This window comes from Zea mays, chromosome 1 (genome assembly GCF_902167145.1).
Source record: "Zea mays cultivar B73 chromosome 1, Zm-B73-REFERENCE-NAM-5.0, whole genome shotgun sequence".
Classification (NCBI taxonomy): domain Eukaryota; kingdom Viridiplantae; phylum Streptophyta; class Magnoliopsida; order Poales; family Poaceae; genus Zea; species Zea mays.
This window is the reverse complement of record NC_050096.1, coordinates 269,449,436-269,521,524: the sequence shown is the minus strand read 5'-3', so window position 1 is coordinate 269,521,524 and position 72,089 is coordinate 269,449,436. Positions and strand designations below refer to the sequence as shown.

The 72,089-nt window shown below is 44.6% G+C and overlaps 2 protein-coding genes across 2 annotated transcripts; one reads left to right on the top strand and one right to left on the bottom strand.

Annotated features, from left to right (window-relative positions):
- The first annotated feature begins 41,593 nt into the window (after positions 1-41,593).
- LOC100193820 (disheveled-associated activator of morphogenesis 2) lies at positions 41,594-47,683 on the top strand. The gene is made up of 3 exons (XM_008667002.2): positions 41,594-42,294; positions 43,740-43,802; positions 47,387-47,683. Exons 1-2 carry the CDS (start codon positions 41,743-41,745, stop codon positions 43,758-43,760), a joined length of 573 nt encoding a protein of 190 aa, XP_008665224.1. The 5' UTR covers positions 41,594-41,742; the 3' UTR covers positions 43,761-43,802; positions 47,387-47,683.
- LOC103643837 (histone H3.v1) lies at positions 47,660-51,403 on the bottom strand. The gene is made up of 4 exons (XM_008667001.3): positions 50,557-51,403; positions 49,759-49,860; positions 48,376-48,642; positions 47,660-48,127 (listed from the first exon to the last, which is right to left on the bottom strand). The coding sequence occupies exons 1-4, from the start codon at positions 51,055-51,057 to the stop codon at positions 47,927-47,929; spliced, it is 1,071 nt and encodes a 356-aa protein (XP_008665223.1). The 5' UTR covers positions 51,058-51,403; the 3' UTR covers positions 47,660-47,926.
- Between the last annotated feature and the right edge of the window lie 20,686 nt (positions 51,404-72,089).

Here is a 72,089-nt window from a genome sequence, read left to right as displayed (position 1 = left end):
GAAGATCAAGAAGTTGAGCCACCTCAAGAGAAAAGTAATGATCAAGGGGGAGATGCCCATGAACAAGTTCCAAGACCACCTCACCCAAGAGTCCACCAAGCAATCCAACGAGATCACCCCGTGAACACCATCCTCGGCGATATCTAAAAGGGGGTAACTACTAGATCTCGTGTTGCTCATTTTTGTGAACATTATTCTTTTGTTTTCTCTATTGAGCCACACAAGGTAGAGGAAGCACTTCAAGATTCGGATTGGGTGGTGGCTATGCAAGAGGAGCTCAACAACTTCACTAGGAACGAGGTATGGCATTTGGTTCCACGTCCTAATCAAAATGTTGTAGGAACCAAGTGGGTCTTCCGCAACAAGCAAGACGAGCATGGTGTGGTGACAAGGAACAAAGCCCAACTTGTGGCCAAGGGATATTCACAAATCGAAGGTTTGGATTTTGGTGAAACTTATGCACCCATAGCTAGGCTAGAATCAATTTGCATTTTACTTGCCTATGCTACTTACCATGACTTTAAGTTTTATCAAATGGACGTGAAAAGTGCCTTCCTCAATGGACCAATCAAGGAAGAGGTCTATGTTGAGCAACCTCCCGGCTTTGAAGATAGTGAGTACCCTAATCACGTATATAAACTCTCTAAGGCGCTTTATGGGCTCAAGCAAGCCCCAAGAGCATGGTATGAATGCCTAAGAGATTTTCTTATCACTAATGGTTTCAAAGTCGGAAAGGCAGATCCTACTTTGTTTACTAAAACCCTTGACAATGATTTGTTTGTATGCCAAATTTATGTTGATGATATTATATTTGGGTCTACTAACGAATCTATATGTGAGTAATTTAGTAGGATCATGACACAAAAGTTCAAGATGTCAATGATGGGGGAGTTGAAGTACTTCTTAGGATTTCAAGTGAAGCAACTCCAAGAGGGCACCTTCATTAGCCAAACGAAGTATATTCAAGACATTCTAAATAAGTTTGGGATGAAGGATGCCAAGCCCATAAAGACACCCATGGGAACCAATGGGCATCTCGACCTCGACCCGGGAGGTAAATCCGTCGATCAAAAGGTATATCGGTCGATGATAGGTTCTTTACTCTATTTATGTGCTTCACAACCGGACATTATGCTTTTCGTATGCATGTGTGCAAGATTCCAAGCCGACCCTAAGGAAGCTCACCTTACGGCCATAAAACGAATCTTGAGATATTTAGTTTATACTCCTAAGTTTGGGCTTTGGTACCCTCGGGGATCCACATTTGATTTAATTGGTTATTCGGATGCCGATTGGGCGGGGTGTAAAATCAATAGAAAGAGCACATCGGGGACTTGCCAGTTCTTGGGAAGGTCTCTGGTGTCTTGGGCTTCAAAGAAGCAAAATTCCGTAGCTCTTTCTACCGCCGAAGCTGAGTATATTGCCGCAGGACATTGTTGCGCGCAATTGCTTTGGATGAGGCAAACCCTTAGGGACTATGGTTACAAATTAACCAAAGTTCCTCTTCTATGTGATAATGAAAGTGCAATCCGCATGGCGGATAATCCCGTTGAACATAGCCGCACTAAACACATAGCCATTCGGTATCATTTTCTAAGGGATCACCAATAAAAGGGAGATATCGAGATTGCATATATTAACGCCAAGGAACAATTAGCTGATATCTTTACCAAGCCACTAGATGAACAAACTTTTAACAAACTTAAGCATGAGCTAAATATTCTTGATTCTCGGAATTTCTTTTGATATTTTGCACACATAGCTCATTCATATACCTTTGATCATATCTCTTTCATGTGCTATGACTAATGTGTTTTCAAGTACATTTCATGCTAAGTCATAGATTGAAAGGGTATAGGAGTCTTCGGCGAAGACAAAGGCTTCCACTCCACTCCATTGAATTTACTCATCCTTCGACGTCGCTCCGAGCCGCTCTCCAACTCTGGTATAATCTTCACTCATATTTCGTTCACCAAAGAGGGAGAAAGTAGTTACAAGGGCTTATATTTCACTCAAGTATGCGTTTTTGGCGATTCATGACAAAGGGGGAGAAAGTATTAGCCCAAAGCAAAAGGACCGCACCACCACCAATTTTCAAAATTTGAGTTAAGAAAAAGTCTTGAAATGATGAATTTTTCAATTAATATCTTATTGTATTCAAAAGGGGGAGAAAGTAGTATTTTCAAATTGGTATCTTAAAATCCTCTTGAACACTAAGAGGAGGATTTCACTAAGGGGGAGTTTTGCTTAGTCAAAGGAAAAGCATTTGAAACAGGGGGAGAAAATTTCAAATCTTGAAAATGCCTCTCAAAATCTTATTCATTTACCTTTGACTATTTGCAAAAGGACTTTGAAAAGAATTTACAAAAGAATTTGCAAAAACAAAACATGTGGTGCATTCGTGGTCCAAAATGTTAAAAATAAAGAAACAATCCATGCATATCTTATGAAAATATTTATTGGTTCAATTCTAAGTAACCTTTGCACTTACATTTTGCAAACCAGTTCAATTATGCACTTCTATACTTGCTTTGGTTTGTGTTGGCATCAATCACCAAAAAGGGGGAGATTGAAAGGGAATTAGGCTTACACCTTTTTCCTAATTGATTTTGGTGGTTGAATTGCCCAACACAAATAATTGGACTAACTAGTTTGCTCTAGTCTATAAGCTTTACAGGTGCCAAAGGTTCACAATAAGCCAATAAAAAGACCAAGAGAGGGTTCAAACAAAGAGGGCAAAAGGCAACCCAAAGGCACCCTGGTCTGGCGCACCGGACTGTCCGGTGTGCTACCGGACAGTGTCCGGTGCACCAGGGCACTCGACGCTGAACTTGCCACCTTCGGAAAAATGGGAGGCCGCTCCACTATAATTCACCGGACAGTGTCCGGTGTGCCAGCGGAGCAACGACTACTTCGCGCGCAACGATCGACTGCAACGCATTTAATGCGCGCCTGCGCGCGCAGAGGACAGAGGATGCGCAGTTGGCGCACCGGACAGTCTACAGGACCTGTCCGGTGCACCACCGGACAGCCCAGAGGCCCCACCTGTCAGAGCTCCAACGGTCGAACCCCAACGGCATGCTGACGCGGCTGGCGCACCGGACAGTGTCCGGTGGCGCACCGGACTGTCCGGTGCGCCATGCGACAGCAGACTTCCAACGGCCACATTTTGGTGGTTGGGGCTATAAATACCCCAACCACCCCACATTCAATGTCATCCATGTTTTCCACCTTCAACACATTACAAGAGCTATAGCATTCAATTCTAGACACATCCAAAGAGATCAAATCCTCTCCCAAGTCCGGAATCACTCCAAATCAAATAGTGACTAGAGAGAGTGACATTTGTGTTCATTTGAGCTCTTGCACTTGGATTGCTTCTTTTCCTTCTCATTCTTTCTTGTGATCAAACTCAATTGTAACCAAGGCAAGAGACACCAATTGTGTGGTGGTCCTTGCGGGAACTTTGTGTTCCGTTTGATTGAGAAGAGAAGCTCACTCGGTCTAAGTGACCGTTTGAGAGAGGGAAAGGGTTGAAAGAGACCCGGTCTTCGTGACCACCTCAACGGGGAGTAGGTTTGCAAGAACCGAACCTCGGTAAAATAAATCCTTGTGTCATACTCTTTATTTGCTTGCGTTTTGTTTTCCGCCCTCTCTCGGACTCGTTTATATTTCTAACGCTAACTCGGCTTGTAGTTGTGCTTAAGTTTATAAATTTTAGATTCGCCCTATTCACCCCCCTCTAGGCGACTTTCACTCAGTTTTCTTGCACTTTTTTGGGCTTGCCGCTGTTTAATAAGAAGTTGAGGAAATCTGACCTTATGCCTTGGATTGATAAAATAGGCAATAGATTGTCGGGTTGGAGGGCATCTCTTATGAACTTGGAAGGCAGAGTCACATGGGTGAGATTCGTGTTTTCGGCTATCCCTATTTATGTCACGGTTGCTGTGAAAGTTCCAAAATGGTTTATGAGTGGGCTTTCCTTTGGAAAAGAAGAAAAGAGGACTACACTTTTTGGAGTCACAAAATGCGTAGTCACCTTTTCTCTCTCCATCCTAGTATTTGGGAGATAGTTGAGAATGCAATGCAATTTGATAGTACTGATAACCCTGTGTTTATCAACGAACAAATTCATAAGAATGCACAAGCTACCACTGTTTTGTTAGCATCATTGTGCAGGGATGAATACAACAAGGTGAGCGGCTTGGACAACGCCAAGCAAATATGGGACACCCTCAAGATATCGCATGAGGGGAACGACGCCACCATGATCACCAAAATGGAGTTGGTGGAAGGCGAGCTAGGAAGGTTTGCCATGATCAGGGGAGAGGAGCCGACGCAAACGTACAACAGGCTCAAGACCCTGGTCAACAAGATCAGGAGCTATGGAAGCACGAGATGGACGGACCACGACGTCGTCCGACTTATGCTCAGGTATTTCACTGTTATTGACCCTCATCTTGTGAACCTCATCCGTGAAAATCCTAGGTACACAAAGATGACGCCCGAGGAGATTCTCGGAAAGTTTGTGAGCGGGCGTATGATGGTCAAGGAAGTAAGATACGTTGATGATGCATTGAATGGCCCAATGCCCATCTATGAGCCCCAGCCCGTTGCACTCAAAGCAACAAGCAGCAGCAGGGAGGCGCTACCTAGCAAGGTGGCACAAGTTGAGGCTGCGGGGCTAAACGAAGATGAGATGGCCCTCATCATCAAGCGCTTCAAGACGGCGCTAAAAGGACGCAAGGAGCATTCCAACAAGAGCAAAGCAAAGGGAAAGCGCTCTTGTTTTAAATGTGGTAAGACTGGTCATTTTATAGCAAATTGTCCCGATAATGCTAATGACCAGGAACAAGAAAAGAGCGGGAAGAGGGAGAAGAAGAAGGCCTACAAGAAGGCGAAAGGCGAGGCGCATCTTGGCAAAGAATGGGATTCAGATTGCTCTTCTTCAGACTCCGACGACGAAGGACTCGCCGCCTCGGCCTTCAATAAGTCATCTCTCTTCCCCAACGAGCGTCATACTTGCCTCATGGCAAAGGAGAAAAAGGTAAGCGCTCGAGATACCCCTAAGTATACTACTTCAAGTGATGATGACTCTAGTGATGATGAAGTAGATTACACAAGCCTATTCAAAGGTTTAGATAAAACTAAAGTAGATAAAATCAATGAATTGATTGATGCGTTAAATGAAAAGAATAGACTTCTAGAAAAGCGAGAGGATATTTTATATGAAGAGCATGATAAGTTTGTAAGTGTGCAAAAGTCTCTTGCTTTAGAGATTAAAAGGAATGAAATGCTTTCTTCGGAATTATCTTCTTGTCATGAAACTGTGTCTAGCTTAAAGAGTATTAATGATGATTTAAATGCTAAGCTAGAAGTAGTTAATAAATCTAGTTCTTGTGTAGAGCATGTTGTCATTTGTAATAGGTGTAAGTATTTTGATGTTGATGCATGTGTTGAGCACCTTACTTCTATTACAAAATTAAATGGTGAAGTGGCAAGTCTTAATGCCCAACTTAAGACTTGCAAAAATGACTTTGATAAGTTAAAATTTGCTAGGGATGCCTACACCGTTGGTAGACATCCCTCAATTAAGGATGGACTTGGCTTTCGAAAGGAAGCCAAGAACTTAACAAGCCAAAGGGCTCCCATTCCCAACAAGGAGAAAGGGAAGGCCCCTATGGCTAGTAGTAATCAAAAGAATCATGCTTTCATGTATAATGATAGAAATTTTCTAGAAGTTCTCATTATAATAAGAGTTATAATGCTTTTGATTCACATGCTATGATTGCTTCAAGTTCCAATTTTAATGGTAGGCCTAGGAGAAATTTTGTGTCTCATGCTCCTAGGAAAACGTGTAATAAAGCTACCTCTGTCTTTCATGCTTGCAACACTACGTATGTACTTTCATGTAAAAATGAAAAAGTGGTTGCTAGAAAGATGGGGTCCAAATGCAAAGGAGACAAGACTTGCATTTGGATCCCAAAGACTATTGTAACTAACCTTGTAGGACCCAACAAGAGTTGGGTACCTAAAACCCAAGCCTAATTTGCCTTGCAGGTTTATGCATCCGGGGGCTCAAGCTGGATTATCGACAGCGGATGCACAAACCACATGACGGGGGAGAAGAAGATGTTCACTTCCTACGTCAAGAACAATGATTCCCAAGATTCGATCATATTTGGAGATGGGAATCAAGGCAAGGTTAAAGGACTAGGAAAGATAGCCATTTCATTCGAGCATTCCATACCAAATGTGTTTTTAGTTGAATCGCTCGGGTACAATTTATTATCTATCAGTCAACTATGTAATATGGGATATAATTGTCTATTTACCAATGTAGATGTGTCTGTCTTTAGAAGGAATGATGGTTCATTAGCTTTTAAGGATGTACTAGATGACAAACTCTATTTAGTTGATTTTTCGAAAGAGGAGGCCGATCTAGATGCATGCTTAATTGCTAAGACTAGCATGGGCTGGCTGTGGCATCGTCGTCTAGCACATGTTGGGATGAAGAACCTTCATAAACTTCTAAAGGGAGAACATGTGTTAGGTCTAACCAATGTATGTTTCGAAAAAGATAGACCTTGTGCAGCTTGTCAGGCAGGTAAACAGATGGGAAGCACTCATCACAGCAAGAATGTGATGACCACATCAAGACCTCTGGAGCTACTTCATATGGACCTCTTCGGACCCATCGCCTAGCTTAGCATCGGGGGAAGTAAGTATGGTTTAGTAATTGTTGATGATTTTTCCCGCTTCACTTGGGTATTCTTTTTGCAGGATAAAACAGAAACCCAAGGGACCCTTAAACGCTTCCCAAGGCGGGCTTAAAATGAATTTGAGCTCAAGGTGAAAAAGATAAGAAGCGACAACGGGTCTAAGTTCAAGAATCTGCAAGTGGAGGAGTTCCTTGAGGAGGAAGGCATCAAGCACGAGTTCTCCGCTCCCTACACACCACAGCAAAATGGTGTGGTAGAGAGGAAGAACAGGACGCTTATTGACATGGCGAGGACAATGCTTGGAGAGTTCAAGACGCCTGAGCGATTTTGGTCGGAAGCTGTGAACACAGCTTGCTATGCCATAAACCGACTCTACCTTCATCTCCTCCTCAAGAAGACCTCGTATGAACTTCTTACTGGTAACAAACCCAACGTATCATACTTTCGTGTATTTGGGAGCAAATGTTACATTCTAGTGAAGAAAGGTAGGAATTCTAAATTTGCTCCCAAAGCTGTAGAAGGGTTTTTACTAGGTTATGACTCAAATACAAAGGCGTATAGAGTCTTCAACAAATCATCGGGTTTGGTTGAAGTCTCTAGCGACGTTGTATTTGATGAGACTAATGGCTCTCCAAGAGAGCAAGTTGATCTTGATGATATAGATGAATATGATGTTCTGACGGCCGCAATACGCACTGAAAGCATCTAGGCCCCTGGTTGGTTTTAGTGATTAATGACAACGTAATATTATATGTGACTAACGTATGTTTTGCAGAAACAAATGGTAAGTTAGGTCGCATGACAAGTAGGAGTACTACAACGTGAAAACAATCCCGGAGATAAGAACTCGAAGCGACGGCTAAAACGATGAAACAAAAGGTGAAGGTCTACGGAGTCCGAGTGTCAAGGAGATGTGGACACTCGCGATTTAGTTAGGTCTTTTATTCTCTTTTAGTCGTACTATAAAGAGGGGTTGTCGATGAGTAGTTTGACCAAGAGAGTTCTAGTGTAGTGTTGGTGCACAATCACACTCACATACAGTGCTAGGTGTCACTCTAGAACTCACTCACAAGTTAGAACGAAAACCGATTTGAAAATCAGCTGAAAAACAAGAGTTAGGGTTTCTGGCCCTGGGGCACCGGACTGTCCGGTGTGCACCGGACTGTCCGGTGCACCCTCTGCCAGGTGGGCCTGGCTGGCCCGGGGAAGATCCTTCTCCACCCAGAAACCCGAGAGCGCAGGTTTCAGAGTTGAATTTTAGTGGCGCACCGGACAGCGCACCGGACATCGCACCGGACTGTCCGGTGTGCACCGGACAGTGACTGTTCACTGTCCGGTGCGCCACGAGTCCAACGGCTACCTGTCAGAACTAGCCGTTGGAAATGACCGTTGGTGCACCGGTGGCGCACCGGACTGTCCGGTGCGCCATTGCGCAGTGAGATGCCTGTAACGGCTAGTTGGTGGGTGAGGGCTATTTATACCCCTTCCACCCACCATATTCAATGTCTTGCACTCCACATTTATTCCAGCACATTGCTAGAGCATTGCAAGCACCAAAAGCCTAGTGAGAAGATTAGAGAATCTTAATCCGTGTTTGTTCCTCATTAGCGGTAGCGAGAGCCACCTAGAGCACACACCACTTGCATTAGGCTTCTCTTGGTCAAGCGAAAGTCTACGGCTTGTTACTCTTGGTGATCGGCATCACCTAGACGGCTTGGTGGCGTTGGGAGCTCGGTGATCACCGTGAAGATCTTGTTGGTGACCCGACTCAAGTTTGTAAGCGGTCTCGAGGGATCCACCACACCGGAGTGGCAAAGGATCATCTCGTAGTGAGCACTTGGTTCTTGCGAGGACCAAGGGGGAGCGATACCCTTGCGCGGGTGCTCCAACGAGGACTAGTGGAGAGTGCCGACTCTTCGATACCTCGGGAAAAATTGGAGGAGTCTTCTAAACCTTGCTTTACATTCCGCACTTAATTCAAGCACTTTACATTGTGTATTTGTTTAGCAAGTATTTGAAGTATTGTCTTAGCATTGTTGCATTTCTAGTATTATTTTCTTAGTGCTAGTTGTTGGGGTGAAGTTGGGCTCTTGCTTAGCTCTTGCTTAGGTTTTAATTAGTGTTGATTTTTAGAAAAGCCCAATTCACCCCCCCCCCCTCTTGGGCATCGTGATCCTTTCAATTGGTATCATAGCCTTGTTGCTCGTAGATTAGCTTAACCGCTAGAGTTACGATGTCTGGTGGGGATGGACCTCCTCCCGTTTTTGATGGTGACGATTTTCCTTATTGAAAAATTTGTATGGAAGCATATTTAGAGGCTATAGACATTGGTGTCTATAAAGCCGCCACTCAAGGATTCCCCGAACCTAGAGATCCCACAAATCTTGTAGGTGATGAGTTCAATTATGAGAAATGGAATGCTAAGGCCAAAAACACCCTTTTTAGAGGCCTTTGCAAAGATGTGTTCAATAGAGTAAGAAATCATAAAAATGCTCATGATTTGTGGATGGACATTTGTGCTCTACACGAAGGAACTAGAAGTGAGCGTGAGGAGAGATATCACATAGCCATGAGAAAGTTAAATTCTTTTGAAATGCTTGCTAATGAAAATGCCAATGCTATGTACTCACGTCTCAATATTCTTGTAGAGGAAGTTAATGGATTGGGGCTTACTCAAATCTCACAACCGGATGTTGTGAGGAAGATTCTCAGTGTCCTCCCAATAGACAAATATGGACACATTGTCACTGTGCTACATCAAATGGATCTTTCAGTTACCACACCTACACAGATTTTGGGAAAGATCAATGCCCATGAAATGTACATGCACATCAACGACAAAGAAGAATCATCTTCCAAAAGAAAGGATTTGGCTCTCAAAGCAAATCATGAAAGAAAAGGAAAAGCAAAAATACAAGTTGAGGAAGAATCCTCAAGTGATGATGACCTTGATGCAAACATTGCCTTGATGGTAAGGAAGACCACCAAGATGTTGAAGAAGCTAAATAGAGAAGGTATCAAATTTGATTCAAGAAAGAAGAAATTCTTTTCCAACAAAAGAAAGCCCATTTCTGAGATGGACTGCTACAACTGTGGTGAGCTCGGTCATCTTGCTCATCAATGTAACAAGCCCAAGAAGAATAAGTTCAAGGGCAAGAAAGAAGATGACAGCGATGATGAAAAAAAGGAAAAGAAATTCTTCAAGAGGAAGGATGGGAAGCAAAAGAGGTTCCACAAGAAGAAGAATGGAAAGGCATATATTGTTGATGACTGGCTCACCGACATTGAATCATCAAGTGGGTCTTCTTCAAGTGAAGAAGAGAATGATGAAAAAGTTGCCGCCATCGTCGGGGACTTCTCTTCACCACCACCATCGCCATCATCGACTTCTCACCTATGCCTCATGGCTAGGGGTGAACGGAAGGTACAAAATGATATTAATATTGTTGATGATAGTGATAGTGATGAGGAATTTGCTTCACCTTCATATGATGAGCTAGCTGACTTGCTTAAAGAATATACTCAAATCATTAGAAAGTCAAAAGCTAAATGTGATAGGTTGAAAAATGAAAATGAATCTTTGAATGCCAAATATGACATAGTTATAAAAGCTAGTGATGAAATAAAAGAAGAAAATAAAACTATGTCATCAACTGTAAATGAGCTCACAAACTCCCTAATAGGGAGTTGCAAAATAGACTAGTTAAAATCAAGGAAGACTATACTCAAATTAAATTTGATCATGACAATCTTCTTGTTGAAAATGAACTTTTATCTTGCAAAACACATGAGGCTATTAACCCTGTTGTTAAGATTGATGTAGCAACCTCATGTGATGATTTGAATCAAGAAGAGCAAACTAGTCTACATGCTGAATTGACTGAAAAAGTTGAAGTCCTGACTTTAGACAACCAAAAATTGAAGAATTACTTGACTGATGCAACTACTAGAGGAAAGGTTGCTATTGAGAACAATGATTTCAATAATGAGTTGGCAGTGGATAATCAAAGGCTTAAAAAAGAGGTCAAGAAACTAAAAAGTGAAAATAAACATCTTGCAACAAGTGTGCAAAAGTTCAACAAGGGTCAATACCTCCAAAATGAGCTGCTTATGAACACTGTCATGAAAAACAACAAGAGTGGTATTGGATACAATGCTTTTGTGCAAAAGAAAGCTATCACTCAATACAAGCCAAAGCAGACTCACAGGCCTATCAAATGCTTTGAGTGTGGAAATGAAGGTCATTTTGCCCACAACTGCAAAGCCAAACCACCAACTCCCTTGCCTAAGCACTCAAGACCATTTGCTTTCAATGCTCATTATGTTCTAAGAAAGGTTGCAAATGGAAAGGTCAAAGTAACATTCCTAGGTCCACCAAACAAGAGTAGACCTAGACAAATCTGGGTTGCAAAGTCCTTGATTGAGAGAGTCACTGGTCCTATGCAATATAGGGCCCTCAAAACTCAAGCTTGAATTGTCTGTGGATGTAGGTGAACTACAAAACCGGTGGGAGCCATTAGGTTATTGACAGTGGATGCACACAACATATGACAGGCAACCCACGGATGTTCACCTCACTGGATGAGAATATTGATGGTCAAGATAAAATCACATTTGGAGACAATTCAAAAGGAAAAGTGCAAGGACTTGGCAAGGTGGCAATCTCAAATGATTTATCAATATCAAATATTCTCTTAGTTGCACCTTTAAGCTTCAATTTATTATCAGTGGGTCAACTCTGTGATCTTGGACTTCAATGCTTATTCACTCCAACAGAGGTTATTGTAACAAAGATGGATGATGAATCAATGGTATTCAAGGGATTTAGATACAACAACCTCTACTTAGTGGATTTCACTTCAGAAGATGCAGACTTAAGAACTTGCCTCTTCACCAAAGCTTCTCTTGGATGGCTTTGGCATAGGAGGCTTGCACATGTTGGGATGAGCACACTCAAGAAGGTATTAAAGAAATACATGGTTAGAGGATTAAAAGATGTGGTGTTTGAAAAAGATAAGCCATGCAGTGCTTGTCAAGCTGGAAAGCAAGTTGCTAATACACATCCTACTAAAGCTTTCATGTCAACATCAAGGCCACTGGAACTACTTCATATGGATTTATTTGGACCTACAAATTATGTAAGTGTCGGTGGCAACCTCTACTGTCTAGTGATTGTTGATGACTTCTCAAGATACACTTGGGTGTTCTTTCTCCATGACAAATCTAAAGTTGCATCTATATTCAAGAAGTTTGCCAAGAAAGCACAAAATGAATTTGATTGCAAGATCAAGAAGATTAGAAGTGACAATGACAAAGAATTTGACAACACCAACATTCATGAGTATTGTGATGAAATTGGGATCAAGCATGAAGTATCTGCAACATACACACCTCAACAAAATGGAGTTGTTGAAAGGAAGAACAGGACCTTGATCACACTTGCAAGAACAATGATTGATGAGTATAACACACCGGAGAGGTTTTGGGCCGAAGCTGTCAACACTGCTTGTTATGCATCAAACAGGCTATTTCCTCACCGGCTACTTGCGAAGACTCCCTATGAACTACTAAATGGGAAAAAGCCAGACGTCTCCTTGTTCCGGGTGTTTGGGTGCAAATGCTACATCTACAAGAAACGCCATCACCTAGGGAAGTTTCAAAGACGTTGTGATATTGGTTTTCTTTTGGGTTATTCATTAAAGTCCAAAGCATATCGAGTATTCAACCATGCCACTGGCGTGGTAGAAGAAACATATGATGTGGAATTTGATGAGACTAATGTCTCCCAAGAAGCACTTGAAAATCTTGATGATGTAGGTGATGAGCCACTTAGGGAAGCAATGAAGAACATGACTATTGGAGCTATCAAACCAAAAGAAGATGAAGAAGAGGTGCAAATAATTGACAGGCCTTCTTCATCAAGTGTACCACAAGATGATGAAAAAGATGAGAGGCATGCAAATGAAGATACATTTGTCTCTCATGAACAAGCAAGGGTACAAGCCAAAGATGTTGATGCTCCAGGATCTTCTTCCCAAGTGGTTGACAGGAGAAACTCATCACTACTTCAAGCTCATCCTCAAAACCAAATCATCGGGAGTCCTTCACAAGGGGTTATTACTCGATCACATAGACATGCTTCTTTTATTGAACATCACTCTTTTGTTTCTTGTGTTGAGCCTACTTGTATAGATGAGGCGCTACAGGATCCGGACTGGGTGAATGCCATGCATGAAGAACTTAACAACTTCACCCGTAACGAAGTTTGGACCCTGGAGAAGCCCCCACAAGATGCAAGAATCATTGGAACAAAGTGGATGTTCAGAAACAAACAGGATGATCAAGGTGTGATTGTAAGAAACAATGCAAGACTTGTTGCAAAGGGATTCTCTCAAGTTGAAGGCTTAGATTTTGGAGAGACCTTTGCACCGGTTGCTCGACTGGAAGCCATCCGTATCCTACTTGCATATGCATCATGCTATGATATAAAACTTTATCAAATGGATGTAAAAAGTGCATTTTTAAATGGCTTCATAAATGAATATGTATATGTTGAGCAACCGCCTGGATTTGAAGACCCTAGATATCCTAACCATGCTTACAGGTTGTCCAAGGCGCTTTATGGGCTAAAGCAGGCTCCAAGGGCTTGGTATGAGCGCCTTCGCGACTTCCTCATCGAAAAGGGCTTCAAGATCGGGACCGTCGACACAACTCTTTTCACAAAGAAACATAACGGTGATATTTTCATTTGTCAAGTATATGTTGATGATATAATCTTTGGCTCGACAAATGACTATCATTGCAAGGAATTTGGTGAGTTGATGTCGAAGGAGTTCGAGATGTCAATGATTGGTGAGCTAACGTACTTCCTCGGTTTTCAAGTCAAGCAAATGAAAGATGGTAACTTTCTCTCACAAGAGAAGTATACCAAAGACTTGTTGAAAAGGTTCAACATGGAGAAGTGCAAACCAATCAAGACCCACATGCCTACAAATGGACATCTCGACTTAGATGAGGGAGGTAACCCGGTTAATCAAACTCTCTACCGCTCTATGATTGGTAGTTTATTGTACCTTACCGCATCTAGGCCCGATATTATGTTTAGTGTCTGCATGTGTGCTAGATTTCAATCTAATCCTAAGAAAGCTCATCTTCGCGCTGTTAAGAGAATTCTTAGGTATCTCAGGCACACCACAAGCGTTGGTCTGTGGTATCCCAAAGGAGCTACTTTTGATTTAATTGGCTATTCCGACTCGGATTATGCCAGTTGCAAAATTGATAGGAAAAGTACTTCTGGGGGATGCCATCTGCTTGGTAGATCACTAGTTTCATGGACATCCAAAAAGCAAAATAGTGTTGCCTTGTCAACTGCCGAAGAGGAATATATTGCCGCAGGTGCTTGTTGCACACAAATTTTGTATATGAAACAAACTCTTCTAGACTATGGCGTAGTTCTAGAAAAGGTACCTTTGTTGTGTGATAATGAGAGTGCTGTTAAAATTGCTAATAATCATGTACAACACTCTCGCACCAAGCACATTGATATCCATCATCACTTCCTTAGAGATCATGTTGCTAAAGGAGATATCATTCTAGAAGGAGTGAGGTCGGAAGATCAATTAGTTGATATTTTCACTAAGCCACTTGATAAGACTCGCTTTTGCATGTTGAGGAATGAACTGAATATTCTTGATCTCAGAAATTTTATGTAAAATGTCAAATGGTGTTGTCAAGCTTGCATTGCATGTTTAAATTACTTGTATTGCATCTAGGGCTTGTCTAACCTAGTTGAGATAACCGCCAACAAAGCGAGTGAAAAAGCTTAACTCGGGTCAAACTTGACAAGTCTTAGTTTTAAGCTTTTAGCACTTAAATTCTTACTTTTTATGCAATTGTTGGTTCTTGAAATATGCATGAGGTACTGCACTTAGGGGGAGTATTCAAAACTCAAATCACTCATGAAAACCCCTAGTGCAAGCCAAAATGCAAATTTCACCATTTGCCTATTTTCTCTAAAAATTATCTAGCCTGTGGCAAAATATTTTGAAAAGTATATGAGGGTGCCAAAACCTGTCCCAACAAGTGTTATTTTGTGTGATCATAAGTTGGGATTTGGTTTGGTTGGGAACTAGATAGAAAATTTCAAAAAATTCAAATTTTTCCTCTGTCTGGGCTCACCGGACAGTCCGGTGTGCACCGGACACTGCACTGTGCAATGTCCGGTGCACCGGCAGCCGCGTGCTAAATATCCTTTTTCCTGTGCGATGTCCGGTGTGCACCGGATAGGCACTGTAGACTGTCCTGTGTGCACCGGACAGGCAATGTAGACTGTCCGGTGCGCCCATACTCGGTTTTTAAAAAATTCTTTCCCCTCTCGCGCCTGAGGCCTGGCTTCATTTCTTCTGTTCTCTGCCCCGCTCTCTGTCACTGGCGATCCTTTCTCCCCCCCGCCGGCGTCTGCTGTTCCTCTCCGGCGATCCTCCGGCGGCGTCCAAGTGCATCTCCCCTTCCCTCTCTGGTGTGTATCCCCTTCTCTTTCCCCCTGTCTCTCTGAGTTCATGCCACCAGTGAATCTCTGTGAATCTCTTCCTCCCCTTATGTGCCTTCTTCAAATTCTTGTGAATCTCTATGAACCCAAATGGTTGCAAATGTTCCTCTGTATTCCTTGAGTACTCCTGCAGGTTCTCAGCTCCTTAGGGAGGGTTTCACAACCTAAATTGACTCAATCTCCCAAAACCTAATTCACCGCACGCCAAGTGTTCGGTGAAATGCCCAAACCAGCCAAAAATGCTCCAATTGAACCCAAATTTTTTAGGCACCTTCACAACACTTCCAGTAACATATTTGCCAAATTTCACGCCAATCCGAGATTTCAGGCTTAAATTTCACTCAATTTCCCGTTTTGAGCGATCGTTTTCGAGCTGAGTGCCCAAATCTCTTTTTCTTCGCCTAAATTCAAACCAAGCACACACTTCACTCATATTCACCTATATAAACCTATTCGTGAAGTATCAGCTCAATTCCATGTCGTTTCATGCCTCAATTCAAATTCCAAACCTCCTATGGCATTGTTTATCGTTCAAACGTCGTTTTCACGTCGTTTGACCTCTCGATCGTCTCATCTCGTGTTTTCTGGGCCATATTTCTCTGTGTATGTATTTATTTACATTTCATATACTTATGACTATGTGACTAATATGTGCTCACCTCTTCTGTCATTTCAGTAACCTTGATTGCCCGTGTGTCGTCTCCTGTCCTGCCTGGATCGTCACCTCTCGTGTGAGCTTTCGAGGTAGTCATCTCATCCTTTGCTATTTTCTATCGGATACTATCGATCTGTGCTTAGTCATTCTCTCTCATTTGCAGTCATCAGTTCATGATGCCGCGCACGAAGAATGTGTCGGCACCCGGGGGAGGCGATGATGAGGATCCTCGTCGCCCCTTCAGGCAGGTCAAGGGCAAGACAGTTTACTTGGAGCAGCAGGAAGGCCGCAAGAAGCGGCATTCGGACAGAGCAGCCTGTGCAGCGGCAGCAGCGGCAGCAGCCGCTGTGTAGGCCGAGCTTGGAGATCAGTCGCAGACTCCGTCAGATCAGATTGCATACCGTGTTCGTCGTCTCGCCTCCCGGCCTCGCTCCTCCACTCACAACACTGCTTCCACTCCACCACCCACTCTGCCTGCTCCCGTCACCCCTGTTGCGCCATCCACCACCACAGCCATACCCGCTACCTCCACTACGCCAGCTTCCACTGCTCCTCCTCCCGCTCCCGCTTCAGCTCCTCCTGTCCCTCCACCTCGATTCCGGGAGCGCGATGAGACTGAGGTCCGACCCCTTGCTGCGGATCCCAGACTTTTTGACCTTCAGCGTGCTACAGCGGCACGGGTACGTAGGTTCAGATACGTACCCGTAGAGTCTTGGTTACCAGCTCAGAGGGACCCTGCAGCAGGTGACCTATTTAGCACTCGTATTCAGGAGTCTTTTTTCAGAGCTCAGATGTCTGCTCAGATAGCTCTGCGAGTGCACCGGCTCTTGGACCTTCCAGCTTTTCTGCTCGCCTCCGGTGCTGACTCTGAGGCGCACCTCACATATCTGTCTAGCCTTCTGACCCTTTTGACTACCAACGGTAGGTATGTTGAGGAGTGGGTCCGAGTCTTCTACGCCTCTGTATGGATAGACCCGGATCATCACTGGATGAGGTTTCATTTTGAGCGAGAGGATGTCACCATTACTGCCAGTCAGATCCGCCAGCTCTTTGGATTTCCCGAGTCGACGACTCGTCTTCACAGCCTCTGCTACGGCACTTCTGACCCTCCTCGTCGCCCTCACGGTGTGGCTCCGGGTACAGCTCACGTCGCGGCTCTGTTCCGCCCGCCCTTTTCAGATGGGTCGCGACGTTCACCGGCAGACTTTACTACAGCATCCAAGTACTTATTTGAGCTTATCAGACGGACTCTTCTGCCGAGGATGGGATACAGGGAGGCTACCACACATATTCAGCTCTGGCTCCTTGGTGCCCTGGTCTCCCACTCTGAGTTTGACGTCGTGGATTTCCTTATTTGTGAGATCGAGGACACCGTTTTGGATGGGATTCGTGCTCGTAGACAGTTGCCATATGCTCACTACTTATGCCACATCTTTGCGCAGCTGATTCAGCCTCCTCGGTTTCAGGGCACACTTGAGGCCTCACGCCTCGTTTTTTGATCCTACCGTCTTGCGCCTGAGGCTCCTGTGCCAGCTTCTGCTCCTGTTTTTGACTCTCAGGCCGAGGACGCTGCTCTTCGTCAGTTCGACACTCAGGATACAGCAGCTGATGATGATGATGATGATGATTTTGGGGTTCCTCCTCCGCCTCTGCCTCCTATGCCTCCACGCTCACATGATCATGAGGCTGGGAGTTCTAGTGCTGCCCCTACTGCCCCTCTGGCTATGGACCCTGCTCTTGCTTCGATTCTCCAGTCTATCACTCAGCAGCAGGCTCACCTGGCAGCCGAGCAGGCCCGGTTATCCGAGAGGATGCTCTCGATGTTTCAGAACATGCAGGACAGACAGAATGCGCTTCAGCAGCAGCTACTCCAGGATCGGGCTGAGAGCAGGGCATTCATGGCTCTTATGCTACAGCAGTCTGGTGTCTCAGTTCCTCCGGTTCAGTCTGCTCCACCTCCTCTGCTTCACGCTCCAGTTGTGCCATCGATTCTGTCAGGACCCCCTGTTCCTTCTGTTGGTCCTTCTCTGCTCCGGCCGGTCACTTTGGCTTTCACCTCTCCGGTTCTCAGCTCTGTCTGCCCGCAGCCGCCAGTGCCACCAGCATCTGCTGTTACCACTACTGCTGTGGCAGTATCTGTGACCACTTCTGTTCCGGCAGCTCCTGCAGCGCGGCCTCAGTCCGAGTCAGTACCAGCTCCAGCTTCTACCGCAGATCCTGGATCCGAGACTGACTCTGACCCTCCGCCGGCGTTCGCTCTGCTGCCTCGACCGCGACCGGATGCGCCCCCGTCGCCTCCTCCCGCTTCAGATGTTTAGGTTCGGGTACCCTTTTGGTGTTTGACGCCAAAGGGGGAGAGATATGAGTTGTGAGAGCTAGGGGGAGTTAGAGAGTTAGTAGAGAGTCATTTTGATGTAATATATGTGCTTGCTACTCTCTGTACTAGATTGATGTTTTTGGCTCACAAACTCGATATATACTCTCGTTGCTTATGATTGACTGTGTGTATTATGTTTTCACCTTATATTTTATCACCAGTCTTCTAGTTCTTGTTTCATTGATTTAACTTCACTTTTATATGAACAAGAATCTTATGATGTGTATGTGCTCACTCTTATTATTATGGTTTCATTGATTTAACTTCACTTTTATATGAACAAGAATCTTATGATGTGTATGTCACTCTTATTATTATGGTACACGTTCTTTCTGTCAAAGATTACTGAGTATAACTAACCATCCTTTCTATTGACAGAAACTTCAAAACAAACTACTCTCTCAAAACTTGTAAGGTTGTCATCAATCACCAAAAAGGGGGAGATTGAAAGCATCTAGGCCCCTGGTTGGTTTTAGTGATTAATGACAACGTAATATTATATGTGACTAACGTATGTTTTGCAGAAACAAATGGTAAGTTAGGTCGCATGACAAGTAGGAGTACTACAACGTGAAAACAATCCCGGAGATAAGAACTCGAAGCGACGGCTAAAACGATGAAACAAAAGGTGAAGGTCTACGGAGTCCGAGTGTCAAGGAGATGTGGACACTCGCGATTTAGTTAGGTCTTTTATTCTCTTTTAGTCGTACTATAAAGAGGGGTTGTTGATGAGTAGTTTGACCAAGAGAGTTCTAGTGTAGTGTTGGTGCACAATCACACTTACATACAGTGCTAGGTGTCACTCTAGAACTCACTCACAAGTTAGAACGAAAACCGATTTGAAAATCAGCTGAAAAACAAGAGTTAGGGTTTCTGGCCCTGGGGCACCGGACTGTCCGGTGTGCACCGGACTGTCCGGTGCACCCTCTGCCAGGTGGGCCTGGCTGGCCCGGGGAAGATCCTTCTCCACCCAGAAACCTGAGAGCGCAGGTTTCAGAGTTGAATTTTAGTGGCGCACCGGACAGCGCACCGGACATCGCACCGGACTGTCCGGTGTGCACCGAACAGTGACTGTTCACTGTCCGGTGCGCCATGAGTCCAACGGCTACCTGTCAGAACTAGCCGTTGGAAATGACCGTTGGTGCACCGGTGGCGCACCGGACTGTCCGGTGCGCCATTGCGCAGTGAGATGCCTGTAACGGCTAGTTGGTGGGTGAGGGCTATTTATACCCCTTCCACCCACCATATTCAATGTCTTGCACTCCACATTTATTCCAGCACATTGCTAGAGCATTGCAAGCACCAAAAGCCTAGTGAGGAGATTAGAGAATCTTAATCCGCGTTTGTTCCTCATTAGCGGTAGCGAGAGCCACCTAGAGCACACACCACTTGCATTAGGCTTCTCTTGGTCAAGCGAAAGTCTACGGCTTGTTACTCTTGGTGATCGGCATCACCTAGACGGCTTGGTGGCGTTGGGAGCTCGGTGATCACCGTGAAGATCTTGTTGGTGACCTGACTCAAGTTTGTAAGCGGTCTCGAGGGATCCACCGCGCCGGAGTGGCAAAGGATCATCTCGTAGTGAGCACTTGGTTCTTGCGAGGACCAAGGGGGAGCGATACCCTTGCGCGGGTGCTCCAACGAGGACTAGTGGAGAGTGCCGACTCTTCAATACCTCGGGAAAAATTGGAGGAGTCTTCTAAACATTGCTTTACATTCCGCACTTAATTCAAGCACTTTACATTGTGTATTTGTTTAGCAAGTATTTGAAGTATTGTCTTAGCATTGTTGCATTTCTAGTATTATTTTCTTAGTGCTAGTTGTTGGGGTGAAGTTGGGCTCTTGCTTAGCTCTTGCTTAGGTTTTAATTAGTGTTGATTTTTAGAAAAGCCCAATTCACCCCCCCCCCTCTTGGGCATCGTGATCCTTTCACGCACCATGGCGATTGGAGATGTGTGACCACAGGAACAACAAGGGCAAGATCAACCTTCTTCCTCAACGATGGTGCACCCCCCAACTCAAGATGATGAACAGGATCATCAAGAAGAGGCGTGTGATCAAGGGGGAGCACAAGAAGAACAAGTGATAGTGGAAGAAGTACCACTGGCCCCTCCAACTCAAGTTCGAGCGACAATTCAAAGGAATCATCCCGTCGATCAGATTCTGGGTGACATGAGCAAGGGAGTAACTACTCGCTCACGATTAGCTAATTTTTGTGAGCATTACTCGTTTGTCTCTTCTGTTGAGCCTTTCAGGGTAGAAGAGGCCTTGCAAGATTCGGACTGGGTGTTGGCCATGCAGGAAGATCTCAACAACTTCAAGCGAAATGAAGTTTGGACCCTGGTGCCACGTCCCAAGCAAAATGTTGTGGGAACCAAGTGGGTGTTCCGCAACAAGCAAGACGAGCACGGGGTGGTGACACGAAACAAGGCTCGACTTATGGCAAAAGGTTATGCCCAAGTCGCAGGTTTGGATTTCGAGGAGACTTTTGCTCCTATGGCTAGGCTAGAGTCTATTCACATTCTATTAGCCTATGCCGCTCATCACTCTTTCAGGTTGTTCCAAATGGATGTGAAGAGCGCTTTCCTCAACGGGCCAATCAAGGAGGAGGTGTACGTGGAGCAACCCCCTGGCTTTGAGGATGAACGGTACCCCGACCATGTGTGTAAGCTCTCTAAGGCCCTTGAAAGCATCTAGGCCCCTGGTTGGTTTTAGTGATTAATGACAACGTAATATTATATGTGACTAACGTGTATTTTGCAGAGACAAATGGTAAGTTAGGTCACATGACAGGTAAAAGCACTACAATGTGAAAGCAATCCCGGAGATAAGAACTCGAAGCGACGGCTAAAACGACGGAACAAAGGGTGAAGGTCTACGGAGTCCGAGTGTCAAGGAGATGTGGACACTCGCGATTTAGTTAGGTCTTTTATTCTCTTTTAGCCGTACTATAAAGAGGGGTTGTCGATGAGTAGTTTGACCAAGAGAGTTCTAGTGTAGTGTTGGTGCACAATCACACTCATACACAGTGCTAGGTGTCACTCTAGAACTCACATACAAGTTAGAGCGAAAACCGATTTGAAAATCAGCTGAAAAACAAGACTTTGGGTTTCTGGCTTTGGGGCACCGGACTGTCCGGTGTGCACCGGACTGTCCGGTGCACCCTCTGCCAGGTGGGACCAGGCTGGTTCACAGCAGAGCCTTCCCAGTCGCAGAAACCCGAGAGCGCTGCCTTCGGAGATGAATTTTAGTGGCACACCGGACATCGCACCGGACTGTCCGGTGTGCACCGGACAGTGGACTGTTCACTGTCCGGTGCGCCATGAGTCCAACGGCTCTGTGTCAGAACTAGCCGTTGGAAGTGACCGTTGGCGCACCGGTGGCGCACCGTTGGCGCACCGGTGGCGCACCGGACTGTCCGGTGCGCCATCGCGCAGCAAGTTTCCTGTAACGGCTAGTTGGTGGGTGAGGGCTATTTATACCCCTTCCACCCACCATATTCAATGTCTTGCACTCCACATTTATTCCAGCACCTTGGTAGAGTATTGCAAGCACCAAAAGCCTAGTGAGGAGATTAGAGAATCATAATCCGCGCTTGTTCCTCATTAGCGCTAGTGAGAGCCACCTAGAGCACACACCACTTGCATTAGGCTTCTCTTGGTCAAGCGAAAGTCTATGGCTTGTTACTCTTGGTGATCGGCATCACCTAGACGGCTTGGTGGCGTTGGGAGCTCGGTGATCACCGTGAAGATCTTGTTGGTGACCCGACTCAAGTTTGTAAGCGGTCTCGAGGGATCCACCGCGCCGGAGTGGCAAAGGATCATCTCGTAGTGAGCACTTGGTTCTTGCAAGGACCAAGGGGGAGCGATACCCTTGCGCGGGTGCTCCAACGAGGACTAGTGGAGAGTGCCGACTCTTCGATACCTCGGGAAAAATTGGAGGAGTCTTCTAAACTTTGCTTTACATTCCGCACTTAATTCAAGCTATTTACTTTGTGTATTTGTTTAGCAAGTATTTGAAGCATTGTTTTAGCCTTGTTACATTTCTAGTATTATTTTCTTAGTGCTAGTTGTTGGGGTGAAGTTGGGCTCTTGTTTAGCTCTTGCTTAGGTTTTAATTAGTGTTGATTTTTAGAAAAGCCCAATTCACCCCCCCTCTTGGGCATCGTGATCCTTTCAATTGGTATCAGAGGCTTGTTGCTCATAGATTAGCTTAACCTCTAGAGTTACGATGTCCGGTGGGGATGGACCTCCTCCCGTTTTTGATGGTGACGATTTTCCTTATTGGAAAATTCGTATGGAAGCATACTTAGAGGCTATAGACATTGGTGTCTATAAAGCCGCCACACAAGGGTTTCCCCAACCTAGAGATCCCACAAATCTTGTAGGTGATGAGTTCAATTATGAGAAATGGAATGCGAAGGCCAAAAACACCCTTTTTAGAGGCCTTTGCAAAGATGTGTTCAATAGAGTTCGGAATCATAAAAATGCTCATGATTTGTGGATGGACATTTGTGCTCTACACGAAGGAACTAGAAGTGAACGTGAGGAAAGATATCACATAGCTATGCGAAAGTTAAATTCTTTTGAAATGCTTGCTAATGAAAATGCAAACGCTATGTACTCACGACTTAATATTCTTGTAGAGGAAGTCAATGGATTGGGGCTTACTCAAATCTCACAACCGGATGTTGTGAGGAAGATTCTCAGTGTCCTCCCAATAGACAAATATGGACACATTGTCACTGTGCTACATCAAATGGATCTTTCGGTTACCACACCCACACAAATTTTGGGAAAGATCAATGCCCATGAAATGTACATGCACATCAACGACAAAGAAGAATCATCTTCCAAAAGAAAGGATTTGGCCCTCAAAGCAAATCATGAAAGAAAAGGAAAAGCAAAAATACAAGTTGAGGAAGAATCCTCAAGTGATGATGACCTTGATGCAAACATTGCCTTGATGGTAAGGAAGACCACCAAGATGTTGAAGAAGCTAAATAGAGAAGGCATCAAATTTGATTCAAGGAAGAAGAAGTTCTTTTCCAACAAAAGAAAGCCCATCTCTGAGATGGACTGCTACAACTGTGGTGAGCTTGGTCATCTTGCTCATCAATGCAACAAGCCCAAGAAGAACAAGTTCAAGGGCAAGAAAGAAGATGACAGTGATGATGAAAAGAAGGAAAAGAAATTCTTCAAGAGGAAGGATGGGAAGCAAAAGAGGTTCCACAAGAAGAAGAATGGAAAGGCCTATATTGTTGGTGACTGGCTCACCGACGTCGAATCATCAAGTGGATCTTCTTCAAGTGAAGAAGAGGATGATGAAAAAGTTGCGGCCATCGCCGGGGACTTCTCTTCACCACCACCATCGCCATCATCCACTTCTCACATGTGCCTTATGGCTAAGGGTGAACGAAAGGTACAAAATGATATTGATGATGATAGTGATAGTGATAGTGATGAAGAATTTGCTTCACCTTCATATGATGAGTTAGCTGACTTACTTAAAGAATATACTCAAATCATTAGAAAGTCAAAAGCTAAATGTGATAGGTTGAAAAATGAAAATGAATCTTTAAATGCCAAGTATGACATAGTTATAAAGGCTAGTGATGAAATAAAAGAAGAAAATAAAACTATGTCATCAACTGTAAATGAGCTCACAATCTCCCTAAAAGATGCTAAGGAAAAATATGACAAATTAAATGAAGCTAATAGGGAGTTGCAAAATAGACTAGTTAAGATCAAGGAAGACTATACTCAAATTAAATTTGATCATGACAATCTTCTTGTTGAAAATGAACTTTTATCTTGCAAAACACATGAGGCTATTAACCCTGTTGTTAAGCTTGATGTAGCAACCTCATGTGATGATTTGATTCAAGAAGAGCAAACTAGTCTACATGCTGAATTGACTGAAAAAGTTGAAGTCCTGACTTTAGACAACCAAAAATTGAAGAATTATTTGACTGATGCAACTACTAGAGGAAAAGTTGCTATTGAGAACAATGATTTCAACAATGAGTTGGCAGTGGATAATCAAAGGCTTAAGAATGAGGTCAAGAAACTAAAAAGTGAAAATGAACATCTTGCAACAAGTGTGCAAAAGTTCAACAAGGGTCAATACCTCCAAAATGAGCTGCTTATGAACACTGTTATGAAAAATAACAAGAGTGGTATTGGATACAATGCTTTTGTGCAAAAGAAATCTATCACTCAATATAAGCCAAAGCAGACTCACAAGCCTATCAAATGCTTTGAGTGTGGAAATGAAGGTCATTTTGCCCACAACTGCAAAGCTAAACCACCAACTCCCTTGCCTAAGCACTCAAGACCATTTGCTTTCAATGCTCACTATGTTCTAAGAAAGGTTGCAAATGGAAAGATTAAGGTTACATTCCTAGGTCCACCAAATAAGAGTAGACCTAGACAAATCTGGGTGGCAAAGTCCTTAATTGAGAGAGTCACTGGTCCTATGCAATATAGGGCTCTCAAAACTCAAGCTTGAATTGTCTGTGAATGTAGGTGAACTACAAGACCGGTGGGAGCCATTGGGTTATTGACAGTGGATGCACACAACATATGACAGGCAACCCACGGATGTTCACCTCATTAGATGAGAATGTTGATGGTCAAGATAAAATCACATTTGGAGACAACTCAAAAGGAAAAGTACAAGGACTTGGCAAGGTGGCAATCTCAAATGACTTATCAATATCAAATGTTCTCTTAGTTGCACCTTTGAGCTTCAATTTATTATCAGTGGGACAACTCTGTGATCTTGGACTTCAATGCTTATTCACTCCATCAGAGGTTATTGTAACAAAAATGGATGATGAATCAATGGTATTCAAGGGTTTTAGATACAACAACCTCTACTTAGTGGATTTCACTTCAGAAGATGCAGACCTAAGAACTTGCCTCTTCACCAAAGCTTCTCTTGGATGGCTTTGGCATAGGAGGCTTGCACATGTTGGGATGAGCACACTCAAGAAGGTATTAAAGAAAGATATGGTTAGAGGATTAAAGGATGTGGTATTTGAAAAGGACAAGCCATGCAGTGCATGTCAAGCTGGAAAGCAGGTTGCTAATACACATCCCACTAAAGCTTTCATGTCAACATCAAGGCCACTGGAACTACTTCATATGGATTTATTTGGACCTACAAATTATGTCAGTGCCGGTGGCAACCTCTACTGTCTAGTGATTGTTGATGACTTCTCAAGATACACTTGGGTGTTCTTTCTCCATAACAAATCTGAAGTTGCATCTATATTCAAGAAGTTTGCCAAGAAAGCTCAAAATGAATTTGATTGCAAGATTAAGAAGATTAGAAGTGACAATGGCAAAGAATTTGACAACACCAACATTCATGAGTACTGTGATGAAATTGGGATCAAGCATGAAGTATCTGCCACATATACACCTCAACAAAATGGAGTTGTTGAAAGGAAAAATAGGACCTTGATCACTCTTGCAAGAACAATGATTGATGAGTATAACACACCGGAGAGGTTTTGGGCCGAAGCTGTCAACACTGCTTGCTATGCATCAAACAGGCTATTTCCTCACCGGCTACTTGCGAAGACTCCTTATGAACTGCTAAATGGGAAAAAGCTAGACGTCTCTTTCTTCCGGGTGTTTGGGTGCAAATGCTACATCTACAAAAAACGCCATCATTTAGGGAAGTTTCAAAGACGTTGTGATATTGGTTTTCTTTTGGGTTATTCATTAAAGTCCAAAGCGTATCGAGTATTCAACCATGCCACTGGCGTGGTAGAAGAAACATATGATGTGGAATTTGATGAGACTAATGGCTCCCAAGGAGCACTTGAAAATCTTGATGATGTAGGTGATGAGCCACTTAGGGAAGCAATGAAGAACATGCCTATTGGAGCTATCAAACCAAAAGAAGATGAAGAAGAGGTGCGAATCATTGACAGGCCTTCTTCATCAAATGTACCACAAGATGATGAAAAAGATGAGAGGCATGCAAATGAAGATACATTTGTCTCTCATGAACAAGCAAGGGTACAAGCCGAAGATGTTGATGCTCCAGGATCTTCTTCCCAAGTGGTTAACAGGAGAAACTCATCACTACTTCAAGCTCATCCTCAAAACCAAATCATCGGGAGTCCTTCACAAGGGGTTATTACTCGATCACATAGACATGCTAATTTTATTGAACATCACTCTTTTGTTTCTTGTGTTGAGCCTACTTGTATAGATGAGGCGCTACAGGATCCGGACTGGGTGAATGCCATGCATGAAGAACTTAACAACTTCACCCGTAACGAAGTTTGGACCCTGGAGAAGCCCCCACAAGATGCAAGAATCATTGGAACAAAGTGGGTGTTCAGAAACAAACAGGATGATCAAGGTGTGATTGTAAGAAACAAGGCAAGACTTGTTGCAAAAGGATTCTCTCAAGTTGAAGGCTTAGACTTTGGAGAGACCTTTGCACCGGTTGCTCGACTGGAAGCCATCCGTATCCTACTTGCATATGCATCATGTTATGATATAAAACTTTATCAAATGGATGTAAAAAGTGCATTTTTAAATGGCTTCATAAATGAACTTGTATATGTTGAGCAACTGCCTGGATTTGAAGACCCTAGATATCCTAACCATGCTTACAGGTTGTCCAAGGCGCTATATGGACTAAAGCAAGCTCCAAGGGCTTGGTATGAGCGTCTTCGCGACTTCCTCATCGAAAAGGGCTTCAAAATCGGGACCGTCGACACAACTCTCTTCACCAAGAAACATAACGGTGATATTTTCATTTGTCAAGTATATGTTGATGATATAATCTTTGGCTCGACAAATGACTGTCATTGCAAGGAATTTGGTGAGTTGATGTCGAAGGAGTTCGAGATGTCAATGATTGGTGAGCTAACATACTTCCTCGGCTTTCAAGTCAAGCAAATGAAAGATGGTAACTTTCTCTCTCAAGAGAAGTATACCAAAGACTTGTTGAAAAGATTCAACATGGAGAAGTGCAAACCAATCAAGACCCCCATGCCTACAAATGGACATCTCGACTTAGATGAGGGAGGTAACCCGGTTAATCAAACTCTCTACCGTTCTATGATTGGTAGTTTATTATACCTTACCGCATCTAGGCCCGATATCATGTTTAGTGTCTGCATGTGTGCTAGATTTCAATCTAATCCTAAGAAAGCTCATCTTCGCGCTGTTAAGAGAATTCTTAGGTATCTCAAGCACACCACAAGCGTTGGTCTGTGGTATCCCAAAGGAGCTACTTTTGATTTAATTGGCTATTCCGATTCGGATTATGCCGGTTGCAAAATTGATAGGAAAAGTACTTCTGGGGGATGCCATTTGCTTGGTAGATCACTAGTTTCATGGACATCCAAAAAGCAAAATAGTGTTGCCTTGTCAACTGCCGAAGCGGAATACATTGCCGCAGGTGCTTGTTGCACACAGATTTTATATATGAAACAAACTCTTCTAGACTATGGTGTAGTTCTAGAAAAAGTACCTTTGTTGTGTGATAATGAGAGTGCTGTTAAAATTGCCAATAATCCTGTACAACACTCTCGCACCAAGCACATTGATATCCGTCATCACTTCCTTAGAGATCATGTTGCTAAAGGAGATATTATTTTAGAAGGAGTGAGGTCGGAAGATCAATTAGCGGATATTTTCACTAAGCCACTTGATAAGACCCGCTTTTGCATGTTGAGGAATGAACTAAATATCCTTGATCTCAGAAATTTTATGTGAAATGTCAAATGGTGTTGTCACTTGCATTGCATATTTAAATTCCTTGTATTGCATCTAGGGCTTGTCTAACCTAGTTGAGATAACCGCCAATAAAGCGAGTGAAAAAGCTTAACTTGGGTCAAACTTGACAAGTCTTAGTTTTAAGCTTTTAGCACTTAAATTCTTACTTTCAAGCAATTATTGATTCTTGAAATATGCATGAGGTACTGCACTTAGGGGGAGTATTCAAAACTCAAATCACTCATGAAAAACCCCTAGTGCAAACCAAAATGCAAATTTCACCATTTGCCTATTTTCTCTAAAAATTATCTAGCGTATGGCAAAATATTTTGAAAAGTATATGAGGGTGCCAATACCTGTCCCAACAAGTGTTCTTTTGTGTGATTATAAGTTGGGATTTGGTTTGGTTAGGAGTTAGATAGAAAAATTCAAAATTTTCCAAACTCCCCTCTGTCTGGGCTCACCGGACAGTCCGGTGTGCACCGGACACTGCACTGTGCAATGTCCGGTGCACCGGCAGCCGCGCGCGAAGTTCTTTTTTTTTCTGTGCGCTGTCCGGTGGTTCACCGGACATCTACTGTGCGCTGTCCGGTGTGCACCGGACAGCCACTGTAGACTGTCCGGTGTGCCCATCTCGCGTTTTAAAAAATCGCCCCCAGCCCGACCGAGCCAGGGGCTCTGTCTCTTTTCTTCTCCCAGCCGCAAGCTCTCTGTTCTTGGCGATTCCCAGCGCCCGCCGTCGCCTCTGCTCTCCGGCGGCCTCCATCTCCGGCGACCTCCATCTCCGGCGACCTGCGCACCCCCTCTGCTCCCCCTCGTGACCTTGTGTGACCGTGTGCCGTCTCTCGTCCTGCCTGGATCGTCACCTCTCGTGTGACCTTTCCAGACTTTAGTTCAGGATGCCGCGCACGAAGAATGCGTCGGCATCAGGGGGTGGCGACGATGAGGACCCTCGTCGCCCCTTCAGGCAGGTGAAGGGAAAGACTGTGTATCTGGAGCAGCAGGAAGGCCGCAAGAAGCGGCGTTCAGACAGAGAGGCTCGTGCAGCAGCAGCAGCTGCAGCAGCCGCTGCACAGGCAGCACTTGGAGATCAGCCGGATGTTCCATCAGATCAGATTGCTTTCCGTGCTCGTCGTCTCGCCTCCCGGTCTCGCTCCTCCACTCACACCTCCGCTTCCACTCCGCCACCCACTCTGCCTGCTCCAGTCACTCCTATTGCTCCATCCACCTCCACCGCCATACCCACTACCAGCACCACGCCAGCTTCCACTGCTTCCCCTGCCCCCGCTCCCGCTTCAGCTCCACCTGTCCCTCCACCTCGCTTCCGGGAGCGCGATGAGACTGAGGTCCGTCCACTGGGTTCGGATCCTCGTCTATTTGATCTTCAGCGTGCCACTGCAGCCCGGGTACGTCGGTTCAGGTACGTACCCGTGGAGTCTTGGCTGCCAGCTCAGAGAGACCCAGCAGCATGAGTTCTTTTCAGCACTCGGATTCAGGAGTCTTTCTTCAGGGCACAGATGTCAGCTCAGATTGCGCTGCGAGTGCACCGCCTATTGGATCTTCCAGCTTTCTTGCTAGCAGCCGGTGCTGAGTCTGAGGCTCATCTCACCTATTTGCCAGGGCTTCTGTCCTTTCTGACTATCAGCGGCAGATACGTTGAGGAGTGGGTCCGCGTCTTCTATGCCTCTGTTTGGATTGACCCGGATCATCATTGGATGAGGTTCCGCTTTGAGCGCGAGGATGTCACAATCACTGCCGATCAGATCCGACAGCTATTTGGCTTCCCTGTGTCGACGACTCGCCTGCACAGTCTCTGCTATGGCACTTCAGATCCTCCACGTCGCCCTCACGGCGGTGTGGCTCCCGGGACAGCTCACGTCGCGGCTCTGTTCCGCCCGCCTTTCACAGATGGGTCGCGACGTTCTCCAGCAGACTTCACTACTGCAGCGAAGTACTTATATGAGCTCGTCAGACGGACACTCCTGCCTAGGATGGGATACAGGGAGGCTACCACTCATATTCAGCTTTGGCTCCTTGGTGCCCTGGTATCCCACTCTGAGTTTGATGTTGTGGACTTTCTGATCTGTGAGATTGAGGACACTGTTCTGGATGGGATTCGTGCTCGACGACAGCTGCCCTATGCTCACTACTTGTGCCACATCTTTGCGCAGCTGATCCAGCCACCTCGTTTTCAGAGTACCCTTGAGGCCTCACGCCTTGTGTTTGGATCTTACCGTCCTGCTCCTGAGATTCCAGTGCCAGCTTATGCTCCTGTGTTTGACACTCAGGCCGAGGATGCTGCACTTCGACAGTTTGACTCCCAGGGTGCAGCAGCTGATGATGATGATGATGATGATGATGATGATTTTGGGGTTCCTCTTCCGCCTCCGCCTCCTATGCCTCCACGCTCACATGATCATGAGGCTGGGAGTTCCCGTGCTGCCCCTGCTCCTCCAGCTTTGGACCCTGCTCTTGCTTCGATTCTTCAGACTCTCACCCAGCAGCAGCAGACTCTCACCCAGCAGCAGCAGACTCTCACCCAGCAGCAGGCTCTCCTGGCAGCCGAGCAGGCCCGTTTATCTGACCGTATGCTCTCGATGTTTCAGAGCATGCAGGACAGGCAGGATGCTCTTCAGCAGCAGCTTATTCAGGATAGGGCAGAGAATAGGGCATTCATGGCCCTCATGCTTCAGCACTCTGGTATCTCAGCGTCTCCAGTTCAGTCTGCTCTGCCTTCTTCGCTTCACGCTCCAGTAGTGCCTTCGATCTTGTCTGCACCCCCTGCTGTTACCTCTCCGCTCCGGCCGGTCACCTTGGCGTTCACTTCACCAGTTCTCAGCTCTGTCTGCCCGCAGCCGCCAGTGCCACCAGCATCTGCTGTTTCCACTACCGCTGTGGCAGTATCTGTGACTGCTTCTGCTCCGGTAGCTCCTGCAGCGCTGCCTGTGTCCGAGTCAGTACCAGCTCCAGCTTCTACCGCAGATCCTGGATCCGAGCCTGACTCTGACCCTCCGTCGGCGTTTGCTCTGCTACCTCGACCTCGACCGGATGCGCCCCCGTCGCCTTCTCCTGCATCCGATGTTTAGGTCCCTTTTGGTGTTTGACGCCAAAGGGGGAGAGATGAGTTGTGAGAGCTAGGGGGAGTCAGAGAGTTAGTAGAGAGTCAGTGTCCTTTTGATGTAATATTTGTGCCTGCTACTCTCTGTACTAGCTTTATGTTTTTGGCTCACAAACTCGTCATATACTCTCGTTGCTTTTGGTTGACTGTGTGTATTACGTTTTCACCTTATATCATATCTCCAGTCTTCTAGTTCTTGTTTCATTAATTTACTTTTTCTTTTATATGAACAAGAATCTTATGATGTGTATGCGCTCACTCTTAGTATTATGGTACACATTCTTTCTGTCAAATATTACTAAGTATAACTAACCATTCTTTCAATTGACAGAATCTTCAAAACAAACTACTCTCACAAAACTTGTAGGGTTGTCATCAATCACCAAAAAGGGGGAGATTGAAAGCATCTAGGCCCCTGGTTGGTTTTAGTGATTAATGACAACGTAATATTATATGTGACTAACGTGTATTTTGCAGAGACAAATGGTAAGTTAGGTCACATGACAGGTAAAAGCACTACAATGTGAAAGCAATCCCGGAGATAAGAACTCGAAGCGACGGCTAAAACGACGGAACAAAGGGTGAAGGTCTACGGAGTCCGAGTGTCAAGGAGATGTGGACACTCGCGATTTAGTTAGGTCTTTTATTCTCTTTTAGCCGTACTATAAAGAGGGGTTGTCGATGAGTAGTTTGACCAAGAGAGTTCTAGTGTAGTGTTGGTGCACAATCACACTCATACACAGTGCTAGGTGTCACTCTAGAACTCACATACAAGTTAGAGCGAAAACCGATTTGAAAATCAGCTGAAAAACAAGACTTTGGGTTTCTGGCTTTGGGGCACCGGACTGTCCGGTGTGCACCGGACTGTCCGGTGCACCCTCTGCCAGGTGGGACCAGGCTGGTTCACAGCAGAGCCTTCCCAGTCGCAGAAACCCGAGAGCGCTGCCTTCGGAGATGAATTTTAGTGGCACACCGGACATCGCACCGGACTGTCCGGTGTGCACCGGACAGTGGACTGTTCACTGTCCGGTGCGCCATGAGTCCAACGGCTCTGTGTCAGAACTAGCCGTTGGAAGTGACCGTTGGCGCACCGGTGGCGCACCGTTGGCGCACCGGTGGCGCACCGGACTGTCCGGTGCGCCATCGCGCAGCAAGTTTCCTGTAACGGCTAGTTGGTGGGTGAGGGCTATTTATACCCCTTCCACCCACCATATTCAATGTCTTGCACTCCACATTTATTCCAGCACCTTGGTAGAGTATTGCAAGCACCAAAAGCCTAGTGAGGAGATTAGAGAATCATAATCCGCGCTTGTTCCTCATTAGCGCTAGTGAGAGCCACCTAGAGCACACACCACTTGCATTAGGCTTCTCTTGGTCAAGCGAAAGTCTATGGCTTGTTACTCTTGGTGATCGGCATCACCTAGACGGCTTGGTGGCGTTGGGAGCTCGGTGATCACCGTGAAGATCTTGTTGGTGACCCGACTCAAGTTTGTAAGCGGTCTCGAGGGATCCACCGCGCCGGAGTGGCAAAGGATCATCTCGTAGTGAGCACTTGGTTCTTGCGAGGACCAAGGGGGAGCGATACCCTTGCGCGGGTGCTCCAACGAGGACTAGTGGAGAGTGCCGACTCTTCGATACCTCGGGAAAAATTGGAGGAGTCTTCTAAACTTTGCTTTACATTCCGCACTTAATTCAAGCTATTTACTTTGTGTATTTGTTTAGCAAGTATTTGAAGCATTGTTTTAGCCTTGTTACATTTCTAGTATTATTTTCTTAGTGCTAGTTGTTGGGGTGAAGTTGGGCTCTTGTTTAGCTCTTGCTTAGGTTTTAATTAGTGTTGATTTTTAGAAAAGCCCAATTCACCCCCCCTCTTGGGCATCGTGATCCTTTCAGCCCTCTATGGACTTAAGCAAGCCCCAAGAGCATGGTATGAATGCCTTAGGGCTTGTTCGTTTTGGAGTGGATTGAGGGGGATTGGAGGGGATTAAATCCCCTCCTATACAAATTTGTATAGGAGGGGATTTAATCCCCTCCAATCCCCCTCAATCCACTACAAAACGAACAAGCCCTTAGAGATTTCTTAATTGCTAATGCCTTCAAGGTTGGGAAAGTCGATCCAACTCTTTTCACTAAGACTTGTGATGGTGACCTATTTGTGTGCCAAATTTATGTCGATGACATAATATTTGGTTCTACTAACCAAAAGTCTTGTAAGAAGTTTAGCAGGGTGATGACATAGAAATTTGAGATGACGATGATGGGCGAGTTGAACTACTTCCTTGGGTTCCAAGTGAAGCAACTCAAGGACGGCACCTTCATCTCCCAAATGAAGTACACGCAAGACTTGCTCAAGCGGTTTGGGATGAAGGACGCCAAGCCCGCGAAGACACCAATGGGCACCGACGGACATGTCGACCTCAACAAAGGAGGTAAGTCCGTTGATCAAAAGGCATACCGATCTATGATAGGATCCTTGCTTTATTTATGTGCTAGTAGACCGGATATTATGCTAAGCGTATGCATGTGTGCTAGATTTCAATCCGATCCAAGGGAGTGTCACCTTGTGGTCGTTAAGAGAATTCTTAGATATTTAGTTGCTACGCCTTGCTTCAGGATCTGGTATCCAAAGGGGTCTACCTTTGACTTGATTAGATACTCAGACTCCGATTATGCTGGATGCAAGGTTGATAGGAAGAGTACATCAGGGACGTGCCAATTCCTAGGAAGGTCCCTGGTGTCTTGGAGTTCTAAGAAACAAACCTCTGTTGCCCTATCCACCGCTGAGGCCGAGTACGTTGCCGCAGGACAGTGTTGCGTGCAACTACTTTGGATGAGGCAAACCCTCCAAGACTTTGGCTACAATCTGAGCAAAGTCCCACTCCTATGTGACAATGAGAGTGCAATCCGTATGGCGGATAATCCTGTTGAACACAGCCGCACTAAGCACATAGACATCCGACATCACTTTTTGAGAGACCACCAGCAAAAGGGAGATATCGAAGTGTTCTATATTAGCACCGAGAACCAGCTAGCCGATATCTTTACCAAGCCTTTAGATGAGAAAACCTTTTGCAGGCTACGTAGTGAGCTAAATGCCTTAAATTCGCGTAACTTGGATTGATTTATAGCATACATGTGTTTTATGACGTTGATCAAGTTACTTTATGCATTTATGAGATTTGTTGTTTATGTATGGTGCTCAAGTTGTGCAAGGGATCCCCGGACCTCACAAGTCCATGTGTGAATGATGCACATATTTAGGGGGAGAAGTGCTACAACTTGACCCTTTGAGACTAACCTTTGTTCTTGAGTTTACTTGATGTAGTCTCAAAGGTGAATTGAAAGGGAAAGGTGAACTTGGACCATGCAAAGACTTCCACTGCACTCCGGTATTAGTGTACTAACCTCCAAGTTCATTATTAAACTCCTATTGCCTTTTTGCTCTTAATTGACATCTTTTGGTGAGGCAATAGGGTTAAAGGGCCAATAATGATCCCGTTTTGGTGCTTCATGTCAAAGGGGGAGAAATTAAGGCCAAAGCAAATGGATCAGCTACCACTTGAGAATTTTGAAAATAGTAGACTTAGAACTTTTGATTTGTCAAAATTCTCTTATTGTCAAAATTGGGTCTCTTGTGGGGAGAATTATTGATTATGGGAAAAGGGGGAGTTTTTGGCTCTTAATCATTTTTACTCTTGGATTATCTCTCTTTGTTCCCAAACAAGGGTGTTTGACTTAGAGATAGGAAAATGAATTTGATTTACAAAAACAAACCAAGTGGTGTGAAGCGTCCCCAATCCTCTGGGACTCAAATGTGATACAATTACTAGTCCCAGGAGGCTAGTAAACACATTTATACATCAGATGATTCTAGATCTGCTTAAACGAGACAAACTTATAAAGGTGGCGATCAACTTTAAGAGTTGGTCCACAACTCGGGACATATCATCAGATGAGGGCTGAAGCAGCCCGATATACGCAGTGAAGCAATTCAGCGGTCCAACAACCACAGGCAAGGTTGGGAACAGTCGTAACTCTTACCTGATCTCCTTTTTCTAAAAAACAACAAATAAGTAAGGGTGAGTACAAACGTACTCAGCAGCCCACCTTCACCCGTGGAATGGGGAAATCAGATATAATGCATGGAATATGTGGAGCTCAGGATATTTTGCAGAAACAGCAATATTTTATGCAGAGTTATTTTGAAAAACATTTTGTATTTTTGCAAAGCGCATCCTCTCCAAAAGGAGCAGGAAGTTTTTCAATATTATAACAAAATCCCCTGGACTAAACCATCCAGGTATCTCAGCAGTTCCCACTGGTTTTCATTTTCAAAAACAGCTACTGGACTTCCCGTCCACCATAGCTCACGGCTCAACCGCCGAACCTTTTAAAAACCACTTTTCTCAAAACCATCTCTTTTTTTGGAAAACAAAACATTAATTGCCATACCATACCAGACTCGTCCATTCCAGTGGACACAGACTATTCGAATAGGTTTTCAACTCTGCGCAGAGGTGTACACTTTACCCACTAGTCCGGCTCTGCGATCTCATAGCTAGTGAGACCCGAATCCGAATCTCTTTCTTTCCCCGCACGTCCTAACCTTAACGGTTATCCGGAAGGAGTCAGGCCACCACCATGTCCAAACCAGACAAAACTTTCCCCCTCCTTATCCTCCCGGTGCTCCCCAGCCTTCACAACCCTGGGGTCGGACCGCACGAGTTCAGATTGAGTGACTGCCCACACAGTATCGAGTGGTTGTACTATTTAAGAGTATAGGTAGTGAAGATGACAAACTGGTCCTTATATGAGGGGACAATCCTTCTGCTCATGCCTAAACCAGCTGAGCCAACACCTTAGGCCCTCCCCTAAACCAGGGAGTCCCTGATTATCCCACTCACAAGGTGATAAGGGTGAAAACCCTTCATCATACACATTTTGAAAAGCATTTTCTTTTGAAAACTCACACCTTTTCTCAAATCATTTGTAACAATTATATCAAGGATTGATTGCGGCAAGCAGCTTGGGTGGCCATAATAACTTGTCTCGAAATCATATCATGCATAAAATAACAGGCTGAGGGTTGTGGTTGAAAAATCACAGGTAATTTATGCATCAAAGGGATCCAGTGAGCTTGCCGTGCTTATCCGGCGAAGGGGAAGGGGAGCTCGCGGAACTGGCTTCTGGCTCCACCGCCTGGCGTAGACTTGCAGATCTGGCCCCCACGAGACGGCATGAACGCTCCGATAACTATGCAACATGAACAAGCAAACATACAAACCAGCAAGTATACCAACAAATATTTAGTATAGTGGTCAGAATAGCGATATATGGATGGGTAGAGTCTTGAGTAGAATCTGTGTCATGTGGTGTTGTGATATTACTGGTGGTGGAGCGGAGGTGCTTACCAGGAGGGTGGACTGGAGGCGAAGCGACACTATGCGTGTAGCCGGCAAAGTGGAGTAACTGAGTGGGTGGGGGTTTTCCTTGGCTGAGGGTGTTGAGTGTGTGTGGAGAGGGAGAGGGTAGCTAGGTGAGAGGGTAGCTAGGTGTATTTATAACTGTTGGTGAGAATAGTGACGAATGAGTCGTCTGACTTAGTCTGAACAGGGAAATTGTAGGCAGAATATGGGACAAGAGTATTTTGGGAGTTTTCTGGAACATGAACCATGCTTAAGGGATGACATGGTTAGATAGGGAATAGTTTGATAAGAATTTAGAAACAAGAATTATTGGAATCTGAGTTTGGAAGCCTAGTTCGAAGGAATCTCAAGGTTAAGCATGCTCAACTTGGAGAAACCTGGGATGGGTGACCAGATGGGAAGTTCCAACTGGAAGGAAAATCACAGTCACCGGAGTTCGTATGACTGAAATATTGGTCTGGCTGGTCTTAGGTGGACTGGACAGCATGACGGATGAGTAGTTGAAATTTGGGGGTGATCGGATGAACGGTGAATAGTAACGATGATGAATAGTGTCAGTGAATAGTAACGATTAATAGTAACGATGATGAATAGTAGTGATGAATAGTAATGGTGAATAGTTCGTATGAACGAACGATGAACGATGAATAGGAACTATGAACGAACGGACGAACGGTCGAATGATCGGATGAACGATCGGAATTTCGGCAGCATAACGGCAGGATAAAGATTATCTGGAAGAACGATGAATAGGGACTATGAACGAATGATGAACAATGAGTATGAACTATGAACGAACGGACGAACGATCGAATGATCAGACGAACGAACGATCGGAATTTCGGCTGCATAACGGCAGGATAAAGATTATCTGGATGAACGATGGATAGGAACTATGAACGAACGGACGAACGATCGAATGATCGATCGATCGGAATTTCGGCAGCATAACGACAGGATAAAGATTATCTGGATAAACGATGAATAGGAACTATGAACGAACGATGAGCGGTGAATAGGAACTATGAACGAACGATGAACGATCGAATGATCGAACGAACGAACGATCGGAATTTCGGCAGCATAACGGCAGGAAAAAGATTATTTGGACGAATGAACGGACGAACGATCGAACGATCGGACGAACGGACGAACGAACCATGAACGATCGGACGAACGAACGAACAAACTAAGAACAGGGGGACGAACGATCGAAGAACGACCGAGCGATGCTTATGCTAGTGTGTGCTTGTGTGGAACATGGAGTGGGTGTGTGGGGGGGGAAGAGAGTTGCCATGAAATGGCTTGGGGTGGGATGAGAGGAGGCCCTTGCCCCTCTATTTATAGCCATGGTGGGGGATTAGGGGGAGGGATGAGAGGATTAGTGGGAGATTAGCATGGATTTGTCTTATATGAGTGTAATTAGCTTGTAGAGCTCACCGTATGACACCGGAGGCATACGTATACGTATGAGCATGAGAAAAGTTATGAAGAAAATATTTGTAGGGACTTGAAAAATGATTATGAAGGTATTTCTTAGGAAGAAAATACTTGGAGATATATTGGTGGAATATTTGGGCAATATTTCTGGAAAGAATTTGAGGGGGATCACTGAGGAAATATCTGGGCAGTATTTCTGAAAAGAAATTGAGGGTGATCACTGGGGAAATATTTGTAGAATATTTTGAGGAGGATTTTGGAAAGAATATAGACCACTATATTTTATTTGCTGATATCAACTTGCAAACAAACATTTTGAAATGAAATTTGAAATTCATTTTGAATTTAGAGCAAGTTTGAGAAAATTCCAAGATTTGAATTTTTGGGATGCTACATGGTGGCAAAGAACGATTCAAATATGTCAAATCTTGTCAAAGACTATTTTTGTTCTCAATTGCATTGATGTTGCACTTCTATTTGTTGTTTTTTGATGTGTTGGCATAAATCACCAAAAAGGGGGAGATTGAAAGGGAAATGTGCCCTTGGGCCATTTCTAGTATATTTTGGTGATTAAGTGTCCAACACATATTAAGCGGGTTATTATATGCCAAATGATGAATGAAGTGCAAATCAACAAGAAGGTATGTTTCTAGACTTGGTACATTTGTTTTGGGTACTAATGAAGTTACCTAAGTGCTAGAAACAGGAAAAGAAAAAGATTGGAAGAGAGTGCTTGTGTGCAGCCAAGACTCAGCACAGTCTGGCACACCGGACTGTCCGGTGGTGCACCGGACAGTGTCCGTTGCACCAGGCTGGTCTACAGCTAACTGGCCACTCTCGGGAAAACTTTGGCGGTGTACGGCTATAATTCACCGGACTGTCCGGTGGTGCACCGGACTGTCCGGTGAGCCAACGGCCGCCAGAGCAACGGCCGGTCGCGCAATCCGCGGGCAACGCGGTGCCCAAGCCAACGGTTGGCTGGGGGCACCGGACTGTCCGGTGTGCACCGAACAGTGTCCGATGCGCCAACTAGCCTGAAACTGCAACGGTCGGCTGCGCCAGGAATGGAAGGAAATCGCGCACCGGACATGAACAGTGGCTGTCCGGTGCGCCATCCGACAGAAGGCAAGATTAGCCTTCCAAGAATGCCTCCAACGGCTCCTAGCTGCCTTGGGGCTATAAAAGGGACCCCTAGGCGCATGGAGGAGACACCTAAGCATACTTTGAGCATTCTAAGTCTTCCACACTCCGTCTCCGCGCACTTGATCGACCGTGTTAGTGATTTGAGCTCCGTTCTTATAGTGAACTCGTGGTGCTTCATTTTGAGCTCAAGTCTTGGCTTGTGTGCATGTGTATTGCTGCGGATTTGTGTGTGTTGCTTCACATCCTTACTCTTGTGCTTTCTCCGTGATCTTTATTGTAAGGGCGAGAGATTCTAACTTGTGGAGATTCCTCGCGAACGGGAAAAGAGATAAGCAAAGAAAAGTCGTGGTATTCAAGTTGATCATTGGATCACTTGAAAGGGGTTGAGTGCAACCCTCATCCATTGGGACGCCACAACGTGGAGGTAGGCAAGTGTTATACTTGTCGAACCACGGGATAAACTCGCGTGTCTTTTGTGATTGTTTTTCTATGATACTTGTGTCCGCAAGAGCTCGCTACTTAGCCATACTAACACTTAACCAAGTTTTGTGGCTATTAGTTGTTGAATTTTACAGGATCACCTATTCACCCCCCCCCCCCTCTAGGTTCTCTCAGGCGGCATGAGCGATCCATTACAGAGTGGTGGAGGAAGGTATACAGAAATCTCCAAAAGGACATTAGGAGGGGTCTCAACTCAGCTATCATCCTAGGGGCTTGGTCCTTATGGAAACTTTGTAATGCCCGTGTTTTTGAAGGAGACCAACCGCAGGTTCAAGCTGTTATGCATGCCTATTTGGAGGAGTGCCACCTTTGGTGTTTGGTAGGAGCGGTTAAACCTAGGGAGTTAGGTCCAGGGCTTGGAGTTCCTTAGGGTTGTAGTGTGTGGTGATCAAGTGTTTCTCTTTCCTTAGTCCAAGTCTCTCTTTAGTTTGTTTCGGTTCAATCCCTCACTCTTGGTTCAGAGTGGGGTGTATTTTTTTCTTTTATAAGAACCCTTCTTTTTCTTCTACCTTAATTCAATGATATGCAGCTCTCCGACATATTCAAGGAAAAAAAGATTCATTCGTTTGAATGAAGACCTTAGGTAAAGGCACATCACTAACAGGACTTAGGTCCTATATATATATATATATATATATATATATATATATATATATATATATATATATATATATATATATATATATATATATATATATATATATATATATATATATATATATATATATATATATATATATATATATATATATATATCCCAAGCTCGAGTTAAAGTTATCCCAAGCTCGAGTTAAAGTTAGATACTAAATTTTACATTGTCTTCAATTATTTACGTGATCTAATGAATTATTTTTATTTCTGATGTGGACTGAAGTTTTAGATAACATTTTCCTCCATGTTAAAGCTTGGAATGACTAAAGTTTATTGGCTAATTAGACTTTAGACCCATTACCACTAGGGCCTTGGAACTGTTTACTTGGATTATAATTTACTCAAATTATATAATCTAACTTTTATTTTAAACTTATATTGTAGTCCCACGGAAGCAGAGGTATATCGGTCTCTGGTGTTATTTGGTTGTACTCCCTCCGTTTGTTTTTATATGTCGTTTATTGGTATAATTTGAACTGTGCGAAGTCAAATAATTAAAAAAACGGAGGTAGTATTCCTATATAATAAAGCCGAAGGCGGACACAATACTCGCATCACGTGTGTCCATGTCATCATTTTTAATATCAATCATACGATTCAGATCCAATGGACACGAGCTCTCTCACCTACGTTTGTACGTATGTAACATCTAACAGGGATGGGAAGGAAATTGTTGATTACATATTTTGTTTGGTTCATCTTGGTGGCAACAACTAATATACAATCAGGTCTTATGTACAAGTATGCAAGCGAGGTTTCTGATCTGTTAGATCATGATCCAACTATAACATAATCATGGTTTGTTATTGAGTTTTCTATAAATCTACACGAGGTGACGGTGGAAGGGTTTAAGTGTTAAATGTGATACATGGTTGGATCATAATCTAATAATCAGGAACCTCACTTACACACTTGCACATAATGCCTGATTGCATATGCAACGACTAATATGGAAGCATGTACTAGGTGCAAGCATGCAATCAGACATTTTGATTTGAGATCCAGCGGTATATCAAATTTAGCATTTAAACCCTTCCACCACTTAACTTTATAAAAAGAAACTTTAACAAAACACAATTGTATTTACCGTTGGATACAGATCTAATGGACTAAAAAGTTAATTTGTACGTTTGCATCTAATAACTGTTTACATATTAGTATTAGTTGTTGTCCATTGTATATTAGTTGTTGCCCAACTTGATAACAGCACGGCGGGGTCCCGTTGATAGTGAAGCAAACAAAATGATCATGACCTGACTCTGAAACCTCGTGGAGGTGGAATTGGAACCCAGGCCCGCACAGCAAGCCCATTTGCCGGCACCTACCCAGGCTCCCCGCCTACCCATACTTATACACGTTATGACGCCCCACCGAAGCGGAGAAAAAAAAACGTGCTGTCTTCCCGTCTCTTCCCAATGCGGCGTCTCGCTCTCCTCTTCCTCCTGCCTCTCCTCCTCGCCACCGGCGTCACCACGGCGTCAGCGGAGCCCGCGACCCCTCCCGCCTCTCCTCCTCCTCCTCCTCCTCCTCCTCCTCCTCCTCCTCCTCCACCGCCTCCGCCGACCCTCGCCGAGCTCCTCCCGAAGTACGGCCTGCCCCCGGGCATCTTCCCCTCGACCGTCACCGCCTTCTCGCTCGCCAGCAACGGCAGCCTCACCGTCGACCTCGCGGGGCCCTGCTACGTACACTTCGAGTATCTCACCTACTTCGAGCCCCACATCACGGGGGTGCTCCGCTACGGCTCCCTCTCCGACCTCCAGGGCATCCAGGTCCGCCGCTTCCTCATCTGGTTCAACGTCATCCGCATCAAGGTCGACCTACCCCCGCCTCCGCGCTACGTCTACCTCGACATCGGGTGGATCACGCGCAAGCTCCCTGCTGCGGACTTCCAGTCGCTCCACGCCTGCGAGGACTCCAGGAGGTGCCGCCTCACCTCCGCGCTTGCCGTCGCCGCCAAATGGTTCCAGGTACCTACCCCAAGTTCTTCAGCAACCTGACTGTGTTGAACCAGTTCCTTGTCTGTGCTTATCGGATATTATCAGTAAACCTAGTCCAGGATGGCAAATTGTGTAGACAAGTATCCAGTGAGTTTGATTTCTGTCTGCGTTTTTTTTTTTTTTGGGTGGGGTGGGGGTCAAACCCGTGGATTCCAGTGAAGTTATCGTAGGAGTTTCGTACGGGGCTTGTGCTCTTTCTAGAGGCTTTCTCGTTGTTTGATGTTGATGGTGATTGGTTTTGACATTTCTGTAGACTGGATGTAGCGTGGTTGCTAAGGGAGAACATGCTGAGAATTTCTTATTGTGAATAAAATTGACATGGCAATTAAAGGGACGCCACGCGACTGTAAAATATTCATATGCATGACTTCATCGCGAGGAAGGTTCATTAGAGGGTCCTAAATATAGTTTACCTTTCAATTTTATTACATGTTAACTTTGCGCTGGGAGAGTAAGGTATTGAGGATCAGTGTAGTTACTGATTACGGTGCTGGTGAAAGAGGTCTAATGATTTGAGATTATTGTTTGTGGTATTGCGCTATTTACTGAACAAGAGGCTGGGCTGGTAGCATCACACTATTACTGAAAGAAGACACTCTACCTATACTCAAGTGATTTCTTTGTTGGTAGTACTTAAGCATTTCTATGCTTATGGTTGCTGAAATTTACTTTGGTACACTGTTTTAAATGCGTCCCCGTCCAGGCGGTGGTCCAACGCCTAGGCGCCTTGCTCGCCTAGGCGTCCAAACGACAGTCCAACACCTTGTCTCGCCATACCGCTTTAAAAACCATGCTTTGGTACGAGTTATCTTTTTGAACTGTAGTAGCCCTATTGTTTAGTTCTTACGGATAGTTATATGCAATATGCTTGCTCAACAATTGTTTATACAAATTAATTTGGTTTTTCAATCTCTCCAGTGGTAAACTAGAAATGCAAAATATTTGAGAATTTAGTCATGAAGGGGCACAGCAAGGGGGGCCAATCAAATTGAACTTGATTTGGGTATTCTGTAATATTATGCACTCAGTGGCTCAATAGAATCACTGGCTGAAGGTAATAGGAATTATTATTGCTTAGAGTGATCAATCTGAATTGAGCTTTTTTTAGATTCTCTTAGGTCATTTACTATCAGGATAAATGATCCCATCTAGGGGAAAATTGCTACAGGTTAAACAGATTATTTTGAGAATCTGACTTGTCACCGTCGACATTAAATTCTCTCCGAAATGATGCATGTGACCTGTAGACATGATATTATGATACGATTTTCATGTATGTACACAATTGGTATGCTTGGGTTGGGTGCATGTCACCTTCCAACTGGGAAGATGGCCTTTCTTTAGCAGAGTTTGATACGATATTTGTTTTTTGTATGTTAGTTTGCTTGATCTAAATACTGTGTTGGACCTTGCAGGACTTCTTTGCCCAATTTTAGGGGATGGGGAAGGCCTACGATTTGACAACAGCAGTGGATGAGGTAATATAGTATTTTGATTATGAAGATCTGCATCACCTGTTATCTTTCATCTTGATATTGCTAATAAATGGTCATCTACGGTTTACAAATAATCTATGGCAGTTTCAGTTGATAAGGTATATTTTGCTTAGAGAACAGTTTCAGTTAGGTCTTGTTAGGTTCCAGTGGCGTATCCAGGATTTTAGTATAGGGTATGCCAACTAAAATTTAGATATACATTCGATCAAATTATTTTGGTCAAACCATTTAATAATTCAGTGATAGTTTAAAATTTAAACGTTATTTGGTATGCATACACTAAATTACACAATAACTCTTATATTTAAAGATTAAGTTAAAAACAATGATAAGTCTTAAATTTAAAAATCAAGTTAAAAATATTCTCAAACTATAATACTCCATTCGTCTCAAAATATAGTTCTTTCTGTTAGACTCTGTGTGTGAGTGTATGTGGGCCGGCACCACTGTTGGGCTGCCGACCCATTAGGGTTAGGTTTTCCTGTGTCCCTATATATTGTAATCCTCCTCTATGCAATAGATCAAGCAGTTCACATTCCAACATGGTATCAGAGGATTAGGTTTAGTGTTTTCCAGCAGCCGCCTCCCACCCCACAGGCTTCCCCGCCGCCGTCCCCGGGAGGCTCCTCCCTCCCGGGGCGGCACATGCCCACCCGCGCCCGCTGCCTCCCCTGACGGCGGCCGTTCGCGCTCGGCGTCCGCGGCCTTCCTGCGCGTCGCGGCCCCTGCGCGCAGCGCCCGCCTCTCCCCTCCCGCCGGTGGCTCCCCTTCCCCAGGCCGCGCTCGCGCTGGACCGCGCCTGGCCGGAGGCCACGGGCCTGCGCCAGGGCCGCCCCCGGCCGGAGGAGCCACGAGCCTGTGCCATGGCTGCGCCCGAGCCCGCTTGGAGACACGGCGACTGAGCGCAGCGGCGCCGGCAGCTCAGCGGAGGGCCAGCTTCCGGAGGGCGGACGCGCGGGCTGGGTGCACGCCCGCCTGCCGCGACCTCCCATCTCCATCTTCCCCAAGGTTTGGAGCTCCCATGGCGCCCAGCTTCCTCCGGCTCTGCTCGGCCACGCTAGGCCCTAAGCCGAGCTCTTGTTCTCCGTCCATGGCGTCTCCCCTGCGAGCTCCTCCCTCAACGTCGGCCTTCCCCCTGCTCTTCCCAGCCCTTGGCCAGGGAGCGCCCAGGTTCGGCGACCTCCCAACTCCATGGACGCAGGGACCTCCTTCCTCCTCCATCCAGCGCCCCCTCATATCTCCCAGCCGCTGGACCTCCCCTCCCCACGGCCGCCCCCGCCCCTTCCCTGCAGCCCGGCGTCGTGGCCGCCCCTTCCCTCATGTCGGCCAGCCCCTCCCCTTCCCTGGTTGCACGCATGCCGCCTCACTGGCCGTGGGCGCCCCCCCTTCCCCGGCCTCCCAAGCCGCGCCACCGGATCCGCGCGCCCCTGTGTCTGCGTCGCTAGATCCACGAGCATGCAGGCGCGCGCCGGCGTTCTCTCCCTAGTGTCGATCACCTCGACCAGCAGCACCAAGTAGCGCCACCCTTCGAACTTCTCCCGTCACAGTGCAGTCAACACCCCTTGCCAGGTCCGGCGCAAGCCCCTGCCCGGCTGGACCCGCCCCGCTGCCCACCCCTTCATCGCCTTCGTTGGATCCGTCGCTGTTGCGGCCTTCCCGGCCGGATCCCCGTTGCTGCGACCATCCTGGCTCGATCTGCCGTCCCTTTGGCCGGATCGCGTCTTCCCTGCTGGATTTGTCGCTGTCGTGGCCTTCCCGGCCGGATCCATCATTCCCCTTCTATTCTGCCGCGGGTGCGGACACCCTGACCGGCGCAGACGCGTGCGCTGCCGCCGGCCTCCCTGGCGGGGCTCCTCGACAACCGGACGACCGAAGAAGCAAAAAGGTTCTTGGCCTGCTGGTGCTCTTTTGTTGCACCGCCCCGCCGATCGTTGACGCTCGAATGTCGACCCCTCATGAAGATCAGGCTTCTGTTGCGCGTCTCCCGACAGCGATCACCTCGACTTCGGCTACCTCGGCATCTAGGGGCTATCGTCTTCTTGCAGCACACACCGGTCTCTACTCCAGCCTCAACTTCCGCACCATCACAACGCTGCGACTGCGGGGGGATTTCAACCCGTCGGCTCCTACCTTCGGCATCTACTCCAGTCTCATCGTGTGTGGTGCCCTCGTTGCGACTGCGGGGGGATGTTAGACTGTGTGTGTGAGTGTATGTGGGCCGGCACCACTGTTGGGCTGCCGGCCCATTAGGGTTAGGGTTTCCTGTGTCTCTATATATTGTAGTCCTCCTCTATGCAATAGATCAAGCAGTTCACATTCCAACACTTTCTATCCTTTTTTCGTCCACATTCGAATGAATGTAGACATACACGCAAACTACATTCATAGATTAATTAATGAATGTATATTTAGTCTAAAACGAATTATATTTTCGGACCGTTGGAGTATAAAAATAGATGAAAAGCTATAATGATAGTTTATAAAATGTAGTGTAGACATGAAAAGGAGATTTATCTAATTTTTTTAGCTAGGACCTTCTAAAAGATACAATCAATGTCTTGACTTAAACCTACACCCAACAGTCTAGTATTCAATGGTATCTTTTCAAAAAATCCCGAGACTTTGTTAGATAAGTCCTAAGGCCATAGGCTTAAACACAAAAATCACAAGCTACAAGACAATTAGCGCAATATTCTTTCTACGTTGACATTTTTAGTTTTTTTATTTCTCCCTCTCTCTACATATATATACACACACTGAACATGTGAGGTATGCCAGGGCATACATGACATATCCCCTAGCTACGCCACTGTTCGACTGCATAGGGATTGAATTACTTCCAATCCCTCTCAATTCACTCTTAACCGAACAAGTCTTTAGGTGGAAATTTGTTTGTTGGGGCATATGTTTGCTTCCTTGTTTCCAAATGAAACAAGCGACTTTGTAGAGTTTGTATCACTTATTTCCTCCTTTCCGTGTGTGGGTGGGTGCACATCTCATTATGCGCTCCTACAAGATCCAATTCAATTTTTGGGCCCATAACAATTTATGTGTATAGTTCTAGTGCTCTGATAATGCCACCTAGGTTTCGTTGGGGTGGTGCTGGAATAACAGAATTGCTACCCGATTTATTTATTCAAGGTTTGGTTTAGATTGGTCATATTTGCCTTGTAGTGAGATGTGTCAAGAGCAGCTAACGCAGAGTAGTGAGATGTGTCTGGCATGTGGACTTCAAACAAAAGTTGAGCTTTTTAAATACTTCCTTCATCCCAAAATAGTATTCATTTTAAGATATTAATAGATTCATACGTCTTTTATATATGTGTCTAGGTTTATTGTCATTAATTTGAATATGGACAAAAAAAGCCTAAAACGACTAGTATATTGGGACGGAGGGAGTGCAAATAGAGTTGTGGCCAGATACTCAGATAGTCAGATGTCCCATTGATTGCCTTTTCTGATAACTCGTTATCTTATCAACTAATGCCGTGTGTTTTCTATTTTTATGCCTCTAAACCTGGTCTCCAGTTACTCTACTAATTTTTTTTCTTACAACCTTCCTGTAGTTCCCTGCCTTCGAGTCTTCGACGGCCGAAAAGGAATTGTGTGAACCTTGAACGAGCTGGAACACCGCCATTGTTACTCTCTCTACACGCGATGTAGCTAATCAAGCTGTTATCTCATTTCTACATCTGTCGACGTTTCATCTTGTGGGTTGTGCATAAACATGTTGAGAACATGTAGCAAATATGATGAAGTTGCTTGTTTCATCATTTGGTCGGAAGCTTAAAGCAGTACCGCAGAAAAATGAAACAATCTTTTTCAGCAGTAAATAAAGATGGGAAAAGGGAAGTTTGCAATTAGTCGGGGCAACGATTGGAGGTGATCTTTCCCCTAGACCGAGTACAAGCCTTGTTTTTAATATAATATAATTGTGAAATTAATATACTAATTTTGAATTTCAGTGCTATCACGTTATTTACCGTTCACAGAGACACGAATTTGTTTTAACACTAGTGTTGCCCGAAGCACGACATTACCTAAATCCCTGGGTAGAGAATTTAGCAACATTACCAATGAGTAGAACTCCGAGCAAAGCATAGAACCTATGTAGAGTTAGGTGGCCGAGGGTCCCTGAACACCGAGGAGGAACCACCAGATGCGGCCGGGGAAGGTGATGTGGCTACATAGTTACTTCCTGGCAACGATGCTGAATAAAGAGCAGGAGGTTGTCCTGGGTGTATATTTGTGGCGAAGCGTGATGGACTTGCCGTAGAGAATGTTGCCGGACTCCTTGGAGTGTGGCCCTGTAACATTAGATGTGGTTCTTTAGCCAACGTGAGAGTACTAATACCAACCTAATAAAGTTAGAAATAGTATACAAGCAAACTGGCAGCATTGACAGGATTATCTTTATTTACTACTTAAGTTAATTCGAGGTCTCACTCTTGTGGTATGCTACCATTTAAACACTTGCCAAAAGCATGTAACACAGACAAAAATAGATATGGACTTGCAACAAGACTGTTGAATGAGCACAATTCGGACAGCTTACCTGTAGAGAACCAAACGGTGACCTCGCAAAAGAGGCTGTTGAAGGAGAGATACTGTGGAAGTGATGCAAGGGGCGTCCAGGAGTGCCCTGGTTGGAACCAGCATCTGAATCGCCAGCAACATCACCAAAATTGACATCAACAGTCATTCTAGGGGCCAACCTAGAAACAGAACTTCCATCTGTTGCGTTTTCTGATGGCTGGGGCATGGCAGCGCGCAATGAAGCCTGCATGTTGCGCCTTCGGATTTCTTCTTCAGCATTTAAGACCTATTCAAACAGCCAAAACAATGGTGTTTAGTATCTGATGATGAAGTTCTCAGTCAGAATAAAAGAGAGCAGCAAACCAACCAAATAGCAGTGCATGTATATGCTGCTAATTATTCCTTCTAAATAATGGGCTGAGGGACAAAACGACAAGCATGATACTTATTTGAATATAGGAGATACCTCCTCAAATCACAAATGTAAGGGGGTGTTTGGTTAGAAGGACTAAAGATTAGTCTCTAGTTTTTAGTCCCATTTAGTCCCTTTTTTGCCAAACACTAGGACTAAAATATGGACTAAAATGATTTAGTCTTTAGTCCTTCACATAGGTGCTAAAAGAGACTAAAAGCCCACATATGAGTGTATTCCAAGAGCATTTGAGTCTATTTAGTCCCTAGAACCAAACAAGTAGGGACTAAAGTTTAGTCCTAGAACTAAAGTTTAGTCCTAAGACTAATTGAAACCAAACATGGCCTAAGTTCATCTAGATCTTCCCTAAGTTTTAACTTCGACTGTGCTATTTTCCCATAATGTTCGAAAAGAAATTACTTATATATATTGCGAAAGTATTTTTTCCATAATGAATCTAGCAATTTCACTTTTGTGTCATCAATCTACATACATTTTCAGATATTGCTAGTCAAAGGTATTGACTTAGAACAAATCTAGACAGACCTATATTTAGGTTTATAGAAAGTAGATACCAAAACTTTGGAGTGACATTATGCTAAAGTAATTCAACGCCCCATGCACATAGGAAGTTACTTGAAATTTCCAATCATGCAGTGAAGCGGCTGGACTTACCTTTGCAAGTTTCATTCCCAATGGGTATATAATATATGCAACTCATCCTAGTTCGCAGCAATTTTTTTCCTACCACTAATCGCGAAGTTCCAGAACAACACAGGTTAAGCTATGCTTCATTTAGGGTCAACTGTGAAAGGTTACTATTGTTTCATTCAATCCATTCAGACCAATATGTTACCAGATTGGGGTGCCATCTGACATTCTGACATAGCCCAGTACTTGTTCAGCTGACGAATATGCAGCAAATGCTCATTTGTTTTAAACTATAACCACAGAAATCAAAGAAATATAAATAATGGAAGAAATAGATACCTGCTTCAGCATCTGCACAAGGCCATGCTTCTTTTTATTTAGGGCGTCCAGCTTTTCATTAAGTTTTCTGTTCTTGTCATCAATTCCATCAGGATAACTCGCCTGGCATAAATGTAAAACAATGGTTATTTTCTATAAAGCCACATAGATAGATAGTGCTTTGCAACATAACAAAAATAAAACACAAAAGTAAAATGTTTAGACACCTATTCAGATGCAAGCAATACGCAAGCTTACTTGGTTGTGCTCAAGTACTTGTGCTTTCAAAAGAGCACCAGAGAAAATCTCCAAGTAAATAATACAACAGTCTCAATCCAAATAATTTTACGTTCAGCAGCAATCGAGCATTCCAAGTTCCTAACAGAAGAACGTAATACTGTTTTGGTCAACTATAAACTACAATGTTTAGTGCTGACTAATCTATCTCAGAAGATTCATTCTTCACTGCAAGAAGGAAATAGCTTCCAATTTTATTTTTTTTTTTGCCAGACTGAACAAGTACGCAGATGCCTAATCTAGAATCTACTTCCAGAACTCATTATTGTCAATTCCTTCATGGAAACTTAACTCTTAATTGCATCCATCAATATCCTCCTACAGTCCTACGCACTGCAATACTTAATTTCTTTCATGACTAACTTGCAACATACAGTCTCAGTATCTACAGCGTTCCCTAAATTTCCGATTGCTATTAGCAATTCTAAGTGTCACGGTCTCATAGCAATTACACACAGATACCCATGGACAAACAATGAACTGAAAGCCAAAGTGGTAAAGAAGAATTCGGACGGCCCTCACCTCCTCCTCCGGCTTTGGGTCAACACCTTCACTTTCACCCTGACCTTCTTCCGCATCGCCATCAACGACTACCTCCCCCGCATCTTCCATGTCCGCGTCCTCCACCGCCCCCTCCTCTTCTTCCTCCTGCTGTTCCGGATCCTCCGCCTCCGCCTCCACGTTCCCCTGCTCCTCCTGATGTTGCTGGTCCTGGTCCTGGTCGTGCTGCAACTGCTCCTGCTCCTCTTCTCCCCCGTCGCCCGCTCCTCCCTCCTCGTCCGGTGCCTCCCGCTCGGGGTCCGCGGCGCCACGGCCGCCATCCATGCCCGAGGAGGACGGGGAGGCCTGCCCCAGCGGCGTCCCGGCGAGGCGCGCGACAGCACGGAAGCGGTTGCGCAGGAGGCGGCGGAACCGCTTCACGTCGAGGGTCGGCCGGGGCGCCTCCCATCGGCGCGGGGCAGAGGCGCCGCTGTCGGGGCCGCCAATGTGGAGGTTGCCGCGGTACATCGAGATCGCCACCATCCTCCAGTCCAGGGTCCCTGCCCGCTCCGACCGCCGCGGCGACGTAGGGTTTGGTGGGTTCTGCTCCGATGCGGTGGGCGTGTGTGGCGTGTGGGTAGAGATGGCAATGGGTACCCGAAACCCGAAACCCGATGGGTTTTTACCCCATTAGGGTACGGGTTTGGGCCAATTTTCATACCCGTGGGTTTGTTAATGGGCATAAATCTGTACCCAGCGGGTTTATGGGTACGGGTTTGTTCCTATAGTACCCAAACCCGTGAACCCGTGGGTTTTTTAAACCCGACCAAACCTAGTGCATATTGTCATTTTATTTTATAAACGAACAAGAAACTTGTTATTCCTTATTTGCTTCATAATTTTTAACAATTGGTGAATGTATCAGTAATCGGTGAGAGTGTTGCTTGCTTGCTATTATAGTTTTTACTAGCGTTATATATGTGGTGGATGGATAACTTAGTGCAAGGTCACTTAATTATACAACTTATTATTTGTATTTCATTCTCTCTACTAATAATTTTTATACCAAATCATGAACTCGTTGTTTATTACATAGATTTTGGATCATGATATCATTAATCATTATGATACTTATTGATTATGAGAAGATAATTATATTGGAGATGAAACCCGTGGGTAACCCATGGGTACCCGTTAACCCGATGGGTACGGGTTTGGGCAAAATCTCAAACCCGTCACGGGTACGGGTTTTTTAATGGGCATAGATATTTTTCACGGGTACGGGTTTGGGACGGCAAAACCCAGCGGGTTTGTACCCGTTGCCATCTCTACGTGTGGGTAGGGGTTAGTTGCGGTCACGGCTCTGGACTGGATGCCTGGGGATTCCGTTCGGTTCATCGGGTGCGGTGGACTTTTTCGCGTTTCTGCGGCCGATTTTTTTTTTTTTTTTTGCATTTTGGCCCTTAAAAAATCATGTTTAATGTTATTTTTGGATCATTTGCTCGTCGTCATATCCTATGGCATCGAGGTAACACAGCGCCGCCATCAACGTGGCACTGAGCTCGACGCCAAAATTTATAACGTCGAACTCGGTTGTGTAACCATAAAGCCTATCTAGCCTAATCGGTACAACGGAAGGCTCTTAACCTTGTGGTATTGTGGTTGTGGGCTCGAGCCCCACAGTGGACATTCAATACCTTTTGTCTTTGTCACTGATTTGTTTTTTTTAGATTTTTCGGTTATGTCGCTGATTTGTCCGTCCAGATTTATTTCTCATCCAGTTTTTTTGTTTTTCTTATAAATCAGTCACAAAAACAAAAAATATCTGGATAAATAAACAAATCAGTCACAAAGACGGCCAACGCCGGTGTTCCAAACGTTGTTCCAAATGTTAACCACATCTAATGCCAAAACACTTGCCGAAATGGAGCATTTTGTAAGCATGCACGCTAGCTAGCTTTCCTGCTTTGCTTGCAGAGAAGTCCAGAGATCCTTCTGGGAGATGCTGCATGCAGCGGTTCATTATTCTGGTCTAATATATGTTGACTTGACTATTTCACCGCACGTCTGCATCCTATATGTGGCGCCGTTAGCGTTTTTTTTATTGTGATGATGATCAGTTGGGTTTATTTAGCGGCTTCCTGTTCTTGAACCTTCGCGTTAACCAATGTCATTTCTTTCGTCGTACTCGTACTTTCCGATGCATGATGTTGTTTGTCAAACAAAAGGAATTGGCCGGACTCGACAGGCAATCAGTCAAGAACACATCATATAGCCACCCGTATGGCTAAGTACGTGCTGAAACGTTCATGACAGTATTGTAGTGGGTTTTTGTGTGTTTCCTCAATCGACAAATGTAGTGCTAGCAAAGAATTTTGGATGAGAAATAAATCTGGACGGATAAATCAATGACAAACGAAAAATCTAGACAAAAAAAATCAGTGACAAAGACAAAAAAAAATATTAAACGTCCACCGTGGGGCTCGAACCCACAACCGGTTAAAAGCCTTGTGCTCTACCAACTAAGCTAGACGGGCTTTGTGCCTACAAAAAACCCAGCTTGGCGCCATAGATTTTGGCGCCGAGCTCGGTGCCACGTCGGCGCCATAGCACCTGTGTTACCTCGGCACCATAGGCTATGAGGTCGAGCAAAGGGTCCAAAAATGACGTTAAATTTTTCTAGAGTCTAAACATGATTTATTTTCCGATAAAGGGCTAAAATGGAAAAAGATCGGTTTCTGGGGCGGGTTGCCGTGCCCATCATTGGGGGTTATGATGATATGATGCTCTTCACGTTGCGCGCGGGCAGATTGTTGGGGGCCTACAACTACAAGGCGTGGGAGCCCATGGGCTGGTGGTAGTGTTATGCAGTAGGTGACCCATGGGCCTAAATCAGAAGAGAAGGCTTTTTCAAGTTTCCATGCTGCCAATAAAAATCTACCTTTTGTTTCTAAAAAAATTAAGAAGAAATCAAAATTAGTGCAAGTGTGTATCCCTTACCAAAAAACTGCTTTACTTCTTTTCATTCATACCTGGGGCATTTGATAATCTGCCACCCTCGCCGAATCACGCGAACCGGAGCGAGCACTTTCCACGCATGAGAATATCCAACCACCAACCAAAAGCATCGCTGGTGCCAACCAAAAGCAGAGCGACAAATCCTGTGCGGATTTTTCGACGTAGGAGAGGAAGACCGACAAGCTGGGTTCGATCGGTCGTTGCCAAAGATTGAGGTCTGACAGGGTGACTGGCGTCGAGCTCGAGCGGCGGATGGTCGACACACGAGGGCCGTCGTCGTCTTCCTCCGAGCAGAGCCGAGAGACGAACCATCCATGTCCAAAGTCCAACCGCACTCGCGCCTGGCCGAAGCCAAACAAACGCTGAGAGGCATAAAGCTATCCCCGCCTCCCTGGGGGGCCTTCACGTTTGGACCACGCGTGGAGGAAGAGGGATCGGGACGCCACGCAAAGCCGTGCCGGCGAGGCGCCCGTTCGGTTCGTCGGTCCCGTGCCGAAGCATGGCCTGCGCGGGACGCTGGCACCCCCGCCGCGAACACGAGGTAGTAGTACTGAGCTGGCGGCCGTCCCGTGTCCCGATCGGATCCCCGCAGGCGCCAAACACCAGACACCAACTGGCAGAGGCCAGAGGCCAGAGCCCCAGAGCGAAGCTGCTGCGTGCGGCTACGACGAAACAGTGGCCAAAGCGAAAACGGTGACGTCTCGCGGTCGCGGGCGGGTCCGACTCCAGGCAGAACTGTTCCGCACGGGAGCACGAGCACTTTGGGTGGTTTGGCTTTGTGCCTGTTTATTTCGGATTCTGACAGCTTCTATCCATCAAAAGCTGCTGCGGACTGCCAAACGCTCAGCTTTTCAGCCAGCTTCTATAAAATTCATTGGGACAAAAATCATCCAAAATTAACATAAACACATAATCGGTTGAGTCGTTGTAATAGTAGGAATCTGTCACTTTCTAGATCCTGAGCCCTATGAACAATTTTATCTTCCTCCACACATAATCGTAATGATACTCAGATTCTTTCTACAGCCAGATTCTTCCCACAGCCAGATTTTCAGAAAAGCTGATCAGAAAAACCCTGAACCAAACAGGCCCTTTGTCCAGTCCAGACGAGGACGACATGCCAAAGTTCGAAAGCTCATCAACTTTTTACTGCCGCTAGTACTAGTGCACTACCCTTTGCTGGCGCAGCCAATCCTGAAGTTCGTGGGGTAATGCTCCTAGCATCCTTTTTTTGATTGACAAAGTGTGGAGCAGTAGTAATAGCCGGCTCGATCCGGTGCGGCGGCGGTTCCTCGATGGATCGCGTGATGCGCGTCACGTGAGGGTCGTCACGTGATATTTTCTCTGTCTGATATTCAGTAGCCAACAATCTTACCTCATAAAAGCTCTCGTCGGCTGACGATGTCAAAGATCATCTTCCGGTTACGATTTTTCCTTCGTTCTCCAGCGCCTAGGTATATACTTGGCATGCAACAACTAGAACTGCATCTACTTCTAGAACAGTAATGATAAACAATATTTTTAAAAAGTTGCTAAATCGTTATTTAATCATAGTTTCTAACTTAATTTTTTTAGCTACAGATAAAATAAATAAAAATCGTTTTCTAGAAGGAAAATAAGATATAGAAAAAAATTGTTGAAGAGTAAATAAAATATAGAAATTTATAGGTACGAATACGAACATTAGTTTTTTTTTTCGAACGACATGCTACATTGCTACTTGCTAGTAATACCTGGAATAATCACAGGGAAGTAGGATCCCGCTTGGCAATCCAAGTCAGTAGTCAAAGCCTCAAATGTTGACTCGAATCTGGACCGAGTTCGAGCAGTACACCGAGCACCGACCAGTTGCTCTCTTCCAATCTAGAAGCAAGAGTTGTTTGAACAGTTGAGTAGTCAACACGTGGACACGTGTGTAGGTTCACTTGTCAACGCGTGGACACGTGTATAGGTCCCATCACGCTACAACGCCCCCACCCAAAACTTCCCAGTAAGGCCTTGTTCGGTTACATGAGATATAATCCCATCATGGATTTAATCCGGGTATGGATTGGGTGAATCCATATCTCACACCCAATCCCATGGTGGGATTAAATCCATCAACAAATCCATGTGACTTTCAAAACTAGTTATTCTTTTGATCCATTGATTCTAATGTAAACTTGTGCAATATCTCATGGATTTGTTCCATACCTAATGGGCTATGGATAGAATCCATGTCTTCCATAGTTTAAAAAATTCCCAAACCTTTCGGTTATATTCCATGATAGGTTTAACCGAATAAAAAAATTAAGTAGTCATGGATTATTTTGGGGCATGGATTGAGGCATGGATTTAATTCCAATCCATGATAATCCAGAGCGGGATTGGTGTAAACGAACAAAGCCTAAGGGACAAAAATATTATAGTACCAGATGAAAATCATATGCCGTCTCGGGAGTTATTTTTTTCAAAGGTTAATCAAATTTATATAAAAGTATATTAACGTTTTATATAATATATAGTTATTGTAAAAGATTAAGCGCGAAGTATATTTTCTTAATAAATTTATTAGAAGGAATAAATAGTAATATTGTTTGTACAATCTTGATCATGAAACTGACTAGCACCTATGTATTCTCGTCGTACTCACAAAGCTCTGATTAAACATAAAAAGAATGTTTAAAACATGTAAATTTTATTGGCTAGCTAGATTCCGAAGGTACAGTGGATTGGATACTTGGACACATGCAACTACGCCCTCGATTATGATTTATATGATTCTTCCTCTCTTTCCTCTTTCTTCGCGCTGGCATGTATCGGTCCAACCAAACCTTTCCTTTTGTGTGTGTGTGTGTGTTTTCCCCTCCGTACTCCCTTTTTATTTCTCTGATTAAACATAAAAACTGGCGTGTTCTATTGTTCCAGAAGAGATTTGAGCTACGTCGCGTCGGAATCGAGAGCGAAGAGGTGCGTGCATTTTTTCTGTGGAACACGGGTCAGTGTCAAACAAAGCAGGATGGAATCGGAGTCAAGTTGCCTTGTCCCGATCGAAAGCTACCGCACAAACACCTCTCTCGTGCTAGCATAGCACGTCCAAATTCAGCCTCGGATCCCGGGAGTTATGGGTTTTCAGGTGATCCAGAGACGATGAAATCTCTCGACAATAAAAATAGGAAATTAATTTCCCATGTCAACGAAGAAAGAATTAACATATACGTAACCTAATACTCCCTCCGTTTCTTTTTATTTGTCGCTGGATAGTGCAATTTTGCACTATCTAGCGACAAATAAAAAGAAACGGAGGGAGTATACACTAGCATACCCCCCTTTCTTTGTCTATCTAAACAAAAAAAAAGCAGAAGCATATCCAGGCGACAGGAAAAGTATTGTTTCTTTAGAACACGGAATGGAGACGCAGACGCCCGTGGCGCTGCAGCCAGCCTGCGTCATCGGCTCACCCCACAAGCCACAGCCGCACACCAACCGCCTGCCGGCTGCCAACGGCCCAGCTAGCGTCGTGGACCACGTCCACATACACGGATACACCACGCCACAAACAGAAAGGCGTCCTATTATTATTGTCACGTCGGTTTCCAAGTTATAATGCTGTCCACGGTCTTGCGTCTGCATTCTGCGCGGAACAACTCCTGCAACTAGTTTGTTTGCATCTTCCTTGGTTGATTTTGAGAGCAGCAAAGTTATATTATTAGGGTCTGTTTTGGCATTGTGCCGGCTACGGGATATTTCCCGAAAGCTAGTTTTAAAAGTTAATTCCCTTTAAATTTTATTTGGATAAACCTTAATCCACCTCAATACACATATAATGAGGTGAATACTATAATACCTAAACAAAGTCTAAGATACATATCTTTTCTTAGGGCGAGAAATTCATGGAAATACCATTTAAATCAGACATTTAGTTCTTTATAGGAGATTTTCTCTCGTTAGGTTTGGCTTCCCTGGCTTCCAAACTAGTTATAAATAGTTTTTTTCCCCGACTCATTCGAAAGAGATAATAAAAGTCATTAGAAAAAGGATATTTTTAGGGCATGTACAACCCTAAGATCAGCTAAGAGCCCATATCATACAACCCTGAGCCTATAGATCATAAATGTAGTTAATAGATAACATAAATAGTGAGTTATGTAGAGACGAGCTCTATGTAAAAAATCCATCACTTGTACTTTTTTAGGCCATGTTCGGTTTCCACGGATTGGAGATCCAGAATAATTCCTAATTCTCTAATTTATATAAGTTTTGATGAGCTGGAACGAATCCGGGTTTATTCTTATGCAAACTAACGAGCCCTTAGGCCTCGTTTGGTAAGGTTCTTTCTCTGACAGCTTTAGCTCTGACTCTGACTTTTCTAAGAAAATAGCTCCCTCATTATCAGGAAGAGCTTTAAAAAGAGCACCTGGTTGAAATATAGCTCCTCCTACAGCTTCTCTTATGATATAACGTCGAAGAAGAAAAAAACATGGAAGAGGAGCTGATAGAAGCTCTTTTTTCTGGCTCTCTGCTCTTGCTGGTTTTTTATGAGCTCCTCTCTCTTTTCTAGAAAGAGTCTATTAAAGAGCCTCTCGTTTGATAGATTTTTTTTAAAAGTCGTTGAAGAAGCACTTGAAGGAGCCCTACCAAAGAGGCATTTAGTTAACCCATCTTAAAAGATCTTATCCCCTGTGATTGGTTGCCAGGCCATCCGTGTCTAGGCCAACCGGAGCCGTTGACCAGGCTTCAGCTAGTGATTAATTTCCTGTATGATATGGTCCTATCCTGCATACGACGTAGATGTTTTTTCACCCATATACCCGCATGTGCAGAAAAGTGAGCGAGGGGCGTTTCTGGCTGCCTAGGCTCGCGCGAGCCACCCACGCAGGTGCTAGCAACCAATCATGTAGACAGTGAATATGGTCTAACATGTTCTTAGGGTCAGCTTGGTTCTGACCGAGGGGTTGTGGCTTCTTTATTGCCTCCATTGCTTCGGCCGTGGAATCAATTTTTCAAGTGCACATTTACATACCGAAAACTATAGTCGAAATTGTTTTTGAGATATCAAACAACCTCTAAATCGGTTTAGATTCTAAACTACTGAGCGTCCGTGTATAAAGAGACACGGACCATATTTATATGAAATTAGATGTATATGTTACTAACAACTATATTTTGTTTAATGCATATACTAACTACAAATAATAGTTCAGTTTTGAACTAGTCATAGAGTTAAAATTTAAATTGCTTCTACAGCTATGATTGATAAAGTTTCAAAATGATTGTGAATTATTAATCATAGACCCAACTCTAGAAGTTCAATGACAACTATCAATGTTCTCTAACTTACTAATTAGCTCATTATTATGTACGCTAAAAAAATCTATTTTTTCTAGTAAGTTTTCAGTGGCTTCTTGAGAGCTAGCTAACTTAGTCTTAAGTTTTTCATTCTTTTTGATAAGGCTATCATCGGTAGTTGAGGATGTTGCATTAGACTCAAATTGCTCAATTTTAGTTGTTAGCTCACAATTCAAATTTGCAAATGTTTCTATTTTTCTAGCAAAAATTTATAGTCATTTTGAGAGCTAATCAACTTATTTTTAAAGTTTTAAGTTGAGCTTTTTGTTTAGTGCAAACATCCTCAAAAAACTTAATGACATGCTGAGAGCACCTAGAAGGGGTTGAATAGGTGATCCTGTAAAAATCAACACTAAATAGCACAAACTTGGTTTATAAAATATTAGTGTAATCAAACCAAGGTGATATGACAAGAGAGAGAGAGGTGAATTCTTCACTTAATTGCTCTTCACAAAGTGAGTATTAAACTTAGAGCAATTATCAAGTGAGTAGAAGATCGTACAAGAATAGAAACAAGTGACACAGCGATTTTTATCCCGTGGTTCGGCCAAGTAGAACACTTGCCTACTTCCATGTTGTGGCATCCTAATGGACGAGGGTTGCACTCAACCCCTTTCAAGCGATCCAATGATCCACTTGAATACAACGGCTTTCTTCCTTAGCAGATGTTTCCCTTTGCGAGGAATCTCCACAAGTTGGAGTCTCTCCCCTTACAAGATTGATCTCAATGAAAACCACAAGAGTAAGGGAGGGAAAGAAACACACGCAAGAGCTAGAACCATAGCAATGACACGCACATAAGTCAAGACAAGAACACACAAACACAACGCAACACGTTTACAACTCAACAAGTGCTCAAATCTTAGTCGCAGTGATCCGAATGCGTGCTTGCGGTGTCTAGGCGTCTTAGGATGTTCAATGGAGGCTTGGTATTGTGCTCCATGCACCTAGGGTCCCTTTTATAGCCCCAAGGCAGCTAGGAGTCGTTGGATCTCCATTTGGTAGTCAATTCTTGCCTTCTGTCGGTTGGCACACCGGACAGTTCGGTGCACCACCAGACAAGAACAGTGTCCAATTTCTTTCCTTCTCTGGCGAAGCCAACCGTTGAGCCCTCGGTCCCCTTGGCACATCGGACACTGTCCGGTGCACACCAGACAGTCCAGTGCGGCCTAGTGACTGTTGGCGTGGGCCACGCGTCGCCCGCTGATCGCGCTGCCGACCATTGGCGCGGGTGTTGTTGGCTCACCGGACAGTCCGGTGCACACCGGACAGTTCGGTGAATTTTAGCCACGGCGCCCTCGGCGATTTTCCGAGAGCAACGAGTTTGTTGCTGAGCCAGTGTCCGATGCACACCGGACAGTCTGGTGCACCGCAGGCTGGTACAAGTCTGGCTGGACTTAGCCAAACTTCTCCAATCCAATCTCATTTGATTTGACAAGGATCCTAGTACTTAGAGGAGTATATTAGTACCAAAAACAATTCACTAAGGCTAGAGTCGTATCTTGATTCTTGATTTGCATCTCTTTTGCACTTAGCACATATTAATCAAAATAATATGTATTGGGCATCTAATCACCAAAACATAATATGTGTTGGGCATTTTAATCACCGAAATATTTATGGAAATTGCCCAAGAGCACATTTCCCTTTCAATATCCCCCTTTTTGGTGATTTATGCCAACACATTTGAAAGCAACTCAAAGTGCAATATCATTCTCAGAGAGAAGCTAAAGAGTGCAAATTGAAGACCAATTTTATCTCACATAGGATTTGGCATATTTGGATCACTTTTGCCACCACTTGGTTTATTTTCACAAAACAAATTCTATTTCCTATCTCTAAGTCAAACACACTTGTTTTGGCAAATCAAGAGATCTATCAAGAGTAAATTTGATCAAATACCAAAAACTCCCCCTTTTCCCATAATAAAAAATCTCCCCCATACGAGAACAATTTTTGCAATAAGAGGGTTTTGATCAAATATAAAGATTGTAACTCTACAATTTTTGAAATTCACAAGTGGTTGGCTGATCCATTTGCTTTGGTCTTAATTTCTCCCCCTTTGGCATGAAGCACCAAAACAGGAGACCTTTTTGTCCCTTTAACCCCATTGCCTCACCAAAATGTCAAATAAGCGCAAAAGGCAATGAGAACATAAGTACGAGCTTGGGACAAGATACATTTATACCGGAATACAGTGAAAGCCCTTTCTTTGTCCAAGTTCACTTTTTCCTTCCAATACACTTTTGAGACTATTTCAAGAGTACTCAACAAACAAGTTAGTCTCAAGGGAGTCAAGTTGTAGCACATCCTCCCCTAAACATGTGCATCATTTGTATAGGGACTTGTAAGGTCCGGGGATGACTCGTACAACTTGAGCACCAAAAATAAGCAATTAAAGACATTAATGTTGAAAGTAACATGATCAAAGGCATAGAACACATGTATGCTATAGATCAATCCAAGTTACGCGAATCTAAGACATTTAGCTCACTACGCAATTTGCAAAACCTTTTCTCATCTAAAGACTTGGTGAAGATATCAGCTAGCTGGTTCTCGGTGCTGATATGATAAATATCGATATCTCCCCTTTGTTGGTGGTCTCTCAAAAAGTGATGCCGGATGTCTATGTGCTTAGCGCAGCTGTGTTCAACAGGATTATCCGCCAAGCGGATTGCACTCTCATTATCATATAGGAGTGGGACTTTGCTCAGGTTGTAGCCAAAGTCCTGGAGGGTTTGTCTCATCCAAAGTATTTGGGCGCAACACTGTCCTGCGGCAACATACTCGGCCTCAGCGGTGGATAGGGCAACGGAAGTTTGTTTCTTAAAGCTCAAGACATCAGGGACCTTTCCAAAAACTGACAAGTCCTTGATGTGCTCTTTCTATCAACCTTGCACCCGACATAGTTGTAATCTGAGTATCTGATTAAGTCAAAGGTAGACCCCTTCGGACACCAGATCCCGAAGCAAGGCGTAGAAACCAAATATCTAAGAATTCGCTTAACGTCCACAAGGTGACACTCCTTAGGGTTGGATTGAAATCTAGCACACATGCATACACTTAGCATAATATCCGGTCTACTAGCACAAAGATAAAGCAAAGATCCTATCATAGACCGGTATGCCTTTTGATCAACGGACTTACCTCCTTTGTTGAGGTCTAGATGTCCGTCCGTTCCCATTGGTGTCTTTGTGGGCTTTGCATCCTTCATCCCAAACCTCTTGAGCAAATCTTGAGTATAATTCGTTTGGGAGATGAAGGTGCCTTCCTTGAGTTGCTTCACTTGAAAACCAAGGAAGTAGTTCAACTCGCCCATCATTGACATCTCAAATTTCCACATCATCACCCTGCTAAACTCCTCACAAGACTTTTGATTAATAGAACCAAATATAATGCCATCAACATATATTTGGCATACAAAAAGACCACCATTAAGAGTCTTGGTAAAGAGAGTAGGATCAGCTTTCCTAACATTGAAAGCGTTAGAAATAAGGAAATCTCTAAGGCATTCATAACATGCTCTTGGAGCTTGCTTAAGTCCATAGAGCGCCTTAGAGAGCTTGTAGATGTGGTCAGGATACCTGTTATCCTCAAAGCCAGGGGATTGTTCCACATATACTTCCTCCTTGATTGGTCCATTTAGGAAGGCGCTCTTCACGTCCATTTAGAACAGCTTAAAAGAATGGTGAGCAGCATAGGCCAATAATATTTGAATTGACTCTAGCCTAGCTACAGGAGCAAAAGTCTCCTCAAATTTCAAACCTGCGACTTGGACATAACCTTTTGCCACAAGTCGAGCCTTATTTCTTGTCACCACACCGTGTTCATCTTGCTTGTTGCGGAACACCCACTTGGTTCCCACAACATTTTGCTTCGGACGTGGCACCAGGCTCCAAACTTCATTTCTCTTGAAGTTGTTGAGCTCTTCCTGCATGGCCAACACCCAGTCCGGATCCTGCAAGGCTTCTTCTACCCTAAAATGCTCAATAGAAGAAACAAACGAGTAATGCTCACAGAAATTAGCTAGACGTGAGCGAGTGGTTACTCCCTTGCTGATATCACCCAAAATTTGATTTATTGGATGATTTCTTTGAATGGTTGACTGGACTTGAGTTGGAGGAACTTGTGAAGTTTCTTCCTCCTTATCATGTTCTTCATGTGCTCCCCCTTGATCTAGCCATTCATCTTGAGGTACCTGTTCCTCATCTTGAGTTGGGGGATGCACCAATGTAGAGGAAGAAGGTTGACCTTACTCTTGTTGTTCCTGCGGTCGCACATCACCTATTGCCATTATTCGTATTGTGGTCATCGTAACCTCATCCTCATCTACATCATCAAGATCAACTTGTTCTCTAGGATAGCCATTAGTTTCATCGAATACAACATCACTAGAGACTTCAACTAATCCTGATGACTTGTTGAAGACCCTATACGCCTTTGTATTTGAGTCATAACCTAGTAAAAACCCTTCTACAGCTTTGGGAGCAAACTTTGAATGCCTACCTTTATTCACCAAGATGTATCATTTGCTCTCAAATACACAAAAATAGGAAACATTGGGTTTGTTACCGGTTAGGAGTTCGTATGATGTCTTCTTGAGGAGGCGATGTAGATAGAGCCGGTTTATGGCATGGCAAGATGTATTCACAGCTTCTGACCAAAACCGCTCAGGCGTCTTGTATTCTCCAAGCATAGTCCTCGCCATGTCAATTAGCGTCCTGTTCTTCCTCTCTACTACACCATTTTGCTGTGGTGTGTAGGGAGCGAAGAACGCGTGCTTGATGCCTTCCTCCTCAAGATATTCTTCGACTTGTAGGTTCTTGAACTCAGATCCATTATCGCTCCTTATATTTTTCACCTTTAGCTTAACTTCATTTTGAGCTCTTCTTAAGAAGCGCTTTAGAGTTCCTTGAGTTTCAGATTTGTCCTACAAAAAGAAAACCCAAGTGAAGCGGGAAAAATCATCTATGATAACAAGACCATACTTACTTCCCCCGATGCTAAGATAAGCAATGGGCCCAAAGAGATTCATATGTAGGAGTTCCAGTGGTCTTGACGTTGTCATCACGTTCTTGCTTTGAAGAGTACTTCCCACCCGCTTCCCTGCTTGGCATGCTGCACAAGGTCTGTCTTTCTCAAAACAGACGTCTGTTAGTTCTAACACATGTTCTCCCTTTAGAAGTTTATGAAGATTCTTCATCCCAACATGTGCTAGACGGCGATGCCAGAGCCAGCCCATATTAGTCTTAGCGATTAAGCATGCATCTAGATCGACATTATCTTTTGAGAAATCAACTAATTAGAGCTTACCGTCTAATACACCCTTAAAGCTAATGAACCATCACTTCTTCTAAAGACAGATAGATCAATATTTATAAATAAGCAATTATAACCCATATAACATAATTGGCTTACAGACAATAAATTGTACCCGAGCGATTCTACTAAAAACACATTTGAAATTGAATGCTCAGTTGTGATGGCTATTTTGCCTAAGCCCTTAACCTTGCCTTGGTTCCCATCTCCAAAGATGATAGTGTCTTGGGAATCCTTGTTCTTGACGTAGGAGGTGAACATTTTCTTCTCCCCCATCATGTGGTTTGTGCATCCGCTATCAATAATCCAGCTTGAGCCCCCAGATGCATAAACCTGCAAGATAATTAAGCTTGGGTTTTAGGTACCCAACTCTTGTTGGGTCCTACAAGGTTAGTCAAAACAGACTTTGGAACCCAGATGCAAGTTTTGTCTTTCATGCACTTAGGTCCCGAACTTCTAGCAACTACTTTATCATTTTTGCATGTAAGAACAAATGAAGCATCACATGTTTGATAAATAGTAGTTGGTCCAGTGGATACTTTCCTAGGCGCATGAGAAATAGCATGATGACTAAGAGCACCTAGAGGGGGGTGAATAGGTGATCCTGTAAAATCAAACACTAGATAGCCACAAACTTGATTATTAAAGTGTTAGTGCGACTAAGTAGCTATGAAGCGAATTCTTGTGAACAAAATAATCACAGAAAAGGAATACAAGACACACGCAATTTTTATCCCATGGTTCGGCCAAGTAACACTTGCCTACTTCCACGTTGTGGCGTCCCAATGGACGAGGGTTGCACTCAACCCCTTTCAAGTGATCCAATGATCAACTTGAATACCATAGTCTTTTCCTTTCAGAGTATCCTTCCCGTTTGTGAGGAATCTCCACAAGTTGGAGCCTCTCGCCCTTACAATATTGATCACAAAGAAAGTACATAGTAAGGATGGGAGAGCAACACACGCAAGACTCAAATCCGCAGCACAACCACGCACACAAGTGAAGAAGTGAGCACACAAACACAGCGCAAGGAGTGTACAACTCAAATAGTGCTCAAATCTCAAGAACGATGATCCGATTGCGTGAATGCAGAGTCTAGGTGTCTTAGGATGTTTCTTGTAAGCTTGGTATTCTGCTCCATGTGCCTAGGGGTCCCTTTTATAGCCCCAAGGCAGCTAGGAGCCGTTGGAGATCAACTTGGAAAGCAATTCCTGCCTTCTGTCGAGTGGCACACCGGACAGTCCGGTGCGCCACCGAACAGCCACTATAGCAGTCCGGTGCTCGATTTCCATCCATACCGGGCACAACCGACCGTTGGTCTTCGGGCCAGTTGGCGCACCGGACACTGTCCAGTGCACACCGGACAGTCTGGTGTGCCCAATCGACCGTTGGAGCGGGCCACATGTCGTGCGTTGATCGCGTGGACGATCGTTGGTCGCAGGCGCCGTTGACTCACCGGTCAGTCCGGTGCACCACCGGACAGTCCATTGAATTATAGCCACGTCGCCTTTTTCTTTTCCTGAGAGGAACGAGTTCATCGCTGACAACTCACCGGACAGTCCGGTGATTTATAGCCGCGTCACTCCGTCGTTTCCCGAGAGCAGCTGGTTCACCGTCGACTAGCCTAGGGCACCGGACACTGTTCGGTGCACCACCGGAAGTCCGGTGTGCCAGACCCGAGCTGGTGTTGACTGTACACAACCAACTCTTTTCTAATGACTTTCTTCTTTACTTGGCGTTGTTTCTAGCACTTAGATAAGCATGTTAGTACTCAAAAACAATTCACTAAGTCTAGAAACATACCTTGTTCTTTGATTCACACTTCTCACTCCTTTAGCACATAAGAACTTAATCAATATGTGTTGGACATCTAATCACCAAAATACTTATAGAAATGGCCCAGGGGCACATTTCCCTTTCAATGACGCCTAGGCCTATTTCTACCATGAGCATAAGAAGAGCTAGATGCAAACATGGCATGAGAACTAAATGCAGCATCATGACATACACAAGAAACAACATGATTATAACACCTATCATGAAGAGCAATACTAGTAATTCTCTTGTCATAAAGATAGGCTTGGTTTCTTTTAGAGCTACTAGCCATGGGAGCCTTCCCTTTCTCTTTGTTGAGATTGGAAGTCCTTTGGCTTGTTATATTCTTGGTTCCCTTTTGGAAACCGAGTCCATCCTTAATAGAGGGGTGTCTACCGATGGTGTAGGCATCCCTAGCAAATTTTAGTTTCTCATAATTGAAAGGGAAATGTGCCCTTGGGCCATTTCTAAGTATTTTGGTGATTGAGTGCCAACACAAGTGGACTTATGGAAATCTATGCAAAGTGATGGACAAAGTGCAAATCAAGTCTAAAGGTATGTTTCTAGACTTGGTACATTGTTTTAAGAACTAATATATTGTGTCTAAGTGCTGGAAACAAGAGAAATCAAATTGGAAAAGAGATGGATTTGTTCAGCCAAAGACAGCTCGGTCTGGGTGCACCGGACAGTGTCCGGTGCGCCAGGCTGGCGACTGTCAAATGGCTGCTCTCGGGAAGCGATCAACGGCGTACGTCTATAAATCACCAGACTGTCCGGTGGTGCACCGGACTGTCCAGTGAGCCATTCACAGGCGAAGTCGTCGCTCTCGGGAAGTGATTAACGGCGTATGGCTATAAATCATCGGACTGTCCGGTGAGCCAACGGTCAGCCGGGCCAATGGTCGGCCGAGGATTCCGCGCGTGACGCGTGGCCGAGCCAACGGTCACAAGGGGGCACCGGACTGTCCGGTGTGCACCGGACAGTGTCCGGTGCGCCAATGGCTCTGGATCTTCAACGGTCAGTTGCGCCACAGAAGGAAAGAAATCCGCACCGGACAGTGTCCGGTGGTGCACCGGAGTGTCCGGTGCGCCAGGCGATAGAAGGCAAGAATTGCCTTCCTGGAATGCTCTCAATGGCTCCTAGCTGCCTTGGGGCTATAAAAGAGACCCCTAGGCGCATGGAGGAGCACACCAAGCATTCTATAAGCATTCCTAAGCACCAAGACTTCAATTCCGCGCATTCGATTCTTTGTGATAGCAACTAGAGCTCCATTTGAGTAGTGTACTCTTCAGGTTGTGTTGAGAGCTCGTGTTGTGACTTGTGTGCGTATTGTTGCTCTGATTTTGTGTCTTGTGTGCGTTGCTCATCCCTCCCTTACTCCGTGCTTCTTTGTGAAAATCAAAGTGTAAGGGCGAGAGGCTCCAAGTTGTGGAGATTCCTCGCAAGCGGGATATAGTAAACAAAGCAAAACACCGTGGTATTCAAGTGGGTCTTTGGACCGCTTGAGAGGGGTTGATTGCAACCCTCGTCCGTTGGGACGCCACAACATGGAGTAGGCAAGTATTGGACTTGGCTGAACCACGGGATAAACCATTGTGCCATCTCTGTGTTGATCTCTTTGTGGTTATTGTGTTTTGCTAAGACTCCTCTCTAGCCACTTGGCATTATTGTGCTAACTTCTAATCAAGTTTTTGTGGCACTAAGTTTCAAGTTTTACAGGATCACCTATTCACCCCCCTCTAGGTGCTCTCAATTGGTATCAGTGCCGTTCTCTTCAAGAAAGGGACTAATCGCCCGAAGAGATGGATCCTAAGAGCAAGGGGATGGTGGTCAATGATAAAGAGAAGGAGTCCTTCGTCAATGACCCAAAGGATGACAAGCCTACTGACTCGGGGTCGGGCCACAAAAGAAAAGACGGGAAGAAGAAGAAAACGAGGCGCATCAAGGAGATCATCTACTACGACGATAGCGACGAGTCCTCTTCTTCCCAAAAGGACAACGACGACAACGACTACGAGAAAAAGAAAACGGTCAATTCAAACTTTTCTTTTGATTACTCTCGTATTCCGCAAAGTACCAATGCTCATTTACTCTCCATTCCACTTGGTAAACCTCCTCACTTTGATGGAGAGGACTACGGATTTTGGAGTCACAAAATGCGTAGTCACTTGTTCTCTCTCCATCCAAGCATATGGGAGATAGTAGAGAGTGGAATGAAATTTGATAGTACTGATAGTCCCATGTTCATTAATGAGCAAATTCACAAAAATGCACAAGCTACTACTGTTCTTCTAGCTTCATTGTGCAGGGATGAATACCATAAGGTGAGCGGCTTGGATAATGCCAAGCAGATTTGGGACACCCTCAAGATCTCACATGAGGGGAACGACGTCACCATGCTCACCAAGATGGAGTTGGTGGAGGGCTAACTTGGGAGATTCGCAATGATAAGGGGCGAGGAGCCAACCTAAACGTACAACCGGCTCAAGACCCTCGTCAACAAAATAAGGAGCTATGGAAGCACACGATGGACGGACCACGACGTCGTCCGCCTAATGCTAAGATCTTTTACCGTCCTTGATCCACATCTTGTGAACAATATTCGTGAGAATCCTAGGTACACCAAGATGACGCCCGAGGAGATACTTGGAAAGTTCGTAAGCGGGCGAATGATGATCAAGGAGGCTAGATACGTTGATGATGTGTTGAATGGCCCAATCCAAGAGCCTCAAACCATTGCTCTCAAAGCAACGAGGAGCAAGGAGGCGCTACCTAGCAAGGTGGCGCAAGTTGAGGCGGCCGGGCTTAATGATGAAGAAATGGCCCTCATCATCAAGCGTTTCAAGACGACGCTAAAGGGTCACAAGGGGCATCCCAACAAGACCAAGACGAAGGGGAAGCGCTCATGCTTCAAATGTGGTAAGATTGGTCATTTTATCGCTAATTGTCCCGATGATGACAGTGACCAAGAACAAGGGAACAAGAGGGAAAAGAAAAAGGCGTACAAGAAGGCTAAGGGCGAGGCACACCTTGGCAAGGAGTGGGACTCGGATTGTTTGTCGTCCGACTCCGATAACGAAGGACTCGCCGCCACCGCCTTCAACAAGTCATCCCTCTTCCCAAACGAGCATCACACTTGCCTCATGGCAAGGGAAAAGAAGGTAAGCACTCGTAATACTAGTACTTACGCTTCCTCAAGTGATGAAGAATCTAGCGATGATGAAATAGACTATTCATGTTTATTAAAGGGCTTAGATAGAACTAAGGTTGATAAGATTAATGAATTAATTGATGCCTTGAATGATAAGAATATGTTATTAGAAAAGCAAGAGGATCTCTTGTATGAAGAACATGATAAGTTTGTAGAGGCACAAAAATCCCTTGCTTTAGAAATTAAAAGGAATGAAATGCTCACTTGTGAATTGTCTACATGCCATGACTCTATTTCTAGCTTAAAGAGCATAAATGATGATTTGAATGCTAAGTTAGAAATAGCTAATAAATCAACATCTTGTGTAGAAAATGTTGCAATTTGCAATAGGTGTAAAGATTTTAATGTTGATGATTGTAATGAACACCTAGTTTCAATTTCTAAATTGAATGATGAAGTGGCTAGTCTTAATGCCCAACTTAAGACTAGCAAAAGTGAACTTGATAAGCTAAAATTTGCAAGGGATGCCTACACGATTGGTAGACACCCCTCAATTAAGGATGGTCTTGGCTTCAAGAGGGAAGTCAAGAACTTAACAAGCCATAAGGCTTCCATCTCCGCCAAGGAGAAAGGGAAGGCCCCTATGGCTAGTAGTACTCAAAAGAACCATGCTTTCTTGTATCATGATAGGAGACACTCTAGGAATGCTTATAGAAGTTATGATGCTTTTGATTCTCATGCCATGTTTGCTTCTAGTTCTTCTATTATGCATGATAGAAATTTGGCTAGGAAAAATGCTATGCCTAGAAGAAATGTTGTTCATGTTCCTAGAAAAGTAAACAATGAACCTTCTACAATTTTTCATACTTGCAATGCTTCCTTTGCTATTTGTAGAAAGGATAAGAAGGTGATTGCTAGGAAGTTAGGGGCAAGATGCAAGGGAGATAAAACTTGCATTTGGGTCCCTAAGACCATTGTGACTAACCTTGTAGGACCCAACAAGAGTTGGGTACCTAAAACCCAAGCCTAAATTTGCCTTGCAGGTTTATGCATCCGGGGGTTCAAGCTGGATTATCGACAACGGATGCACAAACCACATGACGGGGGAGAAGAAGATGTTCACCTCCTACGTCAAGAACAAAGATTCCCAAGACTCAATCATATTCGGTGACGGGAATCAAGGCAAGGTGAAAGGGTTAGGAAAAATAGCTATTTCATCCGAGCACTCCATTTCCAATGTGTTTTTAGTTGAGTCGCTTGGATATAACTTATTGTCTGTGAGTCAGCTTTGTAATATGGGATATAACTGCTTATTCACAAATGTAGATGTGTCTGTCTTTAGAAGGAGTGATGGTTCATTAGCTTTTAAGGGTGTATTAGACGGCAAACTCTATTTAGTTGATTTTGCAAAAGAGGAGGCCGGTCTAGATGCATGCTTATTTGCTAAGACTAGCATGGGCTGGCTGTGGCATCGCCGTTTAGCTCATGTGGGGATGAAGAACCTTCACAAGCTTCTAAAGGGAGAACACGTGATAGGTCTAACTAATGTAACTTTCGAAAAAGATAGACCTTGTGCAGCTTGTCAAGCAGGTAAACAGGTGGGAAGCTCTCATCATACCAAAAATGTGATGACCACATCAAGACCTTTGGAGTTGCTTCATATGGACCTCTTCGGACCCGTCGCCTATCTAAGCATAGGAGGAAGTAAGTATGGTCTTGTTATAGTTGATGATTTTTTCCCGCTTCACTTGGGTATTCTTTTTGCAGGATAAATCTGAAACCCAAGGGACCCTCAAGCGCTTCCTAAGAAGAGCTCAAAATGAGTTTGAGCTCAAGGTGAAGAAGATAAGGAGCGACAACGGGTCTGAGTTCAAGAACCTTCAAGTGGAGGAGTACCTTGAGGAGGAAGGGATCAAGCACGAGTTCTCCGCTCCCTACACACCACAACAAAATGGTGTGGTAGAGAGTAAGAACAGGACACTCATAGACATGGCAAGGACGATGCTTGGAGAGTTCAAGACCCCCGAGCGGTTTTGGTCGGAAGCCGTGAACACGGCTTGCCACGCCATCAACCGGGTCTACCTTCACCGCCTCCTCAAGAAGACTTCGTATGAGCTTCTAACCGGTAACAAACCCAATGTGTCTTACTTTCGTGTATTTGGGAGCAAATGCTATATTCTAGTGAAGAAAGGTAGAAATTCTAAGTTTGCCTCCAAAGCTGTAGAAGGGTTTTTGTTAGGTTATGACTCAAATACAAAGGCGTATAGAGTCTTCAACAAATCATCAGGTTTGGTTGAAGTCTCTAGCGACGTTGTATTTGATGAGACTAATGGCTCTCCAAGAGAGCAAGTTGTTGATCTTGACGATGTAGATGAAGAAGACATTCCAACGGCCGCAATACGCACCATGGCGATTGGAGATGTGCGGCCACAGGAACAAAAGGAGCAAGATCAACCGTCTTCCTCAACAATGGTGCATCCCCCAACTCAAGACGATGAACAGGTTCATCAAGAAGAGGCGTGTGATCAAGGGGGAGCACAAGATGATCATGTGATGGAGGAAGAAGCACAACCAGCACCTCCAACCCAAGTTCGAGCGATGATTCAAAGGAATCATCCCGTCGACCAAATTTTGGGTGACATTAGAAAGGGAGTAACTACTCGTTCTAGATTAGTTAATTTTTGTGAGCATAACTCCTTTGTCTCTTCTATTGAGCCTTTCAGGGTAGAAGAGGCCTTGCTAGATCCGGACTGGGTGTTGGCCATGCAAGAGGAGCTCAATAATTTCAAGAGAAATGAAGTTTGGACACTGGTGCCTCATCCCAAGCAAAATGTTATGGGAACCAAGTGGGTGTTCCGCAACAAACAAGACGAGCACGGGGTGGTGACAAGGAACAAGGCTCGACTTGTGGCAAAAGGTTATGCCCAAGTCGCAGGTTTGGACT

Coding starts and splice junctions, on each gene's coding strand:
- LOC100193820 (XM_008667002.2), top strand. CDS start 41,743: ATGCGGCGTCTCGCTCTCCTCTTCCTCCTGCCTCTCCTCCTCGCCACC. Junction 42,295..43,739: donor TCGCCGCCAAATGGTTCCAG/GTACCTACCCCA, acceptor TGGACCTTGCAG/GACTTCTTTGCCCAATTTTA.
- LOC103643837 (XM_008667001.3), bottom strand. CDS start 51,057: ATGGTGGCGATCTCGATGTACCGCGGCAACCTCCACATTGGCGGCCCC. Junction 48,643..49,758: donor TTGTGCAGATGCTGAAGCAG/GTATCTATTTCT, acceptor CTGTTTGAATAG/GTCTTAAATGCTGAAGAAGA. Junction 48,128..48,375: donor CACCGTTTGGTTCTCTACAG/GTAAGCTGTCCG, acceptor CTAATGTTACAG/GGCCACACTCCAAGGAGTCC.